General features: G+C 36.0%; 1 protein-coding gene across 1 annotated transcript; it reads left to right on the forward strand.

Annotated features, from left to right (window-relative positions):
* The first annotated feature begins 34,893 nt into the window (after window positions 1-34,893).
* LOC149201565 (uncharacterized) lies at window positions 34,894-53,585 on the forward strand. The gene is made up of 7 exons (XM_089402956.1): window positions 34,894-35,212; window positions 41,440-41,611; window positions 41,786-41,835; window positions 50,038-50,338; window positions 52,480-52,668; window positions 52,787-52,969; window positions 53,099-53,585. Exons 1-7 carry the CDS (start codon window positions 35,019-35,021, stop codon window positions 53,342-53,344), a joined length of 1,335 nt encoding a protein of 444 aa, XP_089259082.1. The 5' UTR covers window positions 34,894-35,018; the 3' UTR covers window positions 53,345-53,585.
* The last annotated feature ends 18,504 nt before the right edge of the window (window positions 53,586-72,089 follow it).

Consider the following 72,089-nt stretch of genomic DNA (forward strand, 5'->3'; position numbering starts at 1 on the left):
TATGTAAAATAGAAAACGATCGTTTTTGGGCATTCCAAAGGATTTCAGAGGCCCAATGAACATTGCGTTACAGTACAGGTGGCCACCATCCTTACAAGCATTTAGCAATGGTCGCTAACACTTAGAAAGGGATTTGAGCGGACAGAGGACGGGGAGACTGAAAGCCAAGAAGCTGAAATGAACAGGCAGCGCAGTTTTGGCTTTAAAGCCATAGCAAACAGAAGACAAAGAAGGTAGTGCCGAGACAGAGCTAAGACAAAGGCAGAGAGGGATTAAGAGAGTTTGTGTACTCAGAGAAGGCTTGAGAGGTTCAAGCAAACTCTTACTGTTTATATCCGTTGTGTATTGAGTCTCAAATTGAGCTCATACTGTTGTAAAACTCTACTTGAAGACATAATATAGAGGCCACCACTGAACACTGGACCAAGAGATGTAGCCTAGGAGTATTGGGTGAACTCCTCATTAAATTTGTTGTGTTATGTGTTGTCTATCATGGTTTTGTTTACTACTTCACTGTCTGTGTATTTCGTAATCTGATTGATCCATTGCATAAAATAACATAGGCAAATCCATGCACATGAGTTTATAATACCTTATTAATTGTCTTAGATCTCATTATCAGATTCGTTATCTTCCCCACGCCCCGTGAGGAACCCTGTTCTGGATGTACATCATTGTGTTACATGCCTCTTCCCATGAAAATTGGGGGTATCCTAGTTATACAACTTAACCTTTGCTACCCCAATGATCGCCCTTTTATTTCACCCTGCTACTCCATTATAATGTGGATTGTATGGATCTATCCACTTCCTCTTGATTCCCTCCTTCACACAGAACCCCATGAAGTCACTATCTGTGTACTCTCCTCCATTGTTTGTACAAAGCACCTTGATCTTTTTCCCTATCATGTTTTCCACTAGAGCTTTGAACTCTTGGAAACGACTGAAGACTTCATCCTTAGTCTTCAAAAAGTAGATCCAGGTATTCGTTGAGTAGTCATCTATGAAGGCTATGAAGTACTCATACCCTATGAGATATTTGGTGGAAATTGGGCTGCAAATATCTGAATGTAAAAACTACAACACACCATTTTCCCTATTGTCACCTCTTGGGAATATTTCCCTAGTGAACTTCCCAAGTATGCACCCCCTATCCACATCATTGTGTTCCATGCTTAATTTTGGAACACCCGTCACTGCCTCCTTGAGCATCTTCAATGCTCCATGGTGTAAATGTCCCATTCTCCTATGCCACAATTCACCCAAGTCTCCACCACTACTAATGTTGTTGTTATTCCTTTGGAGAATCGAGTTGTAACTTCTATAATTTGTTGCTTCGAACCCCAATCTGCTTCACCTTCTCCCAACTCTAGTGCTTGATAAACATCTTCTTCCTTACAAATTAGACATCATATTCCTTATCTTATAGTTCAAAAACATAAATTAGGTTCATGCCCAAACTTGACACATGTAACACATCTGTAATATTGGTGCTTGCGCCTGACTCCCTCTGAATGTAGATGGTACCTCTCCCAACTAGAGTACATTTTGCCTTGTTTCCCATATGTATCTAGAAGTCCATCTCCTCCTCCTTGTAGCTGGAGAAGTAGTCTCTAACCCCTGTCATATGTGTTGATGCTCCATTGTCTATATACCAAATACCTTGTGAAGTCGAGCTAGAGAGGAAAGCTATCTAAGCGAGTTCATCTTTCAACATGGAAGACAAATTGTCCTGGTCTTTGAATCCTTTTGCAGCCATCTCTAGAAACTGTGCAACCTTAAATACACAAGAGAAATTAATAAAATGGGTTATAAAACCCTAGTGTGCTTTCTCTTCCAGGCCTGTGATGATTTACTCCTACAAAACCCTTTTGCGGCAAACCATTTACACTAAATATGTTTTGTGAAATTTGATCTACCTTTGGAAATCCTTTTCGACTACCTCGCTGCCTGTTGCTACTCACTAAGACAACTTGCACTTCCTCTGGATCACCTCCTTGGACTGGAAATTGAGTTGTTGACTCTAAAACACGTACTGGCTAACTGGCCTGTGCAAATCAACTCTTCAATGCATTGATCTCTTTGATATGCACTAAACTCCCTCTAGATCTTCTTTGATATGATTTGTTATGATACCATTTGAAATTTTCACGATTGCAATTACTATATATTTAGCTCCTAAATTATGCAATTTGTTTACCTTATGTAAATTACTTTACTACAAATATCGATAAATTCACTTTTGCAATCTTAACAAATAAAAAATGCTACAAAAATAAATAAATAAATATATGTATATGTATATGTATATGTATATGTATATAGATATGTATATAGATATGTATATATGTATATGTATATGTGTGTATATATATATATATATATATATATATATATGAACTGAGAAAATAATGCGCACACACAATAATTTTGACATTGTTATTTTTGGACAATCATCCCTGGAAAGACCCTAAAGGGAAAACTAGTCCAACAGATGAGGGTTTTATTACTATTAATCTTCAACAATTTAAGAGTAAAATGGTTTACTTGCCTGATACTAGATAAGCTTCGACAATTACTGATCTCCACTAATAAAATAAATTGGAGATTCAAAATCTCCCGCTACAACTAGATCGGGCCTCTCCCAACCAACTTGCACTCTCTAGCTATTCGCACTACATGCTAGAATGCATGCTTCCTACTTTTGGAAAATCACACAACCTATGGGAACCCTTCCCTACAAGTCTTTCTACTTCATGAAGTTATTCACACCTCCTTTGTAAATTATTCCGACAACTGGAAGTGGAAATTTTTCTCCTGTTGCATGCATGGGGTAACTAGTTACTCACGCTAGCTGATTCGACCTCTTTCTTGCCTCTGGAAACTGGAAATCACTATGGAAATTTGCTCTAGGAAATTTACTCCCAAATCTCTGTTGAAACACTATTGCTCAGTGTCTCCCTAGCTTCAACTACGCCCTTGCTAAATCACTGAAACTGGGTAATTTGAATTGCTCAATTATCTTGTGTCTTCAATGCCTTTTCCAAACCCCGTCAATTTGATTTTATAATCTTCTGTTGGGCATCCAATGACCATGATCACATCTCAAACGATGGATAATATCATCTTGACTCAATCAAGTGACTTTTCCAGAAGTCTCTAGAGAAAAATCAATTTCCCTCAATTAATTTGATTTAATTAACTAGTTTTCTTAAGTTAAACTTAGGAAATATTTAGTTATTGGCTAATTAATCTAATTGAGGTGTTTCTAATATTTTCTCAGGAAACCTTTTCTGGGTTTTGGAGATCTCGTGTTCCTTAGCCTCTTAGACACTATAGAGACTAGAACACTATCTGTTGCTACCAAAATTAAGTTCACTAACCAAAGATTGAAAATACAAAATACATATATTGATATTCGAGTCTTTGAGGCCATAATTGTTCGTTGGTTTTTTCAAAGGTCATTTCTTCCTTTTTTCTTGTGAACTTCAATCCACCCAGAGAATTTTTTGGGTGTATATGACATGGAGACAATGGATGCATTTCCTTGAGGCATTTCCATTTCCAAAGGGTCTGCAATAGTGGTTGCTTCCTTATCATTATCTGAGTGATATGATTCATGAAGATGTTTATGGTTGCTCATGGACAAATCTATGGTCATGGTTGTATATCTTTCTTCTCCATTAGGGTGATCCAGATGAAAGCGGGGAGACGACAAAGGAGGAGGGACCCAAAAGTCTATGGGATGAGAGGGCGTTATGTTGAGTTGAGCTGAGGTCGAAGGAGTATATTTGGTTGCAGATGATTTTTGTTACGACATGTTTTATTTCTTATGAGTTGAGGAATTCTTAGATCCTTTTAGGTCTTCCATCCTTGATATTTTTTCTTGGCTTAAGGGAAGTGAGAATGTCCTTGAGAAGAAGGGAAAATATTATGAGATGACCTAGTTGTTAACAAGACCTACAATGGAAAGCTCTATTTTCGTAATCCACCAACTACGAAAATATTATGCAATTCCAATTAATGAGGATCTTATGAAGAAGTTCTTTGTTGAGATACATTTCGATACAAATGCATGCAAATATTACAATGACCCTCTAAAGCATATTTATATCCATCTTAATAAAATGACCTAGTGATTTTCCTACATAAGAAAAGATATTTGGAGTTAACAAATGAATGGGCATATTAGGAAGTCTTACCCAAACTAGAGTGACCATATATGTCATGGATAAAGGGTTGAATTCAAGAGACCATGGCTAAAATGAGAGCCCAAAGCGTCCCAAAAACTATGGTCCTTGATAAAAAATGCTTTGACGATCCTATCAAGCTTTGAAGTATACCACAAAGAATCCCTTCCAATATAAATATATATCCATATTGAAAGACCAGGTTTGATGCACCCATTACCGAAGCATAAATGTTGATGGCCATAACCAATTAAAATGACAAAGTATGGCATTCCACTCATGGGTAAGAAAAACAAATAAGATTGGGAGTTGCCCACCTTTAGATTTATATCTTCTACTTGTTCTATAATTAAGGCTAGCCGTGAGAGATATTTGGGAGTCGGTTCCGAAAGCCCTGGGTTTAGAGCATCCTTAAAGGATCATGACTGATAGGAAGAGGGCACCCCCCAGACTTTGGCTTGTCCTTTTAATCTTGAGACTAGGAGGATTAATGCATCCTTGGGTATGCCATTATCTTTGAGCAAAAGCCCTTTCGAAACCTGCCTACCCCCATGTAGGAGCCAAAGTGAGACGGGAGTGAATATTGTTCAATTATGAATTTCGGTTGTGGCCTCACTAAGACCAAAAATCATTAGTTATCTTAAGCTATGACATCACCTTAGAGGATGGAAGAACCCTTTTGCAAAATAATTTCCCCATGTTTTAATGTATTTTCAATGATGACACCATAATGAGGGAGCTTTAGATGAGGGGAAGAATCCTGAAACTAAAAATCCCCTAAAGGCAGGGCAATGATTGAATGCTTTAGGGTTTCCATCACAATCCCTACAAAGAGGCCTAATAAAATGAAAATTAAAACATATGTTTTTTTCGTGACTAGATGAATTGACAACTGGGTCAGTTTCGTATTTGTGCGATATAGGGTCGATTCCGACTACTACCACTGTAACCTCTATGTGCGCCCTACGTATGCCCCTTCCGCAGACATGAATAAATCATGCAGGGGGGTTGAACCTTGAATCTCTTTGTACATAAATCTTCATTATCATGACACTTTCCAATTGAGTTTCCCTAATGTTTAAATCTTATCATATGTTATATAAATATAAAAATATTTCTAATAAAACAAATATGATTTTATATCATATGGGTGTGTGTGTGTGTGTGTCTATTTGTCAAGTTGTTTGAGTTGATATCTATAGGCTTGACCTTTGGCTTGAGAAACTGTGACCCAGGGGCATCTAAGCCATCAAAATCACTCAGGATCGCACTTGACCTAGGCCACACCAGCCTATAACACGATTGGATTTTTTCCAACAAAGTTTTAAACCGACGACCTTCACATCACATAGTGACTTAGAGGTATACCCCATCACTGTCTATTCTATGCCCTATGGGCATAATAATAATAGTAATAATAATAATTTTGGTTCTTTCTTATATATATATATATATATATATTTGTTTATTTATTTTAAATTTTTTTAAACAGAAATGAGTACTCTTTCTATTAAATCCGCATCCAGTCGCGGAAAACACTCGAGAGAATTACATTGCCATGTTGCTCAAGGACATCTGGGATGTCAAACTGTATCTAATTACCCTCTCATAGATTACATTAAAAAAACCCATATCCTATCAATACACTTATTTTCTGAGTAGAGTATAGGAGGCAAAATTGGAACAAAAACCATAAACATTTAAAACCAAACATTACAGTGTTGATTAATCAAAAGGATCCATTGGTCGATTGAGGTCGATATCTTGGGGAGGTTTTGTTGTTGGCTTATCCAGCTGAATACCCTATAACTTGAGGTCTGAGATGATGTTGCAGAGTGCGTCGACCTCATATTCTAATCGTTAAATTCTCTGTTGAAGAGCCACTATGATTTCAAAGGTGTTGCATTCAGAGGTCTCATGCTATTATAGCCTAACATGTAGGTCATAAAGTTTAGAATTGATGGTTGCATGTTCTTTTTTGTAATGAGTTAGAGGCTGAAGAGCTTGAATCCATGAAAAGGCAAGACTGGTGTCAGAGCCGAGAGAGAAATGTTATGTCAATAGGGTAAATGAAAGAGGAAGACCAGGGGTGGCCAATAATGCACCCATTAATCAAAGGTTTTCGGTAGAACATCAAGAAAACACAAATGGAGACTGTAAGACAATTTAGAGGTATATTTTAAGATTTTGGTTGCAACAATATTGATTGTTTCAAAGTTGTATTTTTAACTAGAAAAATAAAAAATGGTGTTATTATTAGCATTGTTTTTAATTTGGGGGTTGATTTTAATGCTTTTTATCAAAAATATTATGAAGTTGTTAAGGCCATGCTTGCAGAAGGTGGTAATTTTAACCCCAAAAGAAAAATGGTGCTACTAGAAGCATCGCTTTTCAATATGGGACTTTATTTTGGAGTTTTTAACCCCAAAATCTAGGCTTTAGAACTAGAGTTCTCATTTTGAGTTCATAGTTCTCTTTAAGCTTATAACTATGTTACTCACACATCAAGGCCCTCACAAAAACACTATGCATATGTATGAGAGATCATGTTAATAATGGTATATAGAAACTTGTCATATCATAAAGTATCTACATTGAATGTTGGAGTTTCCTTGTGTTATTTTGAAAATTTTGGCAAGAGGAAAATAAGACACAACTGGAACAAAGATGCCTTGGTTTGGCAAGCATGAAATTCTTTACACCAATGTTTCTTATTTATGGATTTTTAAAATCTATATGGGGCATCCAACTCAATTAAAGGAGGGTGCAATGCATATTTTAAATATGGAAAGGACAATATGCATATGCAAGTTGTAAAGAGGACATTCAAGGTAAGCTTGTACAATCAACAAAAGGGAGAGACATGTAATCAATGAGTAAGGTGAGAGACTAAGTAACTTCCAATTAGATAATCCTAAGAAAAGGAATAGGGTTTTCATGAATGGACAACTCCAAAGGCAAAAAAAGAGGGAAGGTCTATAATGTGTGTCACCAAAATGTAATGTCCGAGGCAACTAGTCTTTAAAGCCAATGTTTTGTTTATATGCACTAGAGGTCAAACTTGTTGGTTATGAGTGCACATGAAAGGAAAATAATTGTAACATTCAATATTTTTATTGAAATATATCCTAATCATCCAATTTGGAAGAAGGACAAAAGTTTGTAAAGTAAAATGACCAAGTAGGATAGGGAGGCTAAGAGTTAAATAAGAAATCTAAGAGTCAAGAAGGTGGAAAGCCAAAGTCAGATAGGTAGAAGGTCATGAGTCATAAGGTATTTTTATAGAAATAATCTTTGCACTCTTGCAAGGGGTTCTCTTTTTGGCATTAAAGTTATCTTCATATGGTGAATAAAGACATTTATAGCTTATGTTCTTATACCCATGTAAGTTGTGGATGGTTGTATTTATTTTCTCCATTCATGATTTTTGTGAAGTTGTAGTGAATGATATTGCAATCTATAAACTATTCTCATGTTTGTAAGGCCTTTGCTTACTTATCTCACATCTTGCTAAGAACTTGATGTGAAGGAGGGGTATCTCAATGAGTTTCTTAGAACCACCTTAGGGTTTGTGGAGATGGTGGTTGGTGGACTATTATCCTTGCTCTTTACACTCTTCCTTTGTTTAATGTCAATCAATTCTTACAATGCTCCTAGCTAGAAAATGGTTAGTGTTTTTTTTTTCCCAAGTAGGTCAGAGCCAACCCCAATGTTGGATGGGAGAACTATCTACCCACATGCAGGATGTTGTCATTATGATTGTGTAAGACTCGATTGAGCCTAAACACTCTATGGGATAATTTTTATCCCCCACAAGTGAATCCTACCGTTAACCCCTCTCCATGAGATTTAAACTAGTGACTTGATGAAGACTAAACCCCACATAAACTAACTAATCTATACCTTATGGGAGAAATCGTTAGAGTATACTAGCATTATATTAGTTGTTAGAATAGTTGCATCTTGCATTTCATTCTTAGATGCATTTAATTTATGATATTAAATCTATATTATCATGGTTAGGTCATAGTTGAAGGTTTCACCATTGAAGGGAGGTCTAATGTAGCCATTTTTCCATGTAAACTTGTGAGGACAATTTTCCACATAAATAGATGTTTAATAAAATATCTATCTTGTTAGTATTTTATTCACACCAACAAAATTTTCATAAACTAATAAATTATTTGGATAAATTAAACTTGAGATCTTTTACATATATAGATTTTTAATTTTAGATACTAAAGTGAATTTTTTAGTGATTTGTGTGTCATTAACCTTATTTATATAAACAAAAATGATACAATCTAAAAAATTACTAAAAAATAAAATATAAATCCTGACTATTAAACTTTAACCTAAATCCCAAAATCAAATTTTCAATGATTTGATTTGTGTGTCGTTAATCTTATTTATATAAACAAAAATGATACAATCTAACAAAATTAATAAAAAAAAATAAATAAAATATAAATCCTTTTACGAGTGACTTTTAAACTTTAACATAAATCCTAAAATCAATATCTATCAAAATAATCTTTAAATTAACTTAAAAACCATTTTAAATTACTAAAAAAACTTATTATTATTCAACTAATCTATATCTTAATATTAATATAGCTATCCTAATATTAATATATTTATTAACCAAGTAATTGTTAATAATATCTAATCAACTTGGTCACCACAAAGCGTTGTTATCTAACCTACCCATAACCTTAGAAAAAACAAAAGCTTTGGTCATGAACATCCCTTAAATTGTCACCATGACATAAGAGATTACGTAAAATGCATATTCAAACTTTCTTATAATATTTTATGAAACCACCCTACATGCCTAGAAAAGGTGGTTGAGACTTTTGACTCACCTCAAATGCATATTCAAACTTTCTTATAACATTTTATGAAACCACCCTACATGCCTAGGAATGGTGGTTGAAACTTTTGACTCACCTCATAACTCGTGAGAAGACACCAAAAATTCCCCAACAACCATTAAAACAAATCATCCCCCACAACAAGTAAAAAAGATTATCATTACTTTCTCATCGGATCCACATCCCAGCATTTGTGTTACCTACCACAATCTTGTGGATCCCATGAGAAGTAGAAGTTAATTCGTCTTAGTGATATTTTTATTGTAATAAAAGTTTTCATAGTTTGTTAATATGCAGATATAGACTTTTAATCAAAATATTGATGAGTAATGTTTAATATTTATTACCTACCAAGATCTTGTGGATCCCATCCATGTGAGATAGAAGTTAATTTGCCTAGAGTGATATATTTATTGTAAAAATTGTCATAATTGTTTTATTTGTGATATAGATTTTTAATTTATATTAGTATTTTTTAATATTTATTGGTGGTTGTTATTTATTAATATTATTTATAAAGTTTGGAATTCATAATTTTATTTATTTATTATGTTAAGATGTGCATCTTAAATTTCATTTTAAGAGTGATGTGTAATTATATCTGTACTTAATAGTGTTTTTTAAATATAAATAAAATATTTTCTAAATAAATTAATATAAATAAAAAAAATAAAATAATTAAAACAATTTGAATGTGAAAACAATGCATAATTCTTATACTTTGAAAATTATTAAAATACTTAAAAATTGAATAAATTATATATATATAATTGAAATTAAATATAAATAAATTGCTTTATATAATTAATAAATTATATTTAAATATATTAATAATAATAAAAAAAATTCATTGCAATTATAAATAAAATAATTCAATTCAAATATTGTAATGTTAACCATGTATATTATATATAGTTTTAAAAAAGACCATACATAGATTATATACAATAATTGAAAAAAATAAATTTTATCTATTTTACAAATTTAATAAACATTTATTGAAATTACAAATTTAAGTTGTGCAGTCCTTACAATTTAATGGATTAAGGAGATTTTCGAAGCATTGAATCTATCTATACATTCAAAAATACAATTATATATATATATATATATAAACCATGAACTTAGCAAACATAAGAGAAATTAAATCAAAAATAAAAACTTTTTCAACCTTTACATTCTAAAAAATAATTTACACCTCAATAAATTTGGCCTCTCAACCCTTACTAAATTTCTAATTAAAATAAATCTATAATAATAAATATATATTATTAATTAAAATATTAAATTATATTTTTAACAAAGTATTTATAAAAAAAATTAATACTATTATTACGAACTAACAATATATTTTAAAAAGAGAATTGGAATTAAATATTTTAACTTGGAACCATGAATCTTTAATCAAAACATCGTGCTGTCATATTTAACAAAGTATCTCCATTATCAATTTTATATTATCATGAATAAAGATATCTCAATTTAATAATACTACTTTAAAACAATAAATATTTAAATAATACTACTTTATATATATATATCAAACTAATGTAGTTAACTATTTAAATAATACTACTTTATCTATCTATATATATATATATCAAACTAATGTAGTTAACTAGTTAATAATATAATTATCATTTATTCATTTATATAAATTATTATAATATAACTTATTCATTTAAATTAAAATATTTTGGTGCGATAGAAAAAAGGAATAACAATTCGGACACGATGGAGGTCTTGAAGCGCGATAGCGATGGAGAGTACGGGTGACAGATCGTGGAGCCAGATCCCTGCAGCAGATGGCAGGCACTGGATCGACCATGTAGGTTGGTCCCTGGGCTACGGTCTTCTCTCCTTTATCACGGTTCTTCTGGCCTGCTACAGTTTTACCATGGTTTACTGCGTAGGGTTTACCTCCGTTGCGACCCTCCGTTTAGGGTTGTCTCCCTGTTTTCACCTTTCTTTGTCGGTTACAAGCAGTTGGCGATAACTTTCTCCGACAGCTATGGACCTCGATTTGGTAGATTACTCAGAGGATCCCCCGCTGGAAGGCTCTGTCTGGACTACTCCGCATTCGGCGAGGGCTAACCGCATTCCGTTCAGCTGCGAGTTGAATGCGACCATTGCCGACTTGCCTCTGATCTCAGGGTCGTTTGGTCGTCCAGTCATCCTACCAGATGTTCCCCCTACCTGGTCGTCCCTCTCCTCCCCGCCAGTCTCCCCATCCTCGTTAGGGTTTGCATTGGGCTGCCTTAACCCTAACCCCTCGGAGTCCTGGGCTGACCCGCCGTACATCCCCCTCATAGACGGTCCTTCCTCTGTTCTGCTCACGTCAACCCCATAGCCTCAGGCTCTGCCGTCTCAGTTTCATGGCTCCGTCCCTCTCCCTGATAACCCCATCTTCCCCCCGAATCCCTCTGACGCCCCTTTATCGCCCCCTGGCCCTGAGGAGAACACAAATCCTGAAATTAATTCGGACGCAAGGGCGCCACCATCTGAGGAGGCGAGACCTCGAAAGAAGGTGAAGTGTTACAAGTCGAAGACCGACAACGGCATCCTTCGGTTGGAGGAAGACATTCAGTTGGTTGAATCCATGGACATAGTAGATCGGGTTTTAGTTGGAAGGATTCGAGGCAGGAATTACATAGCTAATAGACTAAAAGCATGGTTATCTGAGGTTTGGGGCCATCAACTCACTGATCTCCCTACCGTACAGACATTTGTGCGGGGATGGTTCGCTTTCATGTTCACGCAGCCGGATCATACTAACTAGGTGCTTTCCTCTTACTGGCACTTCGACAACGCCCCAGTTCACCTGAAGAGATGGTCGCCGCTCTTTGATCCGGAATCAGAACAACTCGGGATAGGACCTATCTGGGTCAGGCTACCAGGGCTTCCCCCACATTTTTGGTCGGAAGAAATATTCAAGAGAATTGGGAACTCGCTCGGCTCGTACATGGGTTTGGATAAGTCCTACCTTGTCACGGGGAAGATGTCCTATGCTCGAATCTTGGTGCACATGGATACTCATGGGGGCCTGCAAGAGTACATCACTATTCAGTGGAGGAATTTTACCAGGAAGCAAATACTGGACTACGAGGGCATGCCCTACAGATGCTGGCGCTGCCATAAGGTCGACCATGTTTATAGAGACTGCCCCCTCAACCCTAACAGGGGACAGAGACAGAGGGAACATGAGCAGCATTACCAGGCACCCCCGGAGTCTACCCCGGAAGAGCAGTCGATGGAGGAACAACCGATACATGATGCGGCCAAGAGAATTGATGCTGCAGATCCTGGTCCTAGCAAGAAGCGGGGGAAAACTCCACCAAGGCCACCCTCTCCGCCGTTGACGAGATCTCGGGCGGCTTCAAGGAAGGATTTAACCGTGGGTACGGCTCCCTCTATCTCTCACTCTGTTAACTCTGCTTTTGATGTTTTTATGTCTATTGCATTGCATACACATGGTTCTCCCCCCCGGTGGTCGATCTGGAGCGCCCCCCTTCTCCTCTTGTGTTTACCGCTCCCCCCCCCTTTTCCCCCATTACATCCCCTCCCCAATCTACACTGTCCCGTGGCGGTTTCCCCATCCACCGGCCCTCCTCCCCTACCCACCCTCCCGGGGTCCCTTCCCCTCTCCCCTCTGTTGCACTCCCCCTGTAAGGACCACCTCTACCCGACGCGCTCCAAATTCCGCTCGCTCGACAAGGATGCAGTTGGCTTCGGGTCTATCTCTTTCCCTTATCTCCCTAAGCTCCCCCGTGGGCGGCCCTCCCACCTTTCCAAGGCTAGGCACCGGGTGGGAGCAGAGATCGTTTCTGGCAGACAATCACAATTACCCTGGGGTCATAGAGAAGAAGGTGCCCCATCCCCCCTCCCTCCATGAAGATCCCGTCCTTCAACTGCAGAGGGCTAGCTAGCCCTAGGGAAAAACTAGCCATGAGACGTCTGATATTTTCAGAACCTGTGGACATCATCTCTTTACAAGAAACTCTTGGACCTGATAGCTCCATCTCACCCCTCCTGGAATCATGGCTCCCCTGTTGGACCTTTTACTCTCTGGATGCGATAGGCTGCTCAGGGGGCGTATCTGTAGGCTTCTGCAACCGCTCCATTAAGCTGCTTAATGTCTGGGGGGGTGGGATTTCTGGGTATCGACATCTACTCATCGACCCTGGAAACCTGTTTAAGGCTTATTAACATTTATGGGCCCTGCCGGGACCGGGAGGTCTACTGGAGAAATCTGCTCTCCTCCACAACCTTCCAAGGAGACCGTACCATTCTTGAAGGCGATCTAAATTTCTCGATGGGATATGCGGAGTCTTGGGGACCAAACGCTCAGATGGATCCTCTGTTGGTATTCTTTGAAGATTTACTGGACTCCCATAATCTTATAGACATCCCCACTGCTAAGATCCAGCCAACTTGGAGGAGCAATAGAACCGGAGCGGCCAGTCTGGCCAGGCGTTTGGATCGCTTCCTTATCAAAGAAGCTTTAGTCAATCGAGGCTATCAGGTCAGGTAGTGGATAGGCTCGGGAGGAGTCTCTGACCATAAGCCAATCTATTTGGAGCTGATAGCTGCCCATAACAAGCCTAAAGCCCCCTTTAAATTCAACTCAACATGGTTAAAGGATGCTGGCTACATGAAAACAGTCAGTGATTATTGGAAGGCCCACCCGATGGGCCTTGAAGGTCTCATTGCAGAAGGATTTGCTTGTAATATGTGTGCCCTGAAGGAGATCTCTAAAGGATGGGCAAGGAGGAAAAGGAACAGGACGAGCAACTACTCAAATCAACAGAAGAAGAAATTGCTAAAATGGAGGAGGATTCGAAGGGGATTCTTACCTCACAAGAATAGAAGGATAAGTTGGCTGCTCTTCTCCACAAAAGGGCACATATTTTGAAAGAAAGAGAAGAGTGTTGGAGACTCCACAGTCGATCTATTTAGCTCAAAGAGGGAGACAACAACACTAAGTTTTTTCAGAGACACGCAAATGGGAGAAAGGCGATTAACACTATCTGGGAGCTCAAGAAGGAGGATGGCACTACAGTTAACACCTTCCGTGGACTCGCATCTTTAGCTACCTCACACTTCAAAAAAACATACAAGGAGCCCCCTCATGCCACACTGGCGAAGATCTTGCGCATTGCATGAACTTTTCCCAGATTTGTGGACGAGGAAGCAGAGCTCGATTTGACAAAGGAAGTGAGCCTGGGAGAACTAGAAGCAATCCTCAAATGGTTGAAAAAAGACAAGAGCCCTGGACCGAACGGTTGGACTGTCAAGTTTTACACTGCTTTCTTCGACATTCTGGGCGCTGACCTTCTAAATTTGGTTGAAGAATGCAGACAGAGAGGCATAATGTGGGAAAGCTTCAACTCTACTTTTATTGCCCTCATTCCCAAAGCTGATAAGCCCACTTCATTTGACGACTTCTGCCCCATCTCCCTATGCAACTACATCTACAAGATCATTTCTAAAATCATTGCAAATCACCTAAATCCTATTATCTCAACCCACATCTCCTTGGAGCAGTTTGCCTTCCTCCAAAATCGACAAATACATGAAGCCATTGGTACTGCACAGGAACTCCTCCATTCTGTACAAACTAGGAAGCTCAAAGGCATGATCCTAAAGATTGACCTTTCCAAAGCTTTTGATAGGGTCAACTGGCTTTACCTCTGTATGCTGCTAACCCACTTGGGTTTCCCCTATTCCTTCATTAAATGGATCTCCTGCTGTATATCGAATGTATCCTTCAGTGTGTTGATAAACGGCTCCGCCTTCCCTTTTTTCCATGCGGAAAGAGGACTGAGGCAAGGATGCCCACTTTCACCTCTGCTCTTTCTGCTCATCATGGAAGGCCTCAACCGAATCATTGGAGAAGAATGCAGACTGGGGCGTATAAGGGGTTTCAAAATCACAGACGATTGTACCCTCTCCCACTTGTTTTTTGTAGATGATGTATTGATCCTCCTAAATGGGGGCATTGGAGACACAACTGCTTTTCATCGAGCCCTTGGTATCTTCCTCAAAGCCACTGGCATGGTTATAAATGAGGTGAAATCCACTATAACTTCCACTGGCTGCTCCCAACATGAGGTACAGTTTGCTCTCAGAAGATTTGCCTTTGCTGTAGTCCAACTAGAAGAAGGACTCAGATACCTGGGATATAGGCTCAAACCCATTGGATATAAGATAGCAGACTGGACATGGCTAATATCGAAGGTGGAGAAGAGGCTCAATATCTGGTACCATAAATATCTCTCCAGGGCAGGGCGGCTAGTACTCATCAAGGCAGTCTTAGAAGCTACCCCTGTTTATTGGATGACTCTAGCATGGATTCCCCGAGGCATACTGTCGTGCCTACAAAACCTTTGTTGTAGGTTCTTGTGGAAAGGGAACCAACCGAGGAGAATATTTGCATGGATGAGCTGGGATTTTTTGGCCTTACCAAAGAGCTAGGGAGGATGGGGCATCAAGAGGCTGGACACCTTCTCACAAGCATTGGCTGCCAAGTTAGGGTGGCAATTGCTAAACAACAACAACCTTTGGACGAAGGTAGCAGTATCTAAATATATCCAACCAGCAAGTGTCCTCGACTAGATCAGACAAGACATCAGGCAGAATAACATATCTATTATTTGGAAGGCTGTCAGCAACACAAAGGAGCTCATTCATAGTGGACTGACATGGAGAATTAGACCTGGGCCTAAGATTCAGATAGGTACCGACCCTTGGGTGGGCTGCGAAAACACTCATACTCTCTCGGTCGTCTTGCGAGGACACCTACAGGCCATTGGCATAATGCATATTAATCAGATTACAGATGAGGCACACTCCACCATCTTACAACAAGCATGGAAATCTGCTATTGAGCTGAATATTCCTGGACGCTGGCAACAGGAATGGAGCAACTACACAAATGCCTGATGGAGGCCCACATCAGAATTACTGACGATGAGGATGAGCTAATCTGGATGCATGCTAAACATGGAACATACTCCCCCAAGGCAGGCTACCAAGTACTAATGGAAAGGCACAGGCCACCAGATCTGGCTCAGTGGTGGAAGCAACTATGGAAGTTGAAGGCGCCCCCCAATCAAAATTGCTCATGTGGTCAATTCTTCGCAACAAAGTCCTGACTGGGGCAAACTTGATGAGAAGATCCTTTGCAGGGCCATTCTAGTGCCATCTCTGTAAAAGTGACAATGAGGATACTGAACACCTCTTCCTACTTTGCCCACTCACTCAAGAGCTTTGGAATGGCTTCCTGAGTTTGATCTCTTCTGCTTTGAAATGGCAAGGTCCTAACCTCTCTGATGCTTGGAACTCGTGGTGCACATGCAACTCAGCCAAACTTAAAAACGTTTCGCTTCTTATTAGTTGGGCCATTTGGATCGCTAGAAACCAAGCCATATTTCTACAAAGACCACCCCACTGGCCTTCCATTACTTCAAGGCTTCTAGCTAATTACAGTTCCGTCCCCGACGAGGAAGACCACCTGAACCAAAGGATTATTACCCCAGAAATCATCGACCAATCCCACCCTTGGGAATTTTTTTGACGGTTCAGCACAGGAGATGGGCTGTGGGGGTGGAGCTATACTTCACCTATCTGCTTCCCATGTATACAAAATACAAATGGGCCTGTGAAGGGGAACAAACAACTTTGTTGAACTCGTTTCGGGAAAAAACATCATTCTTTTTGCATTATCCAAAAATTGTCATCAACTACAGTTATTTGGAGACTCTCAAATTATTTGTAACTGGTTGAATAAAACAACACGTTGCAATACATACACACTACAACACATATTAGATGAAGCACATAAACTCATATCACAATTTGATGTCTTCTCTTGCCGTCACATTTACAGGGAACGTAACTCAGCCGCTGACAGCTTATCCAAGGAGGCGGCGCTCAGGGACGACACAAAGTGGTTGATCATGGAGGAAAGAGACGACAGAAGCTATCAGTATTACCACAGGTCGTTCATAGAGCTTGGATTATGAAAAATCAACAGAGATTGTAATTTTTGTATTTTTGGATCAGTGGCCGAAAGCCATATGTAATTATTCACTGCCTTTATTTTATTAGTACAGACAGTTACAGAGCTCTTTGTGAAGAGTAGCACTTTATATTTAAAGACCTTTTATGTTTTTCTAAAAGCCTTAAATGGCGAACACAGTTTTGAATGGGCTGATGAAGGACAGGGTATGCCTGAAATATTGTATATGCAACGCATCTGCAAAATGCAATTTCTTTATTAATAAAGTAAGTGCTGTTGGAAATACTGAGAGGGGGGGGTGAATCAGTATTTCTTTTTCCCACTATTGTTTTACCAGTTAAAACATATATATTTAGAACACAATATGAACAGCAAGAATAAATGCTTTTATTAATATAATTGTGCAGTAAAATAAATACAATATATAGATGGTCATAATCAGTTGCCAAGCTCCAACATGGACTTTGGTGAGGCTCCAACCTCCAGAGCACCAACCTTATTTTCCCAAGGCACCAATCTTGGACTTAAGAGCACCAACTCCCAAGGACTTCAATCCTTCCTGCTTTTGAGGCACTAACCCCAAGGACTCCAATCCAATCTCACTTCGGAGGCACCAGCCTCAAGGACTCCCATCCTTCTTACTTTTAAGGCTCCAACCCCAAGGACTCCAATCCTTCTGCTCTTAGAACTCTTCTCTGCTGAGTTCTGTCTATTTACAGCTTCACTGTAGTCTCCAAACTACAGTATCAATGACAACCATGTCTTCTTATGGATGAGTCTTCACAGCTCTGCACACTGCCCACACATAGTCTCCAATATACTTTTCTGCTGTTGCTGCCTCTATAACCTCCGCTGCTTCTGCAGCCTCTGCTGCTTTTACTACCTCACACTCTAGTTCTTCACCCCCACAACAGCTCCAAAGGTGTTCAACAGCCGCAGCAGTGTTCACTAGCAAATTCAAACAATGCTCCACCACCTCTGCTGCTTTCGCTACCTCATATACTAGTTTGTTTTCAACAACCATCACCCCATGTAGTCCTCTATTTACTGTTTTATGCATACCTGTCTTTGTCCATTCGTTTCCTCTTTCTTGCTGGCTCTTCGGCTTCCTTCTCGCCTACTTCAACTTCCTCACTTGTTGGCTTGTTTGTCGTTGTAGCTTCCTCTGTCCATTCGTTTTCACAGGACACGTTGAATCAATGAGCAAGGATCGAGTCATCCGTAGAGAACACAAGTTCAAAAACTTGTAACAGCGTTGCTTTGCCAATGATTGTGGGCATACACAGGGATGGCATTTTTTAACGGACAGCCACGTCCTTATCATAATCATAATCGCCATGATTTGGTCTCTCAAGCTATCGGGACTGTTCCTTACAGTATTTTCGCCTCCACACTTAAGAATCGGAGCCACCCTTTTATCACTGCTTTTATGTCTATCGAAAGCTTTCCTTAGGCTATGTGCCTTCTATAAACCTTAGACTTACTTAGAATCAAAGCCACCTTTTTATCGGCGCTTTTAATCACCCATCAGAAGCCACCGCCCAACCGTGTCCACACATACAGTCAACACAAGCATTTCAATATATGTCTTAAGGCTTAAACCCACAGCCACATATAATATATGGGAAACATTATAAAACCCCTTTATAAAGATTTCGGTCACATATACATTACTACACAGGAACCCATGTATATCCGCTCAAATGAACATTCGCAGATTTCAAATTTTATCCGCCCGCTTTTATAATTATCGGCGGGTCCGGATTTCGGCGATCCAAATTAATCCCTTAACTTCGACCTCCGATGCCCTTGCGGACCTGATATGCCGATTACATCCCTTCCTAAAATGACTTCGGGTCCGGTATGTCGGGGTTATCGCGGCCTCTAGCGATGCGATAGTTCTGTGGACCCGACGACCCTCTATACTCTGCTTCTTAATGATTTCGGGTCCGGCTTTTCGGCAGGTTTGCATCGATAGTTTTGTAATACAAAGGGTCTGCGGACCCGACACACCTTTAGGCTCTGTTTTATAATATTTCGGCTCCAATTATCGGCGATGTCACATATCGCTTCCCCCGATCCTTCCGACGCGATTCCTCCGATATGCCGATTAGATCTCTGCCGTCCATTATTCCTTCAGATCGGACGGTCAGCGCTAAGTCGCATATCGCTTCCTCCGAAATGATACAAGTCCTCCGCGGACCCGATATGCTTTCTATTTTGCTTGATAAGAGTTTCGGCTCCGGGTCCTTCGGCGATTTCGCTGATCGCTTCCTCCGAAATGATACAAGTCCTCCGCGGACCCGATATGCTTTCAACTTGGCTTCATAATAATTTCGGCTCCGGACAGTCGGAGCTTACACTTAACAGTCCCAAAGGCCTTAGCGGACCCGATATTACTTTATGCTCCCCTTTATAATGGTTCGGCTCCGGCCTGTCGGAGCATACACTTCGGTGGTTGCGAAAGGCTCCACTCCTCCGATGCGATATTGATTTCGGACCCGAAATCCTTATCCGCTGCACTTCATAATACTTCGGCTCCGGGATTTCGGAACATACACTTCGGCGGTTCCGAAAGGCTCCACTCCTCCGATGCGATATTGGTTTCGGACCCGATATGGGTCTGGACCAATCTTAATAAGAATTCACGTCCGCCCAATGTTTCGTTTAATGGAGCATATATATATGCTCTGTTCCATTTGCTCTGTTTGCTCCTGTAGCTCCGCTAACTCTGTCTGCTCCATTGCTCCTCTTCTTTGGCATATATGTATGGTCTATAAGTATGGCTCTGATAGCTCCTCCGATGGCTCCTCTTGCTCCTGTAGCTCCTCCAATGGCTCTGTGTGCACCTCCTCTTTGGCATATACCGATGGCTCTATATATATTTCTCCTCTTGGTTCCTCTTGCTCCATCTGCTCCTCTCGGTCCATTTGCTCCATTTGCTCCGATATGCCTGTTTTATAGGCAACGTTCCTCTTGCTTTGACATGGCTCTCCAATGGCTTGGTGGCTCTGTCTGCTCCTCTCGTCTCCATCTACTCCTCTTGGCTTGGCAGTGTCTTTCAAAGACCACCTCCTTGCATATATGTCTGTTTCCGCATATATATATATATATATATATATATATATATATGTATATGGCTCGGCTATCCTGATGGCCTTTGCTCCTGTCTCTTCATGAATCTGCTCTGCATCGCCTTCGCTTCATGTCATCCTCTAGTATCCAGAATATTGCCATATTGACATCAATGACAACCTAGTTCAACAATATCCCCCTTTGTTATTGATGGCAATATTCTTCTTCTCTCCCCCTTTGACATCAATGGCAAAGGAGTGCTCTGGGACTCCCCCTATCAAACTGCTTCTGTTCTTCATGAAGATAGAAGGATTGATGCTTTATCATCTTCATGTCTCAGAACTGCTTTATCATGGCTTCAACAATGCTTCAGGATGCTCTACTTTAATGCTTTCATTCAGATTTCAAATGGCCATACACAGGTGTCCAAGTCCAGGCTTTCATGCTCAATCCATATTGATGTCTCCATAGGCAGAATTGAGAGACCTTCAGAGTTCGAATCAAGATAGAAATTGCTCCTGAGATTGTCTTTCTTCAGATCTGAGTTTATTTGTGTCTTTGTGATTCCCCTTAAGTTACCGCCATCTAGTATTCAATCATCATTGCATTTGGACAAAAAAAAATGTGAGGGGTTGTGCCTTGTTGTTGCTATATTCCTTAAGTGATCTGTATCAGCTTCAGTTATGCTTGACTGCACAACATTCTCCTTCCTGTGAGCCATCTTTTCCTTGCGTTCTTGTACAAACCTCTGCAGATTCAAATATCCAATCTGTGACTGCCTTTTAAATCCAATTGCTGATCTGCATCCCTTTTCAATGCTTCAGTTTGTTATATGCTGCTAGCTGCTCTTACTTCAACCTCCATTCCAGATGTATCTGTTTGTTTGAAGAATGCCTCTATTAGTGTCCAGAATTTATCTGTTCTCACATTAAATTCCTAAGTTAAGACATAAACCTCTGTGATAACAACACCATGTATGTTTGCCCTATTTCTTTAACAACAGTCCAAAGAATGGTTACAGGATCATATGCTTCAATGGAGTGCTTCTGAAACATGATAGGCTCCCCCTAACTGTATGCATCATCTCTTCTTGGCAGAGTCTTCTTATAAAATGCTTAGATTGTCAGAATTTAAGCCAATGATACATGCTGTTGGCTGAATAACTCAAGGGACTTTCGGATTGTATTTCCTTCCTTCTCCATACTTGTGTAACTTTCTTCTTTTGTATGGTTCTAGCTTGTGTAAGGGCCCATGTTAAGTTACAATCTTGTGCCATATGACCAGTGTTATGACACTTGAGGCATTCTACATTGTACATGAATAAGAATTCATGGTTTCTTCTTGCAAAATTGTTTCTTGGAGGTTGTCGGAGGCTATAACATCTATCTCTATGAGATGGTTGGGGACCACAACATCTATCTTTATGATATACTTTACAGTCTTTTGCCATATGACCAAAGTTTGAACAGGAATAACAATAACCAAAAAATGAACTTTGGTACCTGAGAGATGGAGGTTTCTTTGGTGTACTTCTGAAGCCTTGCTGCCTTGAGATCCTTTGATGATAACCATTTCCTCTCGCATCTTTGTCATCATCTATATTTCTTCTTGGAGCGCGTTTTCTTCTTGGAGCAGGATTTGTTCTATTGTAGCCTTGATTTTTCTCCTTGCCTTTGCTGGAGCTGGGAGCATCACCATTTCTTTCTGGCTTCTTCACATCTCTTTTGTTTAAAGCATGTTCATTCTTGTTTGAGGATTCACCTAAATATCCGAGACCTGATTTATCAGATGGACATCTGTGATAGCTGAGCATGTCATCCAAGGCCTGAGAGCTCTTCATGATTTTGTTCATCCCTTCAACCTTTTTCCTGAGGAGGACAATCTCTTCTTCCAATCTTTCACACTCATTATTCTTCTTTGCAAGTTGTTCCTCAGTTTCTTCCTTGTTACGAGTAGCTTCAGCTGCTATTATTTTAAGGGAGATGATATCTGACTTCATTTTGAAGATTTCTTCATTCTTTGCTTGAATGCTCTCCATTATCTTCTCAGCTCCTTGTGCATGTTTCCTGGCTTCTTGTAATTGAGACTTAAGGGAGGAGACCTCTACCTTGTACTGACCAATCTCTTCTTCAAGTTTGTTCACACTCCTGTGCCTTTGTTCAAGTTGACTTGACAAGATATCTTCCTGCTTCTTTGCTTTATGATATTCCTTCTTAAGCTTGGCAAGCTCTTCATCCCTTTCTTGTACTTGAAGCTTGATGAGATCAACTTTCTTCCTTGTTTGATCTTGGTCACCAACTGGAGATATCTTCTTAAGTGCCTCATTTTCTTTTTTCAAATTATTATTCTCTTCCATGATAGTCATAAGTCGAGCAAGGAGTTCTTCTATGAAGTCTTTTTCATTCTCTTCATCTTTTTGGTCTGCTACAGTCTTGATGTCATCATTCTTATTTTCAGCTTCTATAATGGGTTCTGGATTTCCTTCTAGATTTCCATTATCTTCTTGATTGATGTTCATGGTCAATGCTCCTTTTGAGTGAAGGTCATGAAGTTTGTCCCATATACCCTTTTCTAATGAACATTTTCCTAGATTATTCTTTACAGAATCAGGTAGCCCATTCAAGATTGCCTTTACTGCTTTTGTATTGTACTCCTTGGATTTTTCATCCATACTGCTATCATCAATCACAGATTTCCATATTTCAAAGCCTTGAGTCTGTAAGAAATTCCTCATTCTTACTTCCCATATATTAAAGTTCCCATTGAACCTTGGAGCCTCCTCAAATTCATTGTCTTCTATTTTAGTAGTAGAGGGAGACACATCCTTAGGAGGATTGGAGACTTTCTTCCTTGATCTCGCCATTTGTGTTCTAAGAGTCAACCTTCAAGCTGTTAAGCTTTGAATGAAGGAACCTGCTCTGATACCAATTGTTGGAAATACTGAGAGGGGGGGTGAATCAATATTTCTTTTTCCCACTATTTTTTTACCAGTTAAAACATATATATTCAGAACACAATATGAACAGCAAGAATAAATGCTTTTATTAATATAACTGTGCAGTAAAATAAATACAATATATAGATGGTCATAATTGGTTGCCAAGCTCCAACTTGGACTTTGGTGAGGCTCCAACCTCCAGAGCACCAACTTTATTTTCCCAAGACACCAATCTTGGACTTAAGAGCACCAACTCCCAAGGAATTCAATCCTTCCTGCTTTTGAGGCACTAACCCCAAGGACTCCAATCCAATCTCACTTCTGAGGCACCAGCCTCAAGGAATCCCATCCTTCTTACTTTTAAGGCTCCAACCCCAAGGACTCCAATCCTTCTGCTCTCAGAACTCTTCTCTGCTGAGTTCTGTCTATTTACAGCTTCACTGTAGTCTCCAAACTACAGTATCAATAACAACCATGTCTTCTTATGGATGAGTCTTCACAGCTCTGCACACTGCCCACGCATAGTCTCCAATAGCCTTTTCTGTTGCTGCTGCCTCTATAACCTCCGGTGCTTTTACTACCTCACACTCTGGTTCTTCACCCCCACAATAGCTCCAAAGGTGTTCAACAGCCGCAACAATGTTCACTAGCAAATTCAAACAATGCTCCACCACCTCTGCTACTTATGCTACCTCATATACTGGTTTGTTTTCAACAACCATCACCCCATGTAGTCCTCTGTTTACTGTTTTATGCATACCTGTCTTTGTCCATTTGTTTCCTCTTTCTTGTTGGCTCTTCGACTTCCTTCTCGCCTGCTTCAGCTTCCTCACTTGTTGGCTTGTTTGTCACTGTAGCTTCCTCTGTCCATTCGTTTTCACGGGACACGTTGAATCAATGAGCAAGGATCGAGTCATCCGTAGAGAACACAAGTTCAAAATCTTGTAACAGCATTGCTTTGCCAATGATTGTGGGCATACACAGGGATGGCATTTTTTAACGGACAACCACGTCCTTATCATAATCATAATCGCCATGATTTGGTCTCTCAAGCTATCGGGACTGTTCCTTACAGTATTTTCGCCTCCACACTTAAGAATCGGAGCCACCCTTTTATCACCGCTTTTATGTCTATCGAAAGCTTTCCTTAGGCTATGTGCCTTCTATAAACCTTGGACTTACTTAGAATCAGAGCCACCTTTTTATCGGCGCTTTTAATCACCCATCGGAAGCCACCGCCCAACCGTGTCCACACATACAATCAACACAAGCATTTCAATATATGTCTTAAGGCTTAAACCCACAGCCACATATAATAAATGGGAAACATTATAAAACCCCTTTATAAAGATTTCCGTCACATATACATTACTACACAGGAACCCATGTAAATCCGCTCAAACGAACATTCCCGGATTTCAAATCTTATCCGCCCGCCTTTATAATTATCGGCGGGTCCGGATTTCGGCGATCCCAATTAATCCCTTAACTCCGACCTCCGACGCCCTTGCGGACCCGATATGTCGATTACATCCCTTCCTAAAATGACTTCGGGTCCGGGATGTCGGGGTTATCGCGGCCTCTTGCGATGCGATAGTTCCGCGGACCCGACGACCCTCTATACTCTGCTTCTTAATGATTTCAGGTCCGGCTTTTCGATAGGTTCGCATCGGCAGTTTTGTAATACAAAGGGTCTGCGGACCCGACGCACCTTTAGGCTCTGTTTTATAATATTTCGGCTCCAATTATCGGCGATGTCACATATTGCTTCCCCTGATCCTTCCGACGCGATTCCTCCGATATGCCGATTGCCAATTAGATCTCCACCGTCCATTATTCCTTCAGATCGGACGGTCAGCGCTAAGTCGCATATCGCTTCCTCCGAAATGATACAAGTCCTTCGCGGACCCAATATGCTTTCTATTTTGCTTGATAAGAGTTTCGGCTCCGGGTCCTTCAGCGATTTCGCTGATCGCTTCCTCCGAAATGATACAAGTCCTCCGCGGACCCGATATGCTTTCAACTTGGCTTCATAATAATTTTGGCTCCGAACAGTCGGAGCTTACACTTAACAGTCCCAAGGCCTTAGCGGACCCGATATTACTTTGTGCTCCCCTTTATAATGGTTCAGCTCCGGCCTGTCGGAGCATACACTTCGGTGGCTGCGAAAGGCTCCACTCCTCCGATGCGATATTGATTTCGGACCCGAAATCCTTATCCGCTGCACTTCATAATACTTCGGCTCCGGGATTTCGGAACATACACTTCGGCAGTTCCGAAAGGCTCCACTCCTCCGATGCGATATTGGTTTCAGACCCGATATGGGTCTGGACCAATCTTAATAAGAATTCACGTCCGCCCAATGTTTCGTTTAATGGAGCATATATATATGCTCTGTTCCATTTGCTCTGTTTGCTCCTGTAGCTCTGCTAACTCTGTCTGCTCCATTGCTCCTCTTCTTTGGCATATATGTATGGTCTATAAGTATGGCTCTGATAGCTCCTCCGATGGCTCCTCTTGCTCCTGTAGCTCCTCCGATGGCTCTGTGTGCACCTCCTCTTTGGCATATACCGATGGCTCTATATATATTTCTCCTCTTGGTTCCTCTTGCTCCATCTGCTCCTCTCGGTCCATTTGCTCCATTTGCTCCGATATGCCTGTTTTATAGGCAGCGTTCCTCTTGCTTTGACATGGATCTTCGATGGCTTGGTGGCTCTGTCTGCTCCTCTCGTCTCCATCTAATCCTCTTGGCTTGGCAGTATCTTTCAAAGACCACCTCCTTGCATATATGTCTGTTTCTGCATATATATATGATATATATATGTATATGGCTCGGCTATCCTGATGGCCTTTGCTCCTGTCTCTTCATGAATTTGCTCTGCATCCCCTTTGCTTCATGTCATCCTCTAGTATCTAGAATATTTCCATATTGACATCAATGACAACCTAGTTCAACAAGTGCGACTTTTCCCATGGGAAAAAAAAATTAAAATATTTTAAATATAAAAATAAATTCTTAAATTAAACATCAAATCACATTATTCAACAAAATATTCATAAAGTATAATTATTCAATGTGTAATTTTTCATTATTTAAATTATATTTTTAAATATTATATAGAGCATATAACTTAAACTTGTAGGTCTAATTTTTTGTTGTTGTTAAATTTTAGGGAAATTTGAACAAAAAAAACCAAAAAAAATCAAAATGTAAAACAAGGAGACCATTTCAAGCATTTCAACCCTAAAACTTTTTTTTTTTCAATTGCTTTCTACAATATATGTACATATTTTGCGCCCACTTTGGGTGATGACTCATGTCCAACATCATAAACATGACAACACATTCTCGATGCTCAGGCCATCTCGCCTACCATGCACCTCCATCCAATCCAAGGTACGAATCGTTAAATTTCCAGGTAAAACAAACATTTACAATCTTAATAGTCTCTACATGTGAGTTCTCTTGGGCATGAAATCTCATAATGGTTGGGTATCATGCCAAGGAAGGCCTTCTTGCGTGTGTGACAAATCCCATTATTGTTCCACAATGTATTCCTTCCATAGATATGCCCCTGCAACCTCAGAATGGCCCCGTTACCTTCGTCATGAGATTTGATACTATGTTACCAGAAACGGGATGACGACAACCGTTTCTACGGAAAAACACATTAGAAACGAGATGGTATGGAAAACGTCGTTCCCAACATCGTTCTAGTCTTTGTTGGTGCTAAATTTGTTTTTTCTGAAATGGATCATTTTTTCTTACAACAGTTTTATGCCACAAGGTTTAGTCATCATTGGTTTCTCCTCGGTTACATATTAGAAACTCCCGTTAACTCTCGTCCCAAAAAAGCATTGCGCAAAACGCACGGCATGCAGAGAGACAACTACTTTCATTTTCCAGTTGCGCAGCTTAGGGGAACAATTTAGGATGAATAAATTTTCAATGATTGAAGTAATGATTTGGTATTTATTTTTAATGTCAAGAGTTTAATATCTTTAGTTTCGTTCTGTATAGATCATGGATTGAAACTGTGAAACCTGCAAACCTGTGACACCTGCAAATCTGGAATGTCTCAGTTGGGCGCTATTAATTATGTTAGATAATTATTCAATAAAATCATTAACGGTCCAATAGGTATGTCTCTGAATGGAAAAATACGAAGAATTTAACCCCACAACTTTCTGGAATGAATCAGATGGTCATTCTATAACCGAGATTTTTACTTCTTCTTATTATAACCAGCAATCCTCTGTACAAGCTGATCACAAATCTTTCCCCATCTGTCCACCTAAATACACAAATCTATGGTTCCCAACAGAGAGCAATACCCACTCAACATACACTTAAAAGGGAAGATGACATTTCTATGTATTTAGTTACTTTCATTAAATTGTTAATTTGTTGTTGGTGTTTTGTTTTGTTGCCTGCTAGTTCATTAATATATTGTTGAATTTTGGTTAACATAATAAAACTGCTAGGAAGAAGGATGGGTTTGGAATACTTGGTATTCTAGTAAATGAGTTTTTAAAGTAATTTTAATGTTTTTTCTCTCTCCTCGTTTCTTGAATGCGAAACCTCAAAACTCTGTTTCTCGTTTCGTTGTCGTTTCTCGTTTCATTTCCCGTTTCTCGTTTCTAGTAACATAACTTTGATATGTGGATTGTAGGCAGTCATGCCAATTTTCATCTTTGCGTTCCTCCATTCACTAGTTGGACCAGTCGTGGGAATTCATTGACATTCACAGGCTTAGAGAATATTGGTGGCTCGGCATTTGTTTCCAGGCACTCTTTTTCCCAACGAATTTTCATGGTCGTTATGGGGATCAAGTCAAGCTGCTCGTTTGTTGCTATTAATTTGCCTCTCTCATGGGCTCTCCTGCTTAATTTCGGTGTGAAGGTTGCTAGGAAGGGTTCCCCTCTCAGAAATGCTCTCACATTTGGCATTGCCCTTCTTTCGACTAGTTAGTCATTCAGCTCTATGTTCATTTTTGGCTCAATTTGCATGGCTAACCATCCTCATGGTAATTCAAGAGCAGTTCATCATGTCAAGGTTTCTCCACATTCCTGTTGCACGACATGCTCTGTGTCGCGCTAGGTTTGTTGGTGGTTGGTAGCATCATGGGGTCATGATTCAGAGGTTTGTGGTTCCTGCATTCATTGGTTCGTGACTCTTGCATTCAGTGGTTTGTGGCATGCAGAACCTGGGCTTGACGTCAGTCCTTGCTGCTGGAAGTCCTTTGGTTTGCAGTCCGGTTGGACAGTTATGGATACCTCGCATGCATTGCTTTCGGTAATTTGTGGCCTCACAGTTCAACTCAGTTTTCTTATGTGTGGTCCAACCTGTTCGAGTACTATGATAATTCTTCACTCTTGATTGACTACAAGCATGCCTCTGAAATTTTGGGTACCCTCCCTTTTGGTAGTTGTTGTCCTGAAAACATAGGCCTGTTTGCCTAATATCTATCTTCCAAATTTTGTAATAGTTTTGTTTTGTCAGATTTAGTGATCAAAAGAGGCCAATATGATCTCAAGGTGTTGAACTTGTACTACTGGCCTGTTCTTCTTTCAGGCACACCAATAGTCCGAAGCAATCTCTTATGTAATATCTTTTTGAAGTAATAAACATTCAAGTATTCACAAAAAATATATATACATATTTTTTTTAAACAATATATAATATATACATAGTTGACATTAAAATATTTTATATAACATTTGCATTGGGAAAATTTATCTTTTTCTTTTAAATAGTGGGAAATCCTATCATAACTTAGTTGTCAAACTAATAGTGAGGACAACGATCATTGGATTCTATCTGCAAATGCATGCTAACTCATCATTGTTATTTAGGAAAACCACATCACCTAGAATTACCCTGCTGGTGGTCCTTAAGGGGCATCTGTGTCTTGGGCCATTAATCTATTTCCTTTCCTGTGAGAAAGACGAGCTCTTAGCCAAACATAAGTAGTTTATGGCATACTCCAGGCCCAATTGAGACATGTTAGCTGTGGACTACATTGTCCATATTAAAATGATTTTCTTTTTGTTATTAATATATTTTTAAGTATACGTTTATATTACTTAATCCTATATATTAATTTTTTTTATTATTAATGATCTACGTTGAAATTTGTTATTATTTTTTATTAACGATCTACATTGAAATTTGTTATTACTATGAATATTTTTAAATGTCACATATTAATTTTTTATTAAGAATTGAATGAATTAAGCATCTCCCTCTTATTATTCTTATTAGAAGGTATTTGATATTTTTTATTTTATTGGTTAGTTCTTAATTACTTTTTTCTTCCGACATTGAACATTTTATGATATACAATATTAATTTTTTTTTAACATTTTCTTTCTACATATAAATATATATGAAGTTGATAACTACATAAATTAGTTAAAATATATCTTCAACTAGTTTATTTAAATCCCGTGTTGAACTATTTTTGAAAGGTATAAGGTTTAAACATTTTACTCACATTAGTTTTCTTTTTATTTTATTTTACTTCTAATTACTTTATTGATTTTTAAAAGTGATATGAAATTCTATTACGTCATGTGGACATTAAAATATTTTTACCACATAATGAAGTTGGGATTATTGATGTTTTATAATGCTTTAATTAAAACTAACTATATATGCATATTTATTTTTGTCTTTTTATTATAGTGGATATTGTTTTTTTATTTAGAGAATATTTTGTTTTGGAGTTGTCTTTAGTGCGACTTTTTGGACTTTCCGGTGTTTTTTAATTTTAAGAGGGACACTCCAAATTGAGCATTGACAAAATCACACACACATCACGCTCATGTAGAAGCTCTTGAACCAATACTTTTTTTTAATTGAGACATCATTGTCCACATTAAAATGATTTTTTGTTATTAAGATATATTAAAGTGCACGTCAATATTACTTAATATTGCACATTAAATTATTATTATTATTATTCTTATTAGAAAACATTTCATATTTTTTATTTTATTGGTTAGCTTTTAATTACTTTTTTCTTTTGATATTGAATATCTATGGTATACAACATTAAATAAAAATTTTCTTTTAACATTTTCTTTCTATATATAAATATATATGAAGTTGATATCCACATAAATTAGTTAATATAGATATTCAAATAGTTTATTTAAACCTTGTAATGATTTTTTTTTTTAAATATAAGGTTTAAGCATCTTACTCACACTTTCTTTTCACTTCTAATTACTTATATTAAGTCACGTGAACATTGAAATATTTTATTTATGACTAAGAGAGACTCGAATATATTCAAATTTGAGAATTGAGATTTCCATACTTATTCATCTTATCTGAATTTTGAGAAATGAAATTTGTTTGTCCCACGATTCGATGGACACTCCACCCATATCAGGGACAAGAAAACAAACACATGATGGGTGGAGCGATTAGAGACTAGAAAGCAAACATATGATGTGTGGAATGATCAAAGACTAGAAAACAAAAAGATGATATGTGGAGTGTGAGTGGACTAGAAAGAAAACATGTGACAAGTGGAGTATCCACTAGAAACTTGGGACAGGGTAAACACCTACACAGTTCATTTCCAAAAGATTCAGATAATATATTCAATACACAGTGCACGTCCCATGTTCTAGTGACCTCTCAATAAGCAAGGTGCTTTAAAGACAAGGACTAAACCAATTGAGCTAACCATTAAGGCTAACTAACATTGCTTTTATATTTATAGATTATTTTATTTTTATTTTAAGATGGACACATGTCAACTCCAAATTGAGCACAAATGAAATCACACATTACTTTATACTGGACTGTAAAATGAGCATCTTAAAACAATTATAAAATTTGTTTTTTTAAATAAATATAAATAAAAAAAATAGATTTTAAATTAAAAAAAACAATTTAAAATTTATTTTTTAAAGATGTAAATTCAAACCACTTTTAACATGAGCATATAATTGATTAATTTTTTTATATTATAAAAAATCATTTTTTAAAAAAGTGTAACGGAAAATTTAATTTATTTTTAAATATTTTAAAAAAGGTTTATCATAGCTTAGTTATTATCAATAATGAGAACAATCAATGTTAGTTGCTATTTGTTAATGGAAGTTGATGTTGAAAGTTTAAGATTTGGTGTGAAATGTTTCTAGTTATTAGAGTATTAACTTTTCTTTTTTGTTTGTCAAGTTGTTTGTGTTCCTCATAACCCCTGGCTGGCTTGAGAAAGCGTGACCCAAGAGCATCTAAGCCGTAAAAATCACCTGTGGATCGCAACTGTCAAAATCCAGCCCTAAAGGTGACTGGATTTGGATTTTAGCATGTCTCCTGCCCCTAGTACGACGCAACAACCTCCCTAAGGTTTGATCGTCAACGGGTTGTTGTGCTAGTGGGACTTGAAAAAGTATTAAATTTTTTTAATAATATTAAAAATCAATATTTTTTTAAAATTGTAATGGAAAATTTAATTTGTTTTTATATATTTTATGAAAACTCATAATTTAGAATAACATAGTTATTATAATAATGAGAACAATTATTATTAGTTACTGTTTGCGAATGAAAACTAATGATCAAAGTTTAAGAAAACTAGGTAGTCTAACTTATAGAAGAAATAACTTATTTTCAAAGCATTTTTATGGTTAATTTTAATCAAAATTCTAGAGAGATTTTTAAAAACTTGAGTTTTAAGTTGTTTAATCTCTAAAATTAGAGCGCCCCAAGGGTTCTTCAAAGTGCTGAATCCATTTATGCATTCAAAAATGTATTTTAAACAACAAAAAATCACAATATTGCTTGAGATTGTATCGCAAGATTCCCATGAAAATGCCATTTCATCTATAAGTTAGACTAATCCAAGGAAAACTATGGTACTTAAAATAACTCACTTTTTCTGAGTAGATTTTCACTCATGTGAAATGCGTTTAGGTCTTGGATTAATTATTCAATTTTTATTTAAGTAAAAAATAAAAGATCAATATTTTTTTAAAAATTGTGATGGAAAACTTAGTTATTATCTTTTTTTTGTAAACTAAGACAGTTGTATTTCATTATCAAAACATGTTTACATGACTTTTCATACATATCACCCCAACAATTCATGTCTTAAATTGAAATAAAAATACTTCCAACACTATAAAAACCACAAAGTACATCACTCAAATTAGCTTACCAATCATAACAACATGTTCCAAATAGAAAGCCCATTCAACAAAAAAATACAAAGATTAACAAATTGTACAAGGCCACCATTAACAACTATTAACTAACCACAAAGCATATAAACCACAAAGAACAAATAGATTACAAAACAGAATTAATACAATAAACGGTGATTTCCAAATGAGCCCAATCCAAACTTAAATGATGCAAACACACTACCAATCATAAGACCCACCCGACATATCTTCTCTCTCCAACTACAAAATCTAGAAAGCAAAATGAATGCATATCTTCCCAAAAAAATAATAATCCATAATTCACATAGAAAGAGTTCATGCAATACAAAAACCGAATAATCATTATTAATTGTTATTTGTGAGTGAAAGTTGATAATCAAAATTTAGGCAAAATTATATTCAAGTTATTTGCAAGGTATAATAATTATTAAGAAATCATAAGGTTAGAGCTGTGGTTATGAGTGTTACAGATGGTTTGACCAGCGGAATGAGAGTGATTGACACATGAGCTTCTCTTAGTGTTTTAGTTGGTGGAGCTATTCTCAGATGAATTTTCAATGTTTTTGGAGAATCTGTCGATAATTTGGGTCCTGTAGATGCTCACATAACATCTCCTATTCATAGACCTGCCCCTGTCTTTACAGAGTTGGATATAAAATTATCCATCTTCCAAACAGGAATTAAAGTAGTAGATCTTTTGGCTCCTTAGGCCCTGGGGAAAAATTGGTTTATTTGGAGGAGCTGGAGTGGGTAAAACAATACTCATTATGGAATTGATCAACAACATTGTTAACCCTCATGGAGGGGTATCTATATTTGAAGGAGTAAGAAAACGTAGCCCCGAAAAGAAGGATCTTTACATGGAAATTGAAAAAAACTACTACCTAAAATAATTCATTTTTAAAATAGAGTTTCAGTCATGTGAAATACCTTTAAGTCTTAGAATATTAACTTGTTTCGTTATTTAAAAAACAAACAAACTCTTAAACAATTAAGATTAGTTTTTAAATCACTATATTTTATAGTTATTACTACTTTTAAATAGCATTTAACTTTAATCCAAACTAAATATTATGGCTAATCATAATTGAAACTCTTATTAAAACCACTATAGAAATTTGTATTTAATATCTTAATTTTAACACGTATATATAAATATTTTAATAAATATACAAAGGAAATTTGAATATTACACCTTTTCATAGAAAATAAAAGATATGCTTTTACTTATTAATTATAAATAATTTCGCAATATGGAAAACAGAAAAAGTCAAACAAGGAATTTTTTCAAAACGATCTTTGCACCACACGAAAAGTAGGCCGAGTAAATTTGAAGGCCATGACCCGTGAAAGGACACCAAAGGCAGCTGAGGAACTTTGAAGGTCATGACCCGTGAAAGGACACCACAAGATACAAAGTTCTATCCATTACAAATAAAAAACCTATATATCTACTAAAAAAACATTATCCAGTACCACAGCTGCAGTCACAGGGATCCACATCCCATCATTTTCTTACCTGCCACAAGGGAGTCGGAAAGAGGTATTTTAATGCACTGAGCTTTTCTTCAACGCTAAAAGAAATTGGTTTTTAATTAGGGTGATAGGTGCCTTTCTAGGTAAGGTCAATATATTAATTTTTGTTGGATTATTAATTTTTATTTTATAATAAAAATGAATGTGCGGTTTGATGGTAAGTCACATGGGTTGTTTTTGCTAAAAATTTCAATAATATTTTTTTTATTAATTTTATTGTTGAATTTTGAAATTTGTGAATAAAATTTTTAATAATAATTTTTTAAATTGGTATTTAAATTTCTAAGTTCACTTAATATGGATAAGTATCTTGTTTATCAATTATTTAATATTGATACTTCTTTTATTTATTAATGATTTAATTTATATTTTTGAATTAATAAAATTCAACATCATTTTCTTTCGGAGTTGTTTATCGAGATGGAGGAATTGAGAGGGCGACCAAAACTGTTGGAATCCGGGTAAAAAAACTTCAAAAATCTTATAGAGACACTGTTTGAATCATGTTTTTGATAGTGGAAATGGATTCAGCAACATCAAAAACGTCTAAAACACCTAAAATTATGAATTTTAACAACTTTTACTTAAATTTACAAAAATCCCACTAATTTTTTTCAAAATATAATCAAAATTTTACATAACTTTCCAAAAAAAACATTTTCAAAATATAACCAGAATTTCCATAACTTTGTAAAAAAAAAGCATAATGGTTAGAATGCGAACTTTTGATTATTATCATAAGTAAGTTCGAGGATTGCATCAAAACTTTTATGATGAAGTTCTTAATAATAATTTTTTGAATCATTAGTTTTTTAATCTCTGAATTCCTATTTAAATTTTCGCATTCACCTAATATTATCATATTTCATGGTAAATTCAGGGATTGCGAACCTTGGCTTTAAAGAAAACCCCACGTTCTACTCTATTGTGATACCAGAACCCGTGGGGCCGGGAACCCAACACTCTGGTTGTTCAGATAAGGATGCCACGTGACGCAATGGTACTACCAAGCCTGTAATGACGTCAAGGTGCGCACTGTTTATTTCCTCTTCCTATACATACTAAATTCCAAATCCCACATCCATCTCATAGCATTATTTCTCGCAGATCTCCGCGTCTGTGATGCATTTCTCCAATATCTGAGCGTTTGTCGTGTAATTCTCTGATCGTGTTGTATTAAGTTCTCGATCGGTTTCGACCATGGCAACCATGGCGCAATTGAGGTATGCCCAGGTTTCTTCTTCCACTATTGCTAATGCAAACCCTCTGGAGGGAAGGAAATCGGGGTTTACCAATGGGGGATTCGTGGATTTCAAGGGGAAATTTTCAGCTGTGCCGTTGTTTGCTAAAACCATATGTTCCAGAGGGGATTGTAGAAACCCAAAGCTTTCGAGGTAGACATTTCCGTTTTGCTTTTAAATATCTTCCTTTGCAATTTTATGCTTCTTGCTTGGTATTTTGCGAATTTGAAATGCACATGCGTTCAGAGTAACTTGCTGAGTTTCCACGCGTGCAGGGTTTCAGTTTTTCGTTAAAAACAATATTTGTACAGGGCTTGATTTTCATTTATCATATTAAGGCTTGTTCTCACGGGTATGATCTGTGATTCTTCCTTTTTAACGTAAATTGAACCAGGCGATTTGATTTCATTGCATTGAAGGTAGCGAGGGTGGCCAGGCCAGACTGATTACTGTGATCGTCAATACTGGAATCTGGACCTGGCAAAGTATTTTCAGATTGTCCACTGGAGGCCCGTAGTTGAAGTTTGAACTTGAACAGTTAAACTCTGTTTTTTTTTTTTAGATAAGCGTAAGTTCATGCCACTGGGGGTCCATAACGACCACTCATGAATTTTCCATTGTTATCGTTTATCCATGTATGATTTCATTGGTAGTGATCCAGATAATCTGGCGCACTTTTCAAAATACCTTTCTTATAAGGATCTAATAAAAAGTTATTAGAAAATAAGGGGTGGGGGGATAAATAATTAAAACCATTTTCAAAAACATTATGCGAAGAGTTACAGAGAATTTGCTGCTACTCTCTGTAGTATGTGCACCGTTAAATCTTCACTGCACAGAGATTTAACTACACATGTATTACAGAGAGTTACAATAAATGCTTTGCAACTCTGTGCTTATTGATCCAAAACCCATACTCAATTTTCCACGCCCTGAAGAGAAATCAAGCCTTGTCCATATTGCGTTGACTTGTTCTGGAATACCATGATAAGGTTCTATAGCCATTTCACTATGTTAAATGTAGTGTCAAGAAAAATAATTGTTTCCGATGGACCTAAATTAGTAATAGTGCCTTTGTCTATCTGATGCCAACCCATGCCATCGATGAATTTGTCAGTCAGAGCATCTCAATTTCGTTTTATCATTTGATGTAAACGATTCAAAGGGGGTTACTGAGAACTTTACGTATCCGAATTTGCTTTTAGTAGTATTTTTTTTTTCTCCTCAGAAAGATGAATTTTCTAACAAGATGAAAAAGTTGGGGCAGGGAATATTTTTGGGTTTCCTAACTTTAGTTGAACCAGCGAAAACCCCGCTGATATGCCAATCTTACCCGTTTGACCTGCAATTTTGACTAGTCTGAGTCAACGAGGGCTTTCTAAATTCTGTTTTTGGTCGTCTGGAGATCATTTTTCACTGTTTTTCCTTAGTTTTGAGAAGGTTTTTGCACTAGTAGTCTAGTAGTAAGGTTTCTCAAGAACGCTAAGGGCCTTCTGTTGTCACTCATTCCTGGGCTGTTTTATTCATTATGCATTCATATTTAATCATATGATTTCAAATTTGACTCGAGGTTGGAAATCAAACTTTAAGGTCTAAACTCATACCAGTCGTCCGAGAGACTTATGGGTAATGAATGGAGCCTTTTTGTATGGTTGTACTTCGCTATATGCAGAGTCATTGGCAGGTCTATTGGCGAATTTTTATTGAGGTCTATTGGCAAATTTCGACTGGCAGGTCGAAGTGAATTTTGAGCTGAGTCGAGTCTCCGTCCACCTCACCAATAAACCAACTTCCCATTAAGTTATTTTTTCATATACATTCGTTGACGTTGGAAGTACCTCTAACTCTCTATGATTAACCAAAATGTTTTCAGTTTACCATACATTCATCGCTCTTCAAAAGTCCTTTGTTGCTTGGTGAACATTCAGAAAGCATTTGACACGGTTCTGGCAGAGCCTTTGTTTTATAGTCTATGTGACATTGACATTTTGGAATCACTCTTGACTACCATCACGAGACTATTAGTTGGTTCTTTGTCGCTTCCATACAGCCAACGGCTTTTCAGATTTCATCTAAAGCACTTCTGGGGTTGATAAAAGGGTGTCCTCTTTATTTGACTTTTGTTGGAATTCACATTGATGTGCTAGAGTCTTTTCTCTTGGGTCATATTTGAGACGGTTATTGTTGTCTTTTACACCATGTGTTGATACTTGTCAGAGAGAGCCTAGAGTCTCCTTGTCAGGCACATCATTTAATATAAGCAGATTTCCCCTCATTGTTTAGGTGGAGTTGGGATCCAACCTCTTCACTTCAAGGTCATTTAACCTTTGGGCAGGATATCTCTACTCAACATTTTATTCGTTGAAAGGTCATTACTGCCTCATTAAGGTGCATTTAATATTGCAGTAGTTTAATTGTTAGATGTTTTTGTCCTTTTCCATGTAACTTTTCTGGTTAATTTTGGCTGAAATCCAGTAGGTATTTCTTGCAATTTTAAGTTTTAGTGATGTAATTGCAGAAATGAGTGCCCCAGCAGTTTTTCAGGGCACTTAATCCATTTTAACACTGCAGTTTAAACAACTTAAATTCACAATCTTGCCAAAAATTGTATCATCCAATTCTGGTGGAAAAGACAAAAACATCTAAAAATTAAACTACTCCATTAGTATTGGTTTTTGGAAAGACTTGGAGTTCTTTCTATTAGTTGAGTAAGTGGCCATCTCTCCAATCGTCTTCTTGCTAAATACACTAGTTCGCCTTTTGTTGACCAAGCAGAACCTGAATCCTAAATACACTAGTTCGCCTTTTGTTGACCAAGCAGAACCTGAATCGGGCTATCATAATGGACATTATAGACTTTATATCCAGGTCACCTAGATCATTCCTTTGGGGGTCCATACCCCAAAGACGACCTTTTATGTTGATTATTTTCTTGAGATAAGAGAGGGTCTTATTGTTTGGCCTTCATACATGCAATACATGCATAGACGCTGGATGCATGCCCCTAGGGTCTGGCTTGGTTATTGGGGGTTTCCCACAAAATTTGGATAGAGACAATTCACCATAGCTCGTGTTGGGCAAGCTTTCCCAATAATACTACTTATAAGAGCCCAAGACAAATTAGCATCTCAATTTTTGGCACCTCATCTAGTAGATGAGATTAGAAGGAGACACTATTACCTACATAGGGACTTGGGGCTTCCTTTACAGTGTACACCTTTTTTCGCTATCTTATATCTGTCTTCGCTATTTTAATTAGTGATATCTTGCCTTCTTCACAAGGGAAGTATTTAGAATTTTAGATATAGATCTCAGTCTCTATATGTCCTGTCCCAGCCAAAAGTCTTCAAAGGATCACCTTGTACTTCCTTATTGTTTCGTTTGACTGAGGTAACACGCAGCCGGAAGTATTTAGATATAGATCTCAGTCTCTATATGTCCTGTCCCAGCAAAAAGTCTTCAAAGGATCACCTTGTACTTCCTTATTGTCTCGTTTGACTGAGGTAACACGCAGCCTGATTGTCTCGTTTGATTGAGGCAACAAGCAGCAGGAATTCACAAGTCTTCAGCTTCCGGGATTATGTGACCTTGCATTACCTCAGTTTTATTAGGTATTACTCTTGGATCTGTCGGATGCCCCAATTTTCATTTGATTTCCATAGAGTTCATCAAGCATAAAGAGTATCTATTTCATATTTGTAATCCATTTTTTTCACAATCTCTTTTTGTTTGGTTTTTGGGTTATGTTTTAAAGTTTAAATCCAGTATAATGAGTATTTATCTCATATTTGTGATCTCTTTTTTCACAGGCAACTTCCTTTTTTATATATGCTATTCACCCTCCTCTATTAATGACATGTTACTGTTTTTATGAAAACCTTCTAAATCTAGAACATGGGTGGGACTCTTTGCAAATCGATTTCAAATACCAAAACTCCAGAGAAAACTTTAGTAAATTGTTCAAGTAATTTTCCTAAGTAGGAACCCCTTTAATGCCATTACAAACAGAGGGATTTCCTGAGAGTTTTCTGGTCATGGTACTATCAGCTATGACCCTTTCTGGTCATGGTACTATCAGCTATGAAGGGTCACTTTTGATAGCAGAATTCTTTTATAGAAGACCATGAAACGGATTATGACTCTTGAATCAATTGTTTTATTTTTAATTTGACGCATATTCATTATACGTGTCAGCTTCTCTTGATGTGGTTGCTTCTGTTAATATTCATTGAGATCTCCAAGTTGAAATTCAAGTGGGGTTCCAATTTAATGTTTTAAAATTTAAGTCAGACTCCCTTTGCCGAAACGAAACTCTCATTATTACACAACAACGGATGCTGTTCCTGACATCTGATGCGAACAAAAGCAAGTCTACATGCCGGAGGTCAGGTGGGGTTTCAGTTTAGTGGTAAGTGGGTTCTCTCCTACCAAGGCCAAACTTTCACTTTCTAATTGGCAACCATTTAGGAAACTCAAAATGAACTTGAACTTGGAAACCATTTAGGCAATCCAATTTGGAGAGTCAACTTAGCAGAGCTCGGCAAAAAAAGCCTCAAGAATAGCTTCGTATATTAAAAACCAAAGCATGTTTAATTAAATAGGTAAATTTAGGCTGAAGCCAGGTAAACTTGATCAAGATTGATGAAGCCTTGAACTCAAACAAACTGTGTCAGACGAGGAATGTTTGGCCCAGTTTGACCAAGTCTTGCCCTTTTGAGTAAGCTTAAACAAACTGTGTCAGACGAGGAATGGTTGGCCCAGTTTGACCAAGTCTTGCCCTTTTGAGTAAGCTTATTTTGGTGCTAATCGGAGTCCACTATGCGAGTATAATGGTTACTCTACACCTTTTCATCAACCTTGAGAGTTCACAAGTGTTGTAGCCAACGTGGCACAGCATCCTGCTAAGAGAGATGACTGATTAAGTCTGGTTTTCTGGTTTTCTGTCCAGTTTCTTTCTGGTTGGTCTCTTTTATGCAGCGTTCTTTGGGGACACTTTATCCAAAAGGGGGTGTCTGGGTGTGTTTTCTTCTGAAAGAGGGCATCTGGGTGCACATCTACCTCTTTTTTTCTGTCCAACAACCCTTTAAGATCAAGCAAAGTAAGAAGATAGAACTTTGGGGAGTTTTTCATTTTGGTAATTAATAGTAATACAAATTTTTCAAAGTAAAAGTTGACATTCTCCTTTATCTTACTTTTTATAAAGTGGACATTCTTCTTTATCTCACCTTTTATAAAGTTGACATTCTTTTTTATCTTACCTTTTCTTCCTCTTCCTTTATCTTAAGTTGATATTTTCCTTTCTCCTACTTTTGCCTCCTCTCCATTATCTCAAGTTGACATCTAACTTTATTTTACCTTTTCTTCCTTCTTCTTTATCTTAAGTTGCCATTCTCTTTTATCTTACTTTTTCTTTCTTTTATTTAAATTTTAACATTACTATTAGTTGTTTCAGGATGTTTGACCGTAGTTCCGACCTTGTTGGACTCCATATGGAGAAAGTAGAATTTCATATCCCATTCAGAATTCAGCAGACTTAACAATTTTCAGGAATTTAGAGTTGGCAGGATTATAGTGTTTTCACAAGATTGTACAATGATGATTTTGCATGGGATGAATTGTTGCTATTCGGATTTTATCATTATTGTTTTAGAAACTAAAACTCCTATGCTAGGAACTCCATCATCTCCCTGCCCCCTCAATTTCCTTAAAATTCGAGGCTCTCAGACATCCCAATGTACATCTCTCCCATCTTGGAAGTTTTGGTGAAACATTGCTTTTATGTTGTCAAAGTAACTGCTAATTCTTTCCCACACTCCTAGTTTTTGAACTCCATCATCTCCCTGCCCCCTCAATTTCCTTAAAATTTGAGGCTCTCAGACATCCCAATGTACATCTCTCCCATCCTGGAAGTTTTGGTGAAACATTGCTTTTATGTTGTCAAAGTAACTGCTAATTCTTTCCCACACTCCTGGGTATTGGCCCCATTAAAGAAAATGTTATGCTCTGCTAGCAACAGCTAGCTGATGTCACACACAAGCAGTAGTTGTTATACCTTCCATTTTCCACCTATTTACGGATGCTTCCATCAAATATGGAACTTTTAGTAAACATCAATTAAAAGCCTACATAGTACCTTGTTATTGATGAAATATTCATGAATATTTTTATCCTCACAAATGAACACCTAAAAGTTAAAACATTTAAAGTTATCCTCGTAAAGAATAAGTAATATGAGGACACTTAATAACCTGTCATGCAAGTGTTAGTATCTATGATCTCTTTGTAATACTAATGGACCCAGCTGTTTACTGATTTGATTTAGAGATCAAGAACCATTTTGATTTTATCATTTGTAATAGTCTTAGATTGGGTATTTGCAGGTTGAGGTGTGCACTTGCAGAACCAGAGACTAAAGTTGAAAAGAAAACAATTCTGCATGAGCTTTATGAGCAGCAGGGGCAGAGTCCTTGGTATGACAATCTCAGGCGTCCAGTTAGTGACTTGAAACCACTTATCGAAAGTGGAGTTCGAGGCATTACAAGCAATCCTACGGTACAAGAAGCAGCATATTTACTAATTGTATTGGGTCTCTTGCAAAAAGTTTTAGATTCGCATATATCTTTATTACTATGAAACTTATTTATATTTTTGTACAGCTGAAGTTAGGAAAGAATCTATGAAGGTCACTGAAAAATTAATTAAATTTATTTTGACTATGTCATGCAGATTTTTGAAAAAGCCATAATATCTTCAGATGCTTATGATGACCAGTTCAGGTATCCCTAGGCCTCTGTGCAGTTATCAGATCTACATTTGTTTTTATAAATCATGAAAAAACAGTTCCTATTTATTATTAGTTAATGTAGTATTTTTGTAATTATAAAATATAAACTTCAATAATGATTAATTCATATAAATGGATGGTTATTATGATAATGATAAGAGTTATGCAAGTATATTTACATGTATTGACCAGTTACAAGGTGAAGAGGTCTGAAAATTTTAAACTTTCATCAACCTAATAATAATAATAATTCTATTTATTACTATACTATATTATATATTTATAATATTATTATATTTAGTAAATTGTTACCCCTTTAAAAGTGTAATAATAATTCTATTTATTACTATACTATGTTATATATTTATAATATTATTATATTTAGTAAATTGTTACCCCTTTAAAAGTGTAATAAATAGGATATGTGTAATTGAACAATTTTTTTATTAGTGGCATCATCTATATTTTGTTGCAGAGGCTTGACTTGGTTCCCAACATGAACACCCGTGAGATTTCTTTATAGTGTGTGTATTATATTTTTAAGTCTGTTGATATATTAATTGAGCATGAAATTTTGATGTTCGTGTGTAACATATTTTTCTATTTTTATGGTTATATGTTTATTTTTTTTGCTTCCATCACTTGTAAAATATTATTAAAATTTTCTTTCCATTTTTATATTTAAATTTTAAATTAAGGTTTAACAATAATTTTTACTTCTTTTGTCCATCAACGGTTGTAATTATGAAGTAGTTCGTGGTGTACAAATAAACGTTTATTTGATTAGCAAATTGAAGTCTATACTGTGCGAATCTACAACTATTCTTACATTTGTATATTTATGATTCCTTACAACTATTCTTACATTTGTATTTTTATGATTCCTTTAAGCTTCAGAATCTTTGGTGGTAATTTCTTTCCTTATCAGGGTTGCAAGTGGTATAGCACATTTTCTTTCCTATTTTCTTGATCTCGGGTTTGATTAGATTTCCTTAAATGAAATGTGATATATTTTGTTATCGTTCTTGTATTTGTTCTGTCGACTCTATGTTGATTCTTATTTTATTAGATGCTTGAGAATAAAGTTATTGATATTTTTGCCGTTGTTTTCTCATATTTTGATTTATATTTAATGATGCATTTGTTCCCAAACTTAAAATTTTTAGGTTCTTTCCGTCCATTATTTTCAAATAATATGATTACTTATAAGCACATCTATATTCCAAAATACATTTGGTACCAAATTTGCAAACAGTTGTATCCCATTATTAGTTATATGTGTCATTTTTCAAAATATTTAATGTTTTTTTTTTTTCAATTTTGCTTTGTGTTCCATTAGGACGCATCCCTTAGGGTGGTGCGCCCTGACGCTCCCCCACGCTTTGGGAATGGATGGAGAAACTCTTGGGGAAACGTTTATCTCACATTCCCTTTTTAGCGGAAACGTTTATCTCACATTCCCTTTTTAGGGAAAAACTTGGGGAAACTTCGGGGACATTTTTTGGCCCTGAAACGCGACTCCTTTACCGAGGGGACATGGGACATGGGACATGGGACGCAAAGGGGATTCCAGGGGATGAAGGGGCGTCCTCCCATTTTTTTGTCTAATATTTTTTTGTAAAATATTAAAAATTAAAAAAAAATTACAAATTTAAATATACGAAAAAAACAAAAAATAAAAAAAAATGAAAATATATTAAAACTTAAAACTTACTAGTATTTCAGTGCCAAGTGCTTTCTATGTTTACTTTTAGTTTAGTATTCTATGGTTGGTTTAGACTTCAACATAATGTCAATGTCATTGTCATATGATGAATTTACTTTTTATCGTTTTTGAAAATTTGATGTGCATTGCATAATTTCAATTGTCAAATGATGAATTTATTAATTTAATTTAGATGTACCTTGCATCATGCCAAATGATGAATTTAGAAGGAACATTGCATAATGTCAAATGACTGATTCAATTTAGTAATTTACTTTTAGATTTACAATGTAGAAATGTCAAATGATAATTCTTAAATGATAATAGTTTAATATGTAATGATGATCATATTTAGTCTTTAGATGTACATTTCATAATTATTAAGATTTTTTATTTAGTTATTGACATATTTTTGAGATTTTATTTTTATATATTAAATTTTTAATAATTAATAATTTTATAATTTGTTCTCGGCGTGCGTTTCAAGTCCCGAAAACTCAGTGGAACATTGTAAATGATGAACATTGCATAATGTCAAATGATGGATTCAATTTAGTAATTTACTTTTAGATTTACAATGTGGAAATATCAAATGATAATTCCTAAATGATAATAGTCTAATATGTAATGATGATCATATCTAGTCTTTAGATGTACATTTTTTTTGGTAGGTAAGCACCCACGGGGGATTTGAACCAGTGACCTATTGCAAGGAGTGCCTTAAACCCATTCATCGTCAATCCAAAGCCCTCTGGGAATAGTCTTTAGTCTTGAGTGGGCCTAATGGTTAAGAGCATGTGTTTCCTCCTAAGAGGTCACAGGTTCAAAACCAGAGGGCGGTAGAGTATGTATGCCTTCGTAGACTTAAGAGTCAAATCGTTGCGCGGAGGTGTGTCTTTTGTCCCACAAATAAGGGGGTCTCATACACCAATTTGGTCTCTGACTTGGCTGTGACCTTAAAAATGGATATTATTATTATTACTATTAATTATTTAAGATTTTCTATTTAGTTATTGACATATTTTTGAGATTTTATTTTTATATATTAAAATTTTAATAATTAGTAATTTTATAATTTTTATGACTATGATGTCCATGTTTCCCCGAAAATTCCCTAAATTTTGGGGTTGCTTGTATATGACGCCCTTGTGCATATCTCCGCGTGCGTTTCTAGTCCCGGATACTCGGTGGAAAATTGATTTTTTTTACAAATACTCAATTAGGATCTTTCCATCCAATTATAGGATCTTTTCAAGAGCAGTGATGTCAATAATCCTTCCAATTATAAGACAATCATGATAAACCCTTTGTTTGCAAAGCTATTTGGAAGCATGCTAGGAAAAAAATAGCAAGTGGGTAGAAGAAAGAGATAAACGTGCTAAAGGGCAAGCAGGTTTTAGACCTAAACATTCCACAGTTGATAATTGTGTAACTTTAAGGCACAATTGAAAAAGTTTGGGAGAAAAAGGAAGAATTTTTTTGTTGCTTTGTTGATTTCAGAAAAGTGTTTGACATGGTTCCTAAGGATAAGCTTTGGCACAAAATGGAGGAACTTGGGGTTTCTAAACATTTGAGAGCAGCTGTGCATAGGTTATATGAAGATGTGAAAGTCAAAATTAGAATTTTAGTGGGCATTTCTTAAAGTTTTAGAAGCGATATCAAGGTCAAGCAAGGTTGCCTATTGTCTCCTACCCTTTTTGGTTTATATATTGACAAGCTTGAGGAGTGGTTAAATTCACAAGGGGGTGATGGTATCTATTTGGAAAAGTTTGTTATAATGCTTCTTTTGTATGCATATGACCTTATTCTGATTGCTAAATTAGCTCTTGGTTTGCAAGAACACTTACTATCCCTTGAGCATTTTTGTAGAAGTGCGGAGATGCGAGTCAATATTAGCAAAACGAAAGCAGTGGTTTCCTCTAAAAAATGAAAACATAACCAATGTAAGTTCTACTTTGAAGGTGACATTCTGGAAGAAGTTGCAGATTACAAATACCTCATAATCGACTTCAGCAAAAATCTAAGTTGGGATGGTTGTAGAAAGAAAATACTTGTGGGGGGTTGGAAAGCATTTTATGTTTTCAAAAGAGGTGTAGAGAGGCAAAGTTATGGGATTGGAAAACCATTCAAACTCTTTTTGGGCTTCTAGTGATTCCGATGGTTCTCTATGGTTGTGAACTATGGGCTAGCAGTACATTCAATTTGCAGTGGAAACAAATTGAGAAAATTCACAAGCGTTTGATTACAAACAAATTCAAGATTAAAAGTGCAGTTCCTTATGCTATTTTGTTAAGTGAAACAAAGGTTGCTCCTATTGAAGCAATTGCTATGGTGTGAGTCATAAGGTATTTAAAAAAATTGAGCAAATGGAAGAAGGTAGATGACCTAAGGTTGTTTTTAATGATTTATTGTGCAACAAAAAAAATACTTGGATGCAACAAAATAACAAATGATTTAATAAATGGGTTATTTGCTTGAACACGTGTCCCATAAACAACAAAGAGATACAAGATTTTGTTATGGAAAAGTTCCACAAGCGTACTTGGGATAAGGAGTTATGAAGAAAGAAAAAGTACTATATTGAAGTGTTTAATCTTACTCATAGTCATCAACCAAAAGCATACATAGCGACCGATATTTTTTGGAGAGCCATGTGCGACAGAAAAAATATTTGGAAGTAACAAAATAGCAAATGGTTTAATAAACGGGGTATTTGCTTGAACACGTGTCCTCAACAAAGAGACAAAAGTTTTTGTTATGAAGAAGTTCCACAAGCGTACTTGAGATAAAGAGCTAGGAAGAAAGAAAAAATACTATATTGAAGTGTTTGATCCTACTCATAGTCATCAACCAAAAGCATACATAGAGCTAAAATTCTTATTTTTTAGTTAAGGACTAATTTTTGTGAAATAGGGCATTGGATAAGGCCAAAACGGGTGTGGGAGGAAAGAGTGCATTTTTTGTTCTTTTCGAAAAGTGGAAACAGAAAATCATTTCATTTTAGAATGTGAGGCCTTCAAAGACAACAGGGAAAAGTTATGTGGATACACTAGCAGCAAGCTCTTGGGATAATTCTTTTAGAGAAGCTAGGAGCATTTATTGCAAGGCTTCATAGAAAATTTGTCCTTTTTAGTAAGGACTAATTTTTGTGAAATAGGGCATTGGATAAGGCCAAAACTGGTGTGGGAGGAAAGAGTATGCATTTTTTGTTCTTTTCGAAAAGTGGAAACAGAAAAGCATTTCATTTTAGAATGTGAGGCCTTTAAAGACAACAGGGAAAAGTTATATGGATACATTGGCAACAAGCTCTTGGGATAATTCATTTAGAGAAGCTAGGAGCATTTATTGTAAGGCTTCATAGAAGAATGTGAGGCCTTTAAAGACAACAGGGAAAAGTTATATGGATACATTGGCAACAAGCTCTTGGGATAATTCATTTAGAGAAGCTAGGAGCATTTATTGTAAGGCTTCATAGAAAATTTGTCCCATAGGCTATTTTTAGCCTCATGAACTTTAAAATAATTTCTTTTTTCTTTTTTCCATTATTTTCAAATAATATGATTACTTATATTCACATCTATACTCCAAAATCCATCTTCTACGTATCTCATTATTAATTATATTTATCATCTTACTCCAAAATCCATCTTCTACGTATCTCATTATTAATTATATTTATCATCTTACAAAATATGTAATGAATTTTTAAATTCTATCCCTTATTTTTTTTACAATTACTCAATTTTATCCCATAATTTTATGTGACTCTTCATGTCACTATTATTATCCTCTCATTTGCAATTTGTCATTTTATCCATTTCCATGGAGAATTCATTTTTTAAATTATATATATATATATAAATAAAAAGATATGATTTTTTTTAAAGATAATAATATGTTATAATATTTATTGGGCCAAGAGGGGCTTTATAATCTAGTATATGGATTCTGTTTTATTGGTGTAAATGTTTGTTTGTAAAACATTACTTCATTACAAAATAATAAAAGGTTAAAAGTAATATAGAACCCAATTTAAGGGAAATGTTGTAGGTCAGTTAATGAAGGTAAACATTTGAATCTTGATTCAATAAATAATAAAATGTTAAAACTAATAAAAATAATAAAATAATAAAATTTAATTTGTTGTATTGTAATTTTATTTTTATTAATAGAATTACCAACAATAAAAAAAATCATAATTTACATATAACATTAAAATATACGGATAAATAGTAGCTATACATTAATTCATTTAAAATAATTATTACTATATTTAATATAATTAAGAAGCACATAAAACTTAATACTTACAATAATACTCCATTTTACTATGGATATTATTAGTTAGTAAATAGTTTTGTTAGAATATTATGGTCCAATACCATGATATGTCAATATCACATGTGCAAAACTATAACTCATTTCACAATCAAAATATTTTATATTAATTTAATTTTATAATATTTTTTAATTAAATCTCAAAGCAAAAAAGTTATAAGTTATAATTATTTTTGAAATATATCTTATTGTCTATTCTCACTATTATTAAAAATATATTTTGTAGTTTAATAATATATTTTGTAGAGATTAAATCACTAGTTTAATAAAATAAAAAAAAAATATTTTTAGAAATGTGAGATTTATATGATCTAAATAATACTATTAAAAATTGTGGTAAATCCATTTTATTTTAATTAATTAAAAATATATACCCATGATAAATCCATTTTATTTTAATTAATTAAGGATATATACCAACTTATGAAATGAATAAAATCTATAATTCTTTTTCTTTAAGATTCAAGTTTTGTATTAAAAAGGATATTTGATATTTTTACGCACTTGTAGATTAAGATTCAAGTTTTGTATTCAAAAAGGATATATTATATTTTTTTGTGGGGCACTTAGTAGATTGTGAGTTAAAATAGATGTGTGGAGGTTTATTTTTTAATTAAGGTTACTTTCAGTCGTCGTAACTTGGTTTGATTTATTTACGACTTGGTTTGATTTATTTATTAATTAAGGTGATTTTAAGTTGTCCTTAACTTTTAAGGTGAGGATAAATTTAAATTATGGTTACGTTCAATATAGAATGAAAAAACGGAAGAACTACGTACCTCTAAAACTATTTTGAGGGAGGATTGGTTGGGTATGGGGGGCAGTTTTATCTCCAAAGGTGTGAATTCACAGAGAAAAGTCGACAGCCTACAATGGAGATTGGATTTGACGAAAAATGAAGCGCACGGTTTGCAGGCGTCTGTACGACGCAGGGAGGTTTATGCACGGGAGAGTGTACTCCATTGTACGGATTAAACAGCGGCCACAACACGAATGAATTGCAGAGATTGGCGGCGTTGGTACAGACGGTGTCTATGAACGGATTTAACTGAGTCTACAGATTATTTGTAGGGATTGGCAACGGAAGAGCGGTGTACAGTCGCACAGAGGATAATTCACAGCTTGGAACAACAATTGAAGGGAGGTTGCTCTGATGATTTGTGGAGTATGTCGAAGTCATTGGTTTTAACTTTTTGCTTTGTTTAAATTCCTGTTTCTGTGGGGAATGTGTCAAGTGTTAAAACAAATGTCCCAAAAGACTGGTTGGGTCAGGAAGCATGCTGCAATTGTAATTAAAATCTTGCTGCAGTTTTATCATGTGCAGAGATGGGGATTAACAACGTTCCTATCGTGAAACATTCTTTTGTCATCTTGCAATGGGTGAATTGGAGAGCTGTGAGTCAAATTTATCCTTTGAGCCTGCTTTTGCCCATACTTCTACTGGATCATAGTGTGCCAAAATAGTATTCATACTTCATATGCTGAGTACACTATCTAATTCTTTCTTTTCGAAATAATACACATAGCATATAAGGTATTTCCAAGGGAAGCCCATCTGTTGTGCCTCATTCAATTGACTAGGGTTAGATTTGGTTAGCTTGCCATGTTCTTGACAATCCTTTTGTTTTCCATTAGATTTGGTTAGCTTGCCATGTTCTTGACAATCCTTTTGTTTTCCATTTTAGATTTCTTTATTTGGAATTTTTTTTTTTTTTTTTGACTACAACCTTATTGTTTTATGCATTTATTTGTTATGTATGTGCCATGACACTGTATTTTACAGATCACCGTCGATTCCATCAGTAGTGGTAGCCATGAAAGGACAGTTGGGTCAGTAAAAGTGGAGTAGTGCTATAACCTCCACCAAGCCTCTATTCCTCAAAATAGTGGTCGACGCATTCCCTTTACGGGGTCGTTGATTAGTGGATTTTAATTTCTTATACTGGGCTTCGCAAACTTTAGTAAAGAACTGTGAATCCTGTTGAATCCTTTAAACAGTTGGTACTGGCTAGCTTCTTGCAGCTGCATAATCATATAGTTTAAAGCTGGAAAATGTTGCAGGTGTTAGTTTTTTCTTCAAAGTTCCATCGTGAAAGTTGTTCAGATATCTGTATCATTCATCTCTGGAAAAATCACTATGTTGTTTCACAGGCAACTTATTAATGAGGGAAAAGGAGTTGAGGACACTTATTGGGAGCTTGTAATAAAAGATATCCAAGATGCATGCGAATTATTTGAACCCATTTATGATGCAACTGGAGGAGCAGATGGTTATGTTTCTGTTGAAGTCTCCCCCAGACTCGCACTCGAGACAGAAGGCACTATTGAGGCTGCTAAGTGGCTTCACAAAAGAGTCAATCGACGCAATGTCTACATTAAGATTCCAGCAACTGCAGAATGCATTCCATCTATAAAGCAAGTTATTTCACTTGGTATCAGCGTCAATGTTACTGTAAGTTCATTATTTTCTCTTATGGTTTCTTTATTTTCCTTCTTCTTAAGTAAATGAACGCATTATTTTCAGTGATCAATGGTTGCTTCATAGGTCTAAATATTGTAGCCCAAAATGATTTGGTATAAATTGTGTTTGCTCCAAATTTAAGCTGAAACATTGGTAAGGTACGAGACATTTTTTGTTTTTTCGCTGCTCATTTTCACATTACAAAATGGTGCTCAAGTTTTTTGTAATTTCAAGGCACTGGATAATGAGAAACCCAATAACCATGAATGACATTTTTAGGAGTTCTGAGTATGGCCATTCACAGTGTCAATCTTTTCCTTTTAAGAACATGTTGGCTTCATATTCTTTGGCAAAGAAGAATGTAGATCTTAAGGAAGGAAAAATCAAAGAATAGCTTTCTAGAAATGTGCAAATATCATTTCTGGGAATGTTATCAAGGGTACAGAAAGAAACTTATCGGAATACCAGAAAATATCTGTAATCATAATCGTAAACCTGTTGGCTGTCCCTTGGGAAAGCATCAAATAACTTTGCTGAATTGATTTCACTACTTTAAAGTTTGCATTTGCGTCTAGATAAGAGGATAGAGAAGCTAGGAATCTAGGGAGAGTTCCTCCCACTAGACTTGTTAAAGAGCAATTGGTTCGGTTTCCATAAAGGGATAAAGGGTCTTAAATGTGACAGAAATGGAGTCATCCTGTACTCTTGCAAAATGAATATCAGAGCCTTTCCTTGATGAACAGGAGAAAAACATTTACGCACTGACAAAGTTTAGAAGAAAGCCACCAATGACTAGTGATGGCCAATGATGTCCTTTGTTCTCGGTATATTATGCTGGAATACTAAACATTTTCCAAAAAGGCAAGGTTCACAGTCTCTTTTTTGTAACCTTTAAGAGCAGATAGGATTAAATGATTAAAGGGGGTCTCTCCTTATCAAACAGTGGGAGAAATTCAAAGAAAATTTGGAGTCATCCTGTACTCTTGGAGTCATCACTGGCAATCACCAGTCATCATTGGCAATCACCAATCAAACAGTGGGAGAAATTCAAAGAAAATTGGAGTCATACTAAATCCTTCCAAAAAGGTGAGGCTCACAATCTCTTTGTAGTAATCTTTAAGAGAAGATAGGATTGAAGGATGAATGGGGGTTTCTCCTTATCAAACAGTAGAGGAATTCAAAGCAAATGAAGAGACTAAAGGAAAAGAAGAAACTAGCAATCAGGGAGCATGGTTTACAAGAGATGGAACACAAGCCCTAGGATTCTACACGAGTGTGTATTCATTTGCATTCGTTAGTTGCCTTTATGTGTAGATGTGAAGTATTGCATATTTATATTAATTTTAAAAGTTGATAATCGATGTTATGATATTCTTTCATTATTTGAATTGGCTAAGAATTGGAATTTTGAATTTAATAAAAAATTAAAAACAAATCAGTGCATCGAATTTTGAATTTAATAAAAAACAAATTAGTGCATGGAATTGCTTATTGTAAGATTTAAACCAGACTGATTTGTATTACAGTTTACTTCTGTATATAATTGCTCACTCACAGACACCAGGAGTCGATTAGTCACAGCTCATCTATGGAAATATCTTTATTAGGAACCAATTCTGTTTTGCATAAGTATGAACTCCATGTGCAAAACTTATATAACGAGGATTGTACAACTAAGTTGCACTCTAAAAGATATATATTAATATATGCTCTTCACCCAGCAGCTGGAAAATTGTGATTATGGTGGCTTTGATTGATTTGATATACATAAGCAAAATGAAACACGATAGTGCTGCATTATTAATTCAAATTTTTAGGTATGTAATCCTTGGTAATTTTCAAGTTATTTTATGATCTGAATATTTATTTCACCCATTGCTTTAAAATATTGTTTTTAATCTGGTTAAACCTTCATACTTTTGCTGTGGGTTTATTGGAGAATTAAACCTTCATACTTCTGCTGTGGGTTTATTGGAGAATTAAACCTTCATACTTCTGCTGTGGGTTTATTGGAGAATTGGTTGAGCGGTGCCCTGTTGATATTATGATGACGCATCTTCGAAGTCCCGAACTGTTATTTTATAAAATTTTCAATGTATTTATCATTTCTCTAAATTTGCTTTGTACTGCAGCTTATTTTTTCACTTCCGCGATATGAAGCTGTGATTGATGCATACTTGGAAGGTCTAGAATCTTTCAAGGGTGATGATCTTTCAAAAGTCACGAGTGTTGCTTCCTTTTTTGTAAGTCGTGTTGACACGCTTGTGGACAAAAAGCTTGAAAAGATCGGAACTGATGATGCACTTTCACTCAGAGGGAAGGTATGCCGCCTGAATTCTGTATGCTTTTCTTCTCTTTATGATGCTTGTTATGATTTTAAGGTCCAATCAACAGCCTCTTGTTAGAGTTTCCTCTGAGCATATATATTGCATGATGTAGGCTGCCACGGCACAAGCCGTTCTTGCGTACAAACTATATCAGGAAAAGTTCTCTGGCCCTCGATGGGAAGCTCTTGAAAAAAGAGGGGCAAGAAAGCAAAGAGTATTGTGGGCCTCAACTAGTGTAAAAAATCCTGCATACCCAGATACGCTATATGTTAATCCTCTGATCGGCCCTGACAGTGTAAGTGGCATATTTGTAGTTTAGGCTGGTGCTTATATTGATTAAAATAGTTGCATTCTCTTTTATGAGAAATAATTTACACTCTTGCTTGACATCAATGTTTTAATGTGTAACGTCCTTTGTTCCCAGGTCACGACAATGCCAGATCTTGCACTCCAGGCCTTCATGGACCATGGCAAGGTTTCTAGAACTATTGATGCAAATTTTGAAGAAGCAAATAATGTCTATAACGCAATTGAAAAGATAGGAATTGACTGGGCTGAAGTTGGCTCCTTACTGGAATTGGAAGGTGTTGAGTCTTTCAAGAAAAGCTTCGATAGCCTTCTTATTAGTCTCGATGGAAAAGCAGATCTCCTTAAAAAGACGAATTCATAGATTAGGGTCTTATTTATATCAGTCTGGACTCTGCAGTGTTTGCATATGGTTTGTTAGGTAATGCTAACATAACTAAACACTGCAGAGGGATGAATTGTGATTCTGCCAGAGTATATGGATCTGTTTTGTTAGCTTACTAAGAATGTTTGTAATAGTCGAATATGCAGTGCTTACATTGCATGATGTATTGGATGTTACATGTGAGGGTTTCTATGAGAATTACCAGCTCACTTTCATTAAAGCTTATCCAAAAAAATGAAATATGAGAATTACGTGCTTGGTTTCATTAAAGCTTATTCAATGAAGCAAAAATTACATTCAACGTCGTCATTATCCAAACGAAATCTGATGTCATTTCAACACATACATCCTTTCCCATAAACTTTTGATGGTCACTTGTGCATTGTACCATAAATAACTTCATAATTTTTTTCACATTGCCAATGGGTAACTTTTTATTTTATATATATATATATATATCTTCAACTATTTCTTTTAATGATTAATTAAATCATTGTTTTAAAAATTCTCCCGAATGAATAAAAGAAATGGAGAAATAGATAAATATTGATAGATATTAATTCATAATAAACATCAAAACATTTTTTCATAATATGCATTATATATTTCAAATCACTAAAATTTAAAAAATTACAAAAATTAACTGAAGTATAACTTTATTTAAAATCATTATTGTTATTATTAATGATAAAAATAATTAATATATAAGTTAAACATATATACATTTTGAAAAAACATTTAATAAAATTCTTAATTCTCTAGATTCACCACTCTCATGAAAATTTTTAATTTGTAAATAGGCTTTGTTATAATATCATGGGCCAATACCATAACTCATAATACCAAACACTTAAAAAACCATAACTCATTTTGTATGACACTTGTTTATATGTCATTTATTTTAACTAATAAATTTAATTAGAAGGGTAAACAACATAACTGCTTTGAAAATAAATCTCAACTATTTGTGTATGCTAGTAAAAACATTTTAAAATATTTTATGGATAGTTAAATCCCTACCATTCACTTGATAATGAATGATAATTAAATTAAGAATATGGAATCCTTATTCCAAAATAGAAGTTGCCTATCAACATAATAAACCATTTTTGATTGTTACTTTTTATGTTGATGCTATTAGATGTTTCATGCAAACACTTCACTTACCTTTATTTTTTATTTTTATGTAGTAAATAAAACTAATAATAATTTTCTTATTTTTTTTAGAATTTAATGCTTCAAACATGTGTAAATATACTTTTTTTTTGGTAGTGCTTGGTTTTTGATGGGTCAAATTTCATAAATGTAAACTTCTTTTTAGAATGCAAAACTTGAAAAAAGGTTTACATGTCAAAAGATTTATTTGAAATATAAAGGTAAACATTAACAATGGTTCTCTCTGGATAGACATCTATTCTTTATAGATACAACACATAGAACTTCGTCAACCCAAAACATCAATTTTACATTCTTGAAAAACATCATGGAACATACCATATTTAAGATTGTTTTGCTCATTCTTTCAACTACTCCATTATGTTGGGGATTATAAGGTAAAGTTGTTTGATGTTTGGTCCCATGCTGACGAAGACAATTTTCAAATTCATTTGAAGTGTATTTTTTTTCCATTATGAGTGCGAATAGAGCCAATATGAGATTGTGCATTATTTTCAATCCATGCATGAAAGCTCTTGAATGTTTGAAAAACATCATATTTGTTCTTCAATAAATAAACCCGACACATTATGGTGTAGTCATCAATAAATGTCATGATATATTTATTTCCATTTGCAGAAGGAACAAACATTGGGCCACATAACTTTGAATGAATAAGTTAAACTTTTCTATGTGGTTTGGAATGTGAATCATGAAAACACTGTTTGCTGTGTTTTCCTAAGATACAAGCATCACATTGCTTATGTTTCCTAAGAATTGTAGGCAAACCAGTGATACCACTTTTCTTCAACATGTGAATGCTGTCATAATTTACGTGTCCAAATTTAGAATGCCATAAAAGGCTTGATGAAAATGTACCATCATCATAATGAGAATTGTATGAGAAGTTTTGTGCACAAGCAAAGGTACCTTGCCGCTTCAGAAGTCTTTCTTCTTCTATCTTTGTCATGACAAGTGAGTGATCTAATGCTCTTCTGACCTCAACCTTGCCATCAAACATATGAATGGAGTGTCCTTGCTGGGGGATGTGAACTAAAGACAACAAATTTATCGTCAACTCCGGGTGGTATAGAACATTATGTAGAAGAATGTTTGGAAGATCAGACAATTTGAACTTGATGGTGCCAAGCCTTAATGGCTCGAGTTTTGATTTGTCTGCAAAGTGCATTGCTCCATCAACATTGTTAGTGAATTCTTAAAAAAAATATCCTCTAAAATTCATGTGGCAAGTTGCTCCTGAATCAAACAACCAATCATTTTGCCAAGAAGCAAGTGAAGCATTAAACAAGTTTTTAGTTATTCCAATATTACAATGTGCCACAAAGTGAGTGGATTCAGGTGCTTTACCTTTCTCTTTGTCATGGGTTTTACCTTTGGCTTCATTTCTTTCCTACTCAATTCTATCCCAAAGAAACTTACATGTGGATACATCATGCCGATCTCTATTGCAGCATATGCAATGAAGATCAGGTTGTTTTCCTTGAAACTATTTGCCCCCCTGCCTCTAAAATTCCTTTTTTCTTCCTCCTCTTCGACCACTTTTTTCTTTAGAAGAATCTTGAGCATGATTATGTGCAAGACACAACTTCTTCAGAACATTGAGGAGTTGTCTTCTTCCCAAAACCCTTTTCTCTCTCAACAAAATTCTTCTGAAGGGAGTCATAGGTAATCTCCTTGAGGTTTCCACTTGCTTGCAATGCCTCAAGATAATTTGAATAATTGGGATATAGTGCCTTGACATAAGCTATGAGAGGAATGTCTATTTAAACACTAGTGGTTTTGATATCATGCATAATAGATCTTACTTCTGATGCTAAAGCAAGAGGGTCATCAATTTTGAATTCATGACTTAACAATTTAATCATCAATTGTACAACTTCAAGTTCAGAGTGTGAGTCATAGAGTTCCTTCAACTTATGTAAGGCTTCAAAAGCATTTGAAAATGGTGAAATATGGCGACTCACCTCTATTATCGTTCTGTATTTTTGAAGTTGTGGGAGTAAATACATTGGACAACATCAAACCACTTTTGAAGCTGGGATCTAGCTTTGCCAACGTCAGAGAGGGATCTCTCTTTATGATTTAGCTTGGTTTTTAAGTTGATTTTAGGCTAGTTATGATTATGCTTAGTTGTTTGTTTGAATTTATTTGATTGGTTTGGTTAGTTGATCTAATCAAATTATTTTCTTTCCATTGGGCTATGGAGTCAAATAAAGCCCGATGTTGCACCAAATGTTTAAAAGAGTAATCACAGGGCAAGCTAGTTACATTTACTGGATCTTTAAATTGAATTATGAAATGGAGAAAAAATGCGTTTCAGTAGTGATTGAAAAGCATTTAAGAAATTTTCAATCAAATTTCAGAAGAAAACATACAAATTGTAAAACCAGTCCAAATAAGGTGTTCAATTAACATATCTTATTTTTCACATTTCCTGTTTTACAATTACATTTAAGATGATTAACACTCAGAGAATAACAACGAAAACAACAATTACAATAAGAAAAACATCACCAGTAAATTGCAACACAAGAATCCTTTGAAAAGTTTTTGTATTAATGATGCTCCAGCAACGTGGAAAAGTACAATGCTTGATAAAAAGAATTACAATGATCAGGAACTGACCCTCAATATTTCGAATGAATGAAGTATTTAAACAAAAAATTCCAAAAAGATTACAATCAATGCCACATTGAAATGACATTCTATTATTAATTACAAAATATTTGAATTGATTAATATGATCAAAAGAGGTGAATTTAGCAAAGTGATTTGGTGGTCTGGCACTATTTTGGCGGAGAACAATTGTTGAGTTGCCACTATTTGGGTGTTGCGCTGGTGAAGTTGATCTTTTCTTTAGTCCTGAAACTCACATAATTTATCCCATCGCTCTTCATCTGGAATGGTGATTTTTGTTGCCTTGCGTTATATTTCATCTAACTCGGTATACCAAGCAAATGTGGGTTTTACTACAAAAATATGCTTTATCTCATGCTAGATGAAACTCATGCTATTTATAGCTTTGAAAAAATCTCCCTGTCATAGCACTTTTAATGTGGGAAGACTTGGTGGTATCCTTTGCAGTGTCTTGAAGCTACTTCTTATAATCTTCCCTGGTCATTAGTTTGTCATTGATTACAAATAAACAAGGTAGACCCTCCTTGTTTAATGCTTCTATTCTGGTGAAAAATCTGTTGGATCTATTTCCAAATCGTGACATTTTTCTGTAAGCTGCACAACCAAGTTCTTCTTTGTCAGAACTTTCTTCACTTCTAAGATTGTTTATGTCCTGTCAACTATTCCCAAATCATCCAACTCATATCTGTTTTTGGAATTGAGAAACTTGATGATGTTGTTCGTTGTCGCAGGCATATCGCCCAATTCGTTGTTAATAGTGGAAATGGCCTGATTGGCTTTCTCAATCAACTCTTTCCGTTCAAATATAATATGGATACATGGCTAGATTTCATCCATTGCCTCAATGATATTGTTCCATATAATTTCTTTAACTTGGGCCAGTGTGTGGCCAATAGAGGATTCAATCGTTGATTTCCTCCATATTTCTATTTGGTTTTGAGCTCTTTGTAGCGCTGCTGCATGGAAAGTTTCAGTCTTTGTCTTCTGGTCTTGTAGAAGATTGAATTGAGCTTGCGATCTTTTGATTTCCTCTGTTTGGAGAGACATATTCTCCACTGCACTTGCCAATTGATCTAAACATTCCTTGTGTTTGTTGTAGAAGATGTAGGTGTAGGAATTGTTGTAAGAGGCACTATTTGCAAACGAACAATATACATCCTGACAACTTGCTCCTTTTCTTTGATGATTTTCTCCATCTCTGTTTCCATTTGTTTCAACTGTGCACTCTGCTCCATGATGAGCTTCATCATGTCTGTCTTCTGTGACTCTGTCTCTTCAATGTCTTTGGCTAGAGGGTCTTATGTGGCTGGTAGCTTTCACTGTTTTCTCAATGCTACTATGTTAGTATTATTCTTTCTTACAAGTTCTTCTGCAACATTGATATTTGTAGGATCATATCCTACTTTGACTAGCAAGTCTTTTAGAGCTTTGAACCTTGTGTCTTTAGCTAGTGAAGAGACTTTCTCCATCTTTAATTGTGACTGGACATTAGCTAAAGTAACTTGCCATTTAGACAAACTCATAGAAGTGTTAGTGAGAGTAGATGAAATCATTTGCCCAGTTTGCTTGTGCATCTCCATTTGGTCAATGGGATGAATGTTTCTCACATCAAATTCAAATGAAGTCTTCTTGTAATCTAATGTTGCCTTGGGTTGTCGGATCTGTGCTTGGAGGAAGGCCATTTTCATTTTTCCTTTCTCAGAATCAAACGCTGACAACAATCTGCTTTGAGAACTAGAAGTTTTCTTCTAGAACTGATTATATGTGTTGATTTTCAAGGCCTCATTTCTTACTTTAATCTCCTTGAAAATATCAAATACACTCTTTTTTGTCTTCCCTATGGTAGATGTGCTAGTTTGCATAACCTACTGCTGATCCTGTGAAGTTGTCGAAGTAGTAGGAGAAAGTGTAGTCTGATCACCTACTAGTGAGGAAACAAGTGGCTCTTTGGTGGTGATAATGTTCTCTTGATCTGAATCCTTGCTTAGGCTTAGTTTGGAATTGAGCTTGGTCTTCTTCCTGTACATGATTTTGAAGCCTTCACTAGAAATCTCAGTCACTGAAGGTGACTCCTCTTCTCTGTTCCTCTTCTTTGTTTTCTCCTATGTGATAGGAGTCTGTACTGTTGAAGTGGACACCAACTGCTCCTCTGCCTCTTGTAGAGTGTTCTCAGTCCATTCTAGCTGGTTTTTATATTTTTCAATCTTTGGTCTGGATGTATGAAAGTAAGCAATAGATTTTTTCTCTACTCTTAACTTGGAGATGGCCCCTAATGGATCATATGACCATGTGAAATTAACATTGAACTGCATTTCCTTTCAGAAACTTGTCTTCTTCTTCCTCTGCAGCCTTGCTATTGCAAATAAAAGGCCCTATTTGTGTTTTGATTTTGAATTGAGATTTCTTCTTGGTAGCTACAAAATGAATCTCATCCATATTGATTATTTGCCTGATGTATTCTAGAGAAAAATCCTCATTGAGAGGAATTTTCGCAGTTTTTAAGGGGCAAGTTCACACCCAAATATCCGTAGCTCTGTGTAATTTTGATAAAGGTACCAATCTCCCGTCTGGACTTGGTTTGCTAACTGCAAGATTTTTCTGATTTCTTCACTTATTCTTGGTTCTAGAGTGCTGCTTAGGAGATTGAGCGCTGGATGTACAAACATTTCTATGAATTATTTGTATGAATACTCCTTTTCTTCCTTTACTACCAACATAGTCTAGAAGATCACTGATCGCTGATTTCCTTCTTCATCCAACTTTTGTAAGGCAAGCTTGAGGTTGTCTCCCTGAAAATATAAAAAAATATATACTAAGACAGAAACATATTTAAATACTTCTTCAGTTTGTAATTTGACAAACTGCTCATGGATGGAATCTGCAAGGAAGTGGTTGAAGTTGAACAAGATGGAAGGCTTGGAATCTACAGAGAAAATGGAAAAAAATCCTATAATAACCTCATCTACCCACTGATCTGAGTAATATCCAAGGAGGTAGGAAATCACTGTGATGATTTGCTTGACTCTCTCAGGGAAAATGGAGGATGGATAGGGAGGGTTTTTCTTGGGTAATAAGGCATCTTCAATTAATAAAAGCTCAAGGGTTTTGGCTCTTTTTGCAAAGTTCATCTTCTGATATAATTCAATAAGTGCTTCATGAGAGAAAGGAGTGGAATTCTCTGTTGTAGGAGCTTGCATCATTCGGTCTATAGCTTGGGGAGTTATGGTGAATATAATTTCTCCAGTAGGGGCAATAATATCTCTTTGGCTAGGTAGATAACAAGCATAACATTTCCTAACAATTCAGGGGTGTTGTGGTTACAGGGAAAATATAATGGGTCAAATTGGATTCCCATAGTTGAATATCATCATATTTATTTATAAACTTGTCCTTAAGCCAACAATACATTTCAAACAAATCAAATTCACAAAGGGTTTCATGATTTTTATAGTATTTGTCTGCCAAAGGAATATGGTGAAAGTCGATGGGAGGGTGGATCAGAGGACTCACGGGTTCTTCTTGTCCCTTGTCTTTCAGAGGCATGATTGGATAAAGTTAAGGACACTGGTGATATATGGATTGTACAGGTTTACAGTGTGCAAGAGGTCTTAAGATTTAAGCAGACATGAAAACAAAGGTACTGGCCTGAAATTTAGTTAGTGGGAAATATCCTTGGCCGGGTGAAATTGTTGCAGTTTCGATTGGCACACCTGTAACATAACAATGGAAATGATAATGTATAAAATCAACAACAGGTGAATGGGTGAAAGGACAGATTGTATAATATTCTGGATTTCTTGTTGATGGTGGCGCAGATCCGTTGGATTAATGGTTAAGTAAATTAATTACTTAACGGATTGATTTTGGAGGGAGCGGATGTGATTAGTGGAGAAACAGACAGATGGTGTGGCGAATGGTGACTGGCGGGAGCGTAACAGATAGGGAAGTGGTATCACTTGGTAAAGAAACCATTTTTCAGAGGGTGAGAAGATGGTTAACAATTTCAGCGCGGGGGGGGGGGGGGGGGTGCGAAAACATATGGTGTTGACACGTTGCAGTGGGCGCAGGTTTGAATACCACCTATTTCGAACACCCTCCCGACAGTAAAGTTTGGATGGTGAGGGGGGTGCGGATGAGGGGGAAAGTGGCGGGATATTATGGTGATGTGATGGAGCGTATGGTGGGGTAGGACAATGTATTTAATGTATAGTGGAGGAATGATTTTGAGCATATGGTGGGGTAGGGGAGTGGATGAAATAGATAGCAGAGGGATGATTTTGGGTTGGCGAAACTTAGGAATAGGGATTAATATATCAAATATCACCTGCTATACCAAACTTTAGAGTCAAACTTTAATTCCTTTGCTTTTTCTTCTGCACATGAAAATAATATTTAACATTTAACTTAGGATAAAATCTTCATGCTTTTCCTCTAATCACCATAGTGATTCTACCTACCCTTTTTCATTTCAATTCCTTTTCTAAGCTAACATTTTCTCTTCTTTCTTTGTAGAGTGCATTTAAACTAGCAGACCCAAATCACTTTTTCATGAAAATATACCCTATCCTATCACTTATTTCGCCATTGATTACTGTTGAATTAATTTTATTTCTACCTAGTTAATGATTCACCAAGATTAAACTGTTCAATAAATCTTCATTCACTAAGCTATTGAACAAAAACTTAAATGTGTTCAATCATGATTAAACTGTATGATTTGAACAAAAGTCTAGTCATTGTGGCAATCAAAAACAATTTTCACACAACCTTATTTGAAAATAAACTAAAAGAACTAACTTTTCAGTAGTAGCATTTTGACTTGCAGCACTTTCCATATTATTTTCTATTTATTTTTTTTGTGGGGTTCTTATTTCCTTTTTTTTTTTGACACACCCTCTTTTCATTTTCCTTTTTTTTTTCTTATATTTTTGGAAATCATTTGAATATTGAAATTATGTACAATATGAAATCACAAATGCAAAATACTCAATCACCTTGATATCCTATAATTTATAGGACCCTAACAGTGGCTTAGACTTGAGTACTCCATGTCTGTAATGTCTTCATCTGATTTCTTCGCTATTTTAAGATACTATTGGTAGCTCATCAATATAGGCTTAGGGCTTTCATTGCGGGCTTCAACTTTTGTTAATGAGTTACCCAATCAAAATCATAAAGACTATGATATTTACAATGATGTAAGAAAAATCTGTAGGCTAAGAAAAGTAGTGCTTCAACATCCTTCCATTGACAGGACCTCCAGGTATCTCAGCTCCATCTAGTTATTTAAGGTAGAATGCATTATTTCCCCTGAAAGAATGAACAATATATGGCCCTTTCCAAAGATTATCAAACTTTTCATGTTTGCCTTTGTCTTCTCTCCTTTAATCCCATCTCAAGACTTGGTCCCCAATGTTAAATTCATCAGCTTTTGTTCTTCTGTCAAAGATCTTTTTAACATTTTCTTGAATAACTTGGGTCCTATTGTATACTTCCTCCCTAGATTGTTGCAGCTGGATAATTTGATTGATCCTTCTCTGTGCATCATTGGGTTCAACTTGCACTTCTTGAATGATCTTCATGATTGGAACTCCTAAGGAGGATGGAAAAACTGCATCCATACCATAGACCAATTGGTATGGTTGATTTTGTAGTAGTAAGTCTATCAACGCAAAGTGCATTGACCAACTTGTTATGCCAAGATTTTTTGTTGTCTTCTAACAACTTTTTGATGATATTTACCAAACTTTTGTTTGAGGATTCAACCAACCCATTACCCTGAGGGTAATAAGCTGTTGAATGTCCCAAAGTAATGTGGTATTTATGGAAAAATTCAACCATCTTTTTAGATTTAAAGGCTGCAACATTATCAATGATGAGTTTTCTAGGACAACCAAATCTGGAGAGGATATTAGTCTCAAGGAATTTAATAATGACAACATAAGTAACAACTCTGGAAAGGGTGACCTCTATCCATTTGGTGAAGTAGTCAGTGGCTGTAAGATTCCACTTATGTTTGGCAGATGAAGAAGGATGAATTTCACCAATGAAATCCAATCTCCATTGCTGGAAAGGGCTTTCAACAAAGATAGGATTTAATGACAGGGGCAACAATTTTCTCTTTCCCTAAAAAATCTGGCATTTATGGCATGAGGTGACTTGTTTGTGAATGTCAGGGAAAAGGGTAGGCTAGTAGAAACCAACTCTAAGGATTTTATTGGCAGTGGTTTTCCAATAAAGATGTCCACCACAATCTCCTTCATGGAATTCCTACATAACTTTTTCTGCATCATCCTTTAACAAGCATTTAAGTAAAATACCCCCAGCATCTTTCCAATATAAAACATTATCTATAATGCAAAATTTAATTGCTTTTAACTTGAGAAATCTTGCCTTTGTTTTTGTCAAACCAGGAGGAACATTTAAATTAAATAGGACATAAAGAAAGTCTACATACCAGGGTGAGTTTAGAAATGCCTCATCAATTTGTGGAGTCACCTGTTCCTCTTGATTATCTAATGAATCAATCAAGTTAATGTCTAATGCATGGAAATTTGACTCAGCCATCAATTTGGCTAGTCCCTGACCTTTGATTAACTTGGTGGGCTTGATTTATAAGTTGTATTCTAGAATGACAACAATTCATTTGCCTTGTTTTCCATCAGGTCCATTCTGTGTCAAAATGTCCTTAACCACTACATTAGGTACATAAGAAATAATATGGGAATGCAAAATATATACTCTAAAATATTTTATTGCTTTAACCAATGCAAAGGCCTGTTTTTCCATAATGTTGTATTTCAAAGATGCATCTCTTAAAGATTTACTAAAGAATGCAATAGGCTGCTCAAAACCTTCATTGTTTTTCTGCAGTAAGATTGCTGCAATAGTGTGTTTAGAAGCAAAAGAGAATATTATGAAATATTTTGTGAAATCTGGGCTGATCAATGATCGTGCTTTGGTAAATGCTTGTTTAACTAAGTCAAAGGATTGTTTAGCCTCAATACTCCACCTGATTTCAAAATCCTTTTTAAGCATGTTTGTTATGTTTCTAAGAAGTTTTGCTAGATTAGGAATGAATCTCCTTAGAAAATTTATTTTTCCAATAAAAGATTGAAGCTCTTTGATATTTCTTGGGTGACTGATTTTTAATATCTCTTCAATTCTACTGAGATCAATTCTAATTCCATCCTTGGAAATAATGTGACCAAGAAGTTTTCCTTCCTCAAGGCCAAACGATGTCTTCTTAGGATTTAGTGAGATTCCAAACCTTCTACATTTTTCAAACACTCTTCTCAGATGTGCTAAATGTTCCTCATCGGTTTTAGAATAGACAGTAATGTCATCTAGATAAATCACAAATGGTAAATTTCATTAGTAAAGGCAATCTCTGTTTCTCTTTGGAAAGTGGATCCAACATTCATTAACCCAAAGGGAATTTTCACATACATGAAAGTTCCCCATTGTGTAGTGAAGACAGTTTTATCCTGATCATTAGGATGCACTAAGACTTGGTTATAACCTCATAAACCATCTAATAAGGAAATCATAATAGATCCTACTACCTTTTACAATATATGATCCATTTTAGGTAAGGGGTAGTTGTCTTTAAGGGATATCTTATTAAGATTTCTAAAATCAATACACAATCCGATTTCTTTAGTTTTCTTTCTAGGTGGTACAAGGTTAGACACACATTTAAAGTATGTAAGAGGAGTATAATTTTAGCATCATACATCATTTTTACTTCTTTCTCAACCAAAGGCATTAGGACAGGATTTATCCGACAGAGTTTTTGTTTGAATGGTTTTTGATCTTCTTTGATTGAGATTTTATGTTGTATGATAGTGGTGTCATATGCTTTTAGATCCTCATAACTCTAGGCAAAGGCATCTATGAACTCTTTGAAAAGAGCTATGTATCGTTGTTTTGTGACAATAAGAAATGATTTTTAGAGTTTTATCATCTTGGGGTTCTGCTGACTACCTATATTGCATTCTTCTATGTATGCCCTTGTGGGTTCCATTTTTGGCTTCTTTGCTACATCATTACAATCAAAAATTTCTTCTACGGAGCTAGAAACTTGGGCAGAACATTATCCTTAAGCTGAAGTACTTCATTTTTTTTTTTTGGGATCTATTTCATGCAATTCTAATTTATGTACATCTTTATTGACTGAAATATTTACATCAGAATCATCAAGCTGCTTATCTATACTAACATATTCAACAATTTGATTTTCTACTTCACACTCTAAATGTCCTCTTCATACTCATCCTTGGATTGCAAAAAACTTTCAATTTGTTTGTCACTTCCAAATGCCTGCCAATGTATCATATTTTCAGGTACATCTGGATGATGTTTAACCTCCATTGTATATTGTCTGTTGGGATGAAGCATTTTACATGTGCTAGCTGAAAAACTAAACCATTAGCCAAGACATTTTGATTTCTGGGAATGACAACAAGATCATATTCTACAAAAGTTCCTAGAAATTCATGCACAATATTTTTGTAGGCTCTCAACCTAGGATGTTTGGCAGCATATTCTCCCTTGATCTGTCTTATAATTAATTCAAAATCCCCATGAACAACAATTCTTTTAGCACTTAGCCTTTTCAATAATTACAATCCTAAAAGAAGGGCCTCATATTCTGCTATATTATTGGTGCAATGAAAGTTGAGTTTATAGGAATGACCCTCTGCATGGTTGTTCCCTGAATTGGACACCCAAACACCTACCCCTGAACCTGCTTTGCTACAAGAGCCATCAAAGCTCATGTTCCAAAAAGGTTCAGTTTCAATGTTTTGTTGCACAATTAGTGTTTGATTTTCATGTTTTTCATCAATATCATTTTTTTCTTTAGTAACCTATGCATCAATGTCCCCATCATTATAAAGAATGAAAGAGTCCAGGTCAGAATGAACAGAGTAAAGAGGATAGTTATGTGGCTTCTCTTGACTACTGAACATATGCTTCATTAAAGTTTCCCTATACAGTCTTCTCTGTTGACCAAACACTGGTATGTTGGCGTAAGTCATGTCCATTTGTAGGATTCCTTGTAATTTTGCTCCCCATGAGCATGACAACAACATGCTATACTTAGGGGGAATTTCTGCAACCACTATATCCATCACTAGACTTTTAGTAGGGATTTGGGCTAAAGTAACACACAGGTCTTTGATAAGACCTAGGCATCTAACTTTTCTTGAATCAAAGGAATACAAATCTTTGTATTGTCTAGTAATGTCAAGTACTAGTTTTTCCATGACTGCTTTGGGAATTAAATTATGGGATGCACCTGAATCTAGCATAACATTATGAAGAATTTTATCATGAATATTCAAACTGACATAAAATGGAAGGACTCCTCCTTCTTGTGGTTTGCCTTCGACTTCTGGCCCAAATAATAGTTCAGGACGATTCAAATTTACATCATCGGTTTTCTCCCCAATATTTAATGCTTTCATGACCCGAGTCCTGTACATGTTCTTGTTCATTAATTCAGTTAAGGGGATAAAGATTTTCAATTTGGCAAGTTCATTCTCAAGCTGATTTGAAAAATCAAGCTTATCAAAAACTACTTTTATGGCCAGTTCTGTTTGTTGACTGGTAGAAGGGAGATCAATTTGAGTAGTTCTAGAAGGAGTATCAATGGTATTTTTCATAACAGTTTCTACTGGATTTTTTCCAAGATTTTCAGTGGTTTTCTTAGGAAGATTTTCTATTGTTTTCTTGGAATCAGAATTAGAGACCTTTTTGACACGATTTTCAACATTCTTTTTATTGGCAGTATCTTGATTTTTCTTACTCCTAAGATTATACTGCCTATGGACTTCCATTATGGCATTTTCAAATCCTAATTTGTATTCATCTGACTCTTCAGAATCCATTTCATTCTGGGCTATAAGAAAAAGCTCTTGCTCCTCTTGAGTGAGAAAAACTGTTTCCTCATCACTTATCACTAACAATTTTATTTGATTATCATCCAAATATTCCACAATGTTCCCCTCATCATCTGTGTAATTTTCCTGAAAAGGAGGTTGGATCTGCTGGTTTGGTCCCTTTTGTTCTCTTTGTTTAATTTGGGGAACATTTCTTCTAAAGTTTTGGTTTCTAGTTTGTGGGACATTTTGGTTTTCTCTTGCTTGAGTTTGGTCATTAATGTTCACTCTTTGCATCATTTGATTTACTACCCTGACTAAGTTATCAATCTTATGGTCAACAACAGAAGTAGAAGGTTCTTCTTTTATGGTTACTCTGCGTTCAGACTTCAGTTTGGCTTTTTTGGCCAGGATGTTGGCTTCAACTTTAATTTCATTTGCTTGCATTTCTTCCAAAGTTTCTGGGTCTCTTTCCCTAAGTTGATATTCCATATCTACATCGAAACCATCTGGAAAATCAATCAGAGCTAGGGTAGGGGAGGACTTGATGTCTCGTGGAATGGCATTGTAAATAGTATTAAATCTTTGTTATGAAACCAGCTCACAAAAAGATAGAAAAGATAGATCAATGCCTTAGAATTTAGCCTCTTTGAGGGGGAAACCTCCTTTACATTACACAAATGAACAATTCTTGGATGATACAAATGACAAGACCTCCTTTCTATATATAGGAGTCTAAGGGGTCATAATATAATCAAAGTCGACATAACAATAATAATGTAAGGGCATAACGATAACAATAGTGGGATTCTATGGGGCACAATAATAACAATATGGGGACTACATGGGCACAAAAATTTAATAAGGGGGTTGTACTAACAATAATAAGGGGTTACACTAGTAGTATATGGACCTAACATGCCCCTCTCCTTCAAAAAGTGTTGTCCTCAACGCTTGAGTAGTTCTTCATGCTTCTGTATAAAATTCTTGTCGTCCCATGTGGAATCTTCAGTGGGTAAGTTCTTCCACTTGATGAGATACTCTGAAATTGATTGATTTCGTAGTTGTCGGGTTCTTGTTTTTGTGACTGCTCTAGGTTCTAATATGATTTTTCCTTCCTCTTCAAGTTCTGGCAATATTGTTTGAATTGGGATCTTCTGCAACTTTTGAATGAGTGGCCACCCTTCTTCATCCTTCTTCCATTCATCCCTTGCTTCGTTTATCCAATCTGGTTGGATAATAGAAATAGCACAAAACAATGCTTCCACATCCTCATCCTTTCTTGAGAGTGCATCTCCAAAATTTTTTTTCTTCCCTTTTCTATAGATGATGTCAAAGTCATAACCCAAAATATTTGTGACCCATTTTTTCTATTTTTCTAAAGATAATATTTGTTCTAAAAAGTATTTAAGACTATCATGATCCACTTTTACCTTGAAGTGTCTTCCCATTGGGTAAGGTCACCATTTTTTAAGTGCATGTAGTATTGCCAACATTTCCTTCTCATAAATAGCTTGCTTGAGATGTAACCGTAAAAATACCCAATCACCTATATCAAAACATTTTTCACTATGATGTTGATCTTCCCGTTCTTTCATTTGATTCTGCATCAATGTGGCATTATCCTTTAAAAATTGGAGAACTTATTTTTGATGCTCGATGTGATCTTTCACTGCTTGAACCTTTTTCTTCTTGATATGTCCTTCTATCTTTAGAGTATGAGGAGTGGTAATTTCTTCCAATGCTTTACAAGATATGGTCAGATTCATTTCTTGATGCTTGATGTGATCTTTCACTTCTTGAACATTTTTCTTCTTGATATGTCCTTCTATCTTGATAGTTTGAGGAGTGGTAATTTCAGCCAATGCATTACAAGGTATGGTTGGATTCATTTCTTATTTTTCGATGTGATCTTTCACTTCTTGAACCTTTTTCTTCTTGATGCCCTTCTATCTTGAGAGTTTGAGGAGTAGTAATTCTTGCCAATGCTTTACAAGATATGGTTGGATTCATTTCTTCTTTCTCTGGGGTTGGTTCCTGGTGTATATCCTCTTCTTTTGATGTTTCTTGATCATTTTCTTCCTCCTCTTCATAATCTATTTAAAATAATTTCTTCTCAGCACACTTATGACCTTTAGTGCATTTGCTATCACAATTTTAACAAAGCCCTATTTCTTTTTTTTCTTCCAATTGTCGTGGTGTCACCCTTGTAGGTTGTGGAAGGCTAGAAGAAACAACACTTCCATGTTTATGGTTGTGAGGGGTAGAATTCATTGTTTCCATAATTTTTCTTTCCACTTTTCTTGCCAACCTGAATGCCTTCTCTAATGAATCAAGTTCCCAAAGACGAACCTCATGTTGAATGTTATCCTTTAAAGTAGCTATGGAGACATCAACCCTCTGCTTCTCTAGAATATCATTTTCCCTTATATTCAATTTTTGGAAGTCCTAAATGTGCTCTTCCATTGAACACTTTTGTTTGAGATTTATCAATTGGCTAAAGAAGGTGTTTCTCTTTGTATCCTCATAATGTGCTATTATTTCCTTCGTGAAAATTGACCACGTGAGAAGTGGTTTACGAGAACAAAGCCCTTTATACCATAAAAATTGATTCGGTTCTAAATAAAGAGATGTAATACATACCTTTTGTAACAGTGGTACACCATTTAGATCAAAATATTTCTCCATATGTAGTATCCAATCCATTGGATCCTTGCCATCAAACTTCCTCATCTCGCTTTTTCTTGATTTTAGGAGCTCGATATTGAAATGACTATAACTCTGTAATTTCAGATCTTCCAGTTCTAAAACCGCGACCTACAATAGCCCTCTGCGTCCTCTTTCCAGTGTCACTAGTTTCATCCAAATTGGATTCTCCAAGGAAGAGTTATGCCAAATCTCCCACGATGACCTGATTATAGACTAGTTCAGTAGAGTGAACTTGTATGACGTTCCATGTGTCACTGTTTCAACCTTTGGATCTGAAAAATGTATACAAGAAACTATATTCTGTCCTTGTTCTATAACTTCTTACGAAATTTCAATCCGATGCTCAGAAAGAAAGTTATGACGATTTTCCCTAGGTCACCTGTTTGGAATGTAATTCAGGAGTCTGCAAAAAGACCAACTTCCTCACATCATATCTCTAGAAATATAGTGCAAAAAGATCTAAAATTAAAACCCAAGGTTCAGTGTGATTTCGTCTCAAATTGGTTTTTTTTAGCTTCTGAAACATCGCAGAAAAAAAATTATAGTGAAAATGCCGTGATGACCTATTTGGAGCAACAAAACCCTAGAATCCAAAGCTCTGATACCAAATGTTATGAAACCAGCTCACAAAAAGATAGAAAAGATAGATCAACGCCTTAGAATTCAACCTCTTCGAGGGGGTAACCTTCTTTACATTACACAAATGAAAAATTCTTGGATGATACAAATGACAAGACCTCCTTTCTATATATAGGAGTCTAAGGGGTCATAATATAATCAGAGCCGACATAACAATAATAATGTAAGGGCACAATGATAACAATAGTGGGTTTTTATGGGGCACAATAATAACAATATGGGGATTACATGGGCACAAAAATATAATAAGGGGGTTGTACTAACAACAATAAGGGGTTACACTATTAGTATAGGGACCTAAAAATCTTTCACAACATTCTTCCACAATTTCATTGGGTTTTCTTTTTAACCTTCTATATTCATTTAGGAGTTGAAGTGGGTTCTTCTTGATCTCCCACCTGTTTAGAAAAGTTTGATGGAAAGCATCAAGGTTAGCTATACTTCTTGCAGGTAAACCTCTAAACCATTTCTTGACATCACCTCCTAAGCTTTGGGAAAACAATCTCATTTTAACATCAACGTCATCCACTTCTTGGAAGTCAAACACATCGTTCATCCTATCCACATGCTGCTGGGCAGTAAAAGCACCGATATTTTCAAAGGTAACAATTTTGTATGGACAATACGTAGGCATATCATTTAGCTAGCCTGGTAACACAAGGGCTGCATATCTTCCAGCTATAACTGTCCTGGTAGATTGACTTGAAGATGAACCTAATGGAGGTGCAATTTTGATAACTAGAGGAATAATAGGGATAGTAGTTTGAGAGGTGACAGGTAGGGAAGTTGAAACTATGGAATGAGTAGGACTGGGAGGTTGTAGATGTAAAAACTGAGAAGAGTGACTAGACAAAGAGGCTCCTGCAACAGTTAAAGCACAGAATTCAACATATTGTTGAATAAAATCTTCTTCAATAGCTTGGTCCAAGGCTGAAACTAGACCTTGTAATTTGTCAAATTGCTGTAAAGATTCAAGATCAGGATCTGTTTCAAGGACTTGAGTTTGGGGTATATATGGTTGAAGTATGGCTTTGTCTATGACAATTTGATCTACAAAAGCCTCAGATTTTGATCTAAACAAACTTTGTTGGAAAGGTAAATTAAATTCTATATCTTGTAAAGTTTCAAATTTCTCCGGGAGAGAATCAGACATTGACAAACGAATATTCTCAGGGAGAGAATTGAATTTAGATAGAGGAATCTTACTACCTTGACTCTCAATAAAGCTTCTCTTTCTCACCAGTTTCTCAGAGTCATCTACAATTTGAGCAGGCTGGGATCAGGGTGAGATCTAGTGTGAATTATTTTTGGAGCCAGGGCTATGAAAAATCATCACACAAAAATCAAAATCAAAATTAGAGATACATCATATATCTACAAAAAACAATATCAGATCATGTATCTCATAATGAAACAACGATTGATTATTGGAATATTGATTTTAGACCAGGGAATAATAATGTTTTGGACTAAAATGTATTCTTCCTTAGTATGGTCGCCACTATGTTAACGTTCTGTATTTTTGAGGTTGTGGGAGTAAATACATTGGACAACATTAAACCACTATGACGTTGGGATTTAGCCCTGCCAGCTTCAGAGAGGGATCTCTCTTTATGATTTAGCTTGGTTTTTAAGTTGATTTTAGGCTAGTTATGATTATGCTTGGTTGTTTGTTTGAA

This window comes from Pinus tabuliformis, chromosome 2_1, assembly GCF_031772625.1.
Source record: "Pinus tabuliformis cultivar Carrire ecotype Pingquan chromosome 2_1, CPIR1, whole genome shotgun sequence".
NCBI classification, from domain to species: domain Eukaryota; kingdom Viridiplantae; phylum Streptophyta; class Pinopsida; order Pinales; family Pinaceae; genus Pinus; species Pinus tabuliformis.

Excerpts from the sequence above, each read along its gene's own strand:
- LOC149201565 (XM_089402956.1), top strand. The coding sequence starts at position 35,019 with ATGGCAACCATGGCGCAATTGAGGTATGCCCAGGTTTCTTCTTCCACT. Across the intron at positions 41,612-41,785 it reads GCATTACAAGCAATCCTACG|ATTTTTGAAAAAGCCATAAT; the intron begins GTACAAGAAGCA and ends TATGTCATGCAG. Across the intron at positions 52,970-53,098 it reads CTCTGATCGGCCCTGACAGT|GTCACGACAATGCCAGATCT; the intron begins GTAAGTGGCATA and ends CTTTGTTCCCAG.